The sequence below is a fragment of the Podarcis erhardii genome, assembly GCF_964252035.2.
Source record: "Podarcis erhardii genome assembly, chromosome: 7".
Taxonomy (NCBI): domain Eukaryota; kingdom Metazoa; phylum Chordata; class Lepidosauria; order Squamata; family Lacertidae; genus Podarcis; species Podarcis erhardii.
Genome location: NC_138511.1, coordinates 79,447,451 through 79,508,398, shown reverse-complemented (window position 1 = coordinate 79,508,398; position 60,948 = coordinate 79,447,451). Strand labels below are relative to the sequence as shown.

At 44.7% G+C, this 60,948-nt stretch overlaps 3 long non-coding RNA genes across 3 annotated transcripts; all 3 read right to left on the bottom strand.

Annotated features, from left to right (window-relative positions):
* Positions 1–7,548: 7,548 nt before the first annotated feature.
* On the bottom strand, positions 7,549–14,322 carry LOC309346286. Its single transcript, XR_014158567.1, has 4 exons — positions 14,255–14,322; positions 12,586–12,735; positions 10,443–10,589; positions 7,549–8,046 (listed from the first exon to the last, which is right to left on the bottom strand). It is a non-coding gene; the product is annotated as an uncharacterized lncRNA (long non-coding RNA).
* A 7,842-nt stretch (positions 14,323–22,164) lies between these two features.
* On the bottom strand, positions 22,165–22,940 carry LOC309346704. Its single transcript, XR_014158734.1, has 2 exons — positions 22,668–22,940; positions 22,165–22,623 (listed from the first exon to the last, which is right to left on the bottom strand). It is a non-coding gene; the product is annotated as an uncharacterized lncRNA (long non-coding RNA).
* A 10,746-nt stretch (positions 22,941–33,686) lies between these two features.
* LOC309346253 lies at positions 33,687–43,781 on the bottom strand. Its single transcript, XR_014158529.1, has 3 exons — positions 43,634–43,781; positions 42,096–42,254; positions 33,687–34,021 (listed from the first exon to the last, which is right to left on the bottom strand). It is a non-coding gene; the product is annotated as an uncharacterized lncRNA (long non-coding RNA).
* Between the last annotated feature and the right edge of the window lie 17,167 nt (positions 43,782–60,948).

Here is a 60,948-nt window from a genome sequence, read left to right as displayed (position 1 = left end):
GGCTAAGACAACCAAGCATATTCTTCAGTGCCTGACTACAGCCCTCCTTTGCTACAGAGATGTGCACAAACTGCTAGTACTATCAGATCCTAGGTCGATGGGAAGTTGTTTGGTCCTTGATGGATAAAGGCATATTCTGAGCCTGTTCCTCGGTCTTCACTCTTACTTGATGTGAGGGTCTTACTGAGTTGGAAGGAGCAAAATACGGATCAAAGTACAATAAAAGCCTCAAGGTACCGCTCAGGTGACTGCTCAGCTGGCAAAGCTGAACATAGCTCACGACTGTTGAAAGGTGCCAGGGACACACTGCTATGCACTGAATGACTCCAAGTTAATTATGAAAGCTAATTAAATCATTTCCCCCCTCCTTGTTCTAATTCTGTCAGATTGTTGGGACAGGGAGAGTTACTTTGACTCAGCTGATCTGTTTGCTGATGACTGTCCTTAGCCACATTGTCTTGAATTGAACCCAGCTAGCTGCTTATACCTGCTTCAAATCCCATTCTCCATTTTCAAAAGATAAGAAGAGCCCTGAAATACAGCAGCATCCTTCTTGGAGTGGCTGTTCAGATGTCCATGGGTACAGGACTATCATGACAGGAGGGCAGAAGGCCACTCCCACTGGGCCCTTATGCCTCTTTCCCTGGCTGGCAGGCTAGCAGAAGCTCTGGCTGTGCTCTTTTGCTCTTCAAGATATGGCAACACTAAAAGGCAGCAGTGATGGCCACCAACTTAAATGACTTAAAAAGAGGATTAGACAAATTCAGACAGGGCAATGTTACCCACAATGGCCATGTTCTACCTCTACAGTCAAAGGAAGTTTGCCTCTAAATACTTGGTGCTGGGAATAGCTGATGGACAGAATATTGTCGCAGTCTTGTCCACCTTTCAGTCTTCCCACAGGGATCTGTTGGGATGCTGGTATTGATGGGTGATTGTCTTGATCCAGCATCTGCAACTGATGTTTAAACTGGTGAGGGACAGCTTTTGGCCTATCTTCCTCTCTTTTCATTGCTTTGGACACAGAACAATACCCTCATTTCCCACTGATATCACCACCCAAGGTATTTTTTAGCCACATAGTACAGAAGGCACAGAGGACATTTTGCACTAAGCTGTCTATGTTGGGGTGTCCTTCCCTTTGCTTCATTATTTTTGTTAGCCCTACTTAGCAAAGCAACTCCTTCCTTGATAGCCAAAGGTGCTTCTCAAGTTTCCACCCGATCCCTCACCAATAAATATATGTGGTTGGAAGGATTAGAGGTGGCATAGGGATTTCAGCAAACTCCTATGCACCATTGGTGGAAGTAAAAAGGTAAAGGTACCCCTGATTCTTGTGTTCTAGTTGCGAATGACTCTGAGGTTGTGCGCTCATCTCTCTCTATAGGCCGAGGGAGCTGGCATTTGTCCACAGACAGCTTCCAGGTCATGTGGCCAGCATGACTAAGCCGCTTCTGGCGAACCAGAGGAGTGCACGGAAACGCTGTTTACCTTCCCGCCAGAGCAGTACCTATTTATCTACTTGCACTTTGATGTGCTTTTGAACTTCTAGGTAGGCAGGAGCAGGGACCAAACAATGGGAGTTCACCCCGTCACATGGATTTGAACTGCCAACCTTCCAATCGGCAAGCCCTAGGCTCAGTGGTTTAGACCACAGTGTCACCCGCATCCCTGAGGAAAACTAACAAATGATAATCGCTTCCAGTCCAGTGGCTAAGGCTTTGAAAAGGAGTCCTTTCAGTTGCCTCCTTTCCAGGTTAAATATACCCAACTCCCTCATCCATTCCACATAAGGCTTAGTCTTTTGACCCTTTATCGTTTTGGTTGCCCTCCTCTGCACACAGTCTAGCTTGTAAATATCCTTCCTAGAGTGCAGTGCCCAAAACTGTGGTGTGACCAAGTCAGAATAGAGCTGAACTATTAGTTCCCTTGATCTGGACAATATAAAAATCAGTTATAAAATAGTAGACACTCTCTCTCTCTCTCTCTCTCTCTCTCTCTCTCACACACACACACACACACACACCAACTTATAAAATTAAGTCATTAAGATTCTCATCGACCCCCAGAACCATAAACTCCTAGACCCTAGTAAAAGACTAATGTGAACATTTCTTTTTTTTCCTTCCAGATTTTGTTCATAGGAGACATGAGGGCTCCTTCACAAAGCCAAGTTACTGCTTACTAGGCTTTGGGAAGAATGCTGTTGGACTCTAGTACCCTGTCAGAGTCCTCACGCCTCCTGCTGTACATACATTTTGCTGCTCTTTCAGACCAGAAATCAGGGGCTTACCAAACCATTGCACTGTTCCCACACCTCTGTATTGTTTAGCCTGGAAAGTAGATGGGATCCTCCTTAATGAGGGTCCTGGTTGCACGCGGGCCCCTAAGGCACCCCCCCCCCCGCTGGGAAAGTTGTTGCCGGGCATGGCCAAAGCCTTAACCATTGGGTCCCAGGATCGTGCCAGGCTGTTTGGGCCAATCAGGCAGTTGGCGCAATTCCTGGGGCCTATAAAAGCAGCAGTGTGGCGTAACTGGGGGTACTTGCATCACGTTGCTGAACACCCGCCCTCCCTCCCTAATTTTAGGTGGTACTGCTTTGGCCTTGCTTTGGATTGGGTCGCCTGATTTGGAGCAGGGGCTGGGTAGGAAATTTTTCCATTTGGCAGATTGGATGTAGCCACTTGGTTTTCGCCTACCCCCTTAGCAATCGTCACAACTTTGTAAGGTTTGGGGGTTAGGCATTGGCTTATTGGAGTGTGTGGTAGGGGAGGTGCAGCCATCACCTACCCCTCCATGAATAAGGGTATTCCGGTAAAGGAATCTGGGGGTCCTGGATCTCATCCAAAGTCCTCTTAAGGGGCTAGGGCCATGCCAGGACCACAGGAACCCCGGGGTGAGCTACGCTGGTCTTCATTGATGTTGCTCCCTCATTTGGTGTTTACCCTTTCAGACTTCCAGCCAGAGAGGCAGAAGTCAGTTATAGTCTGCTGCCAAGCCTAAGCCAACACCACTCACTTTGCTGTATACAATAAAGCTGTGGCCTAAATTTTGCCCAGTAACTTAAACTAAAATTATGTGTCAGTGTGAAGTAATCTTCAGGGGAAGGGCTTGGGGGCCTTGAAGTGCAATCCAAACCAACTGTGCAAAGAAGAAACATATACTCAGGATGGTCCTCATAATAACATAGCAATCAAAAGCCAAGGAGGAACGAACCAGCAGGTGGCTTATGGAAGAAGAAGCTGACTTGAAGGGATTTATGGGCCTAGGAAAGGTAACCAAGGATTCCAACTGGGAAGGACTGGTCCAGTGAGGAGCAGGAAATTATGGAAGTAGTGAGTGCATGCTTTCCCAGAAATCCTATATTTTAATATTGTAACACAAAGCTCTTTTTTCATATTGGATGCAGCCAGGTGCCTCTTCCAGTCCAACCACACCTACATGTGTTCCTCCCTCGGGCTTTATGGTAAAACTGAGCTGGAAACAAACTAATCCTAATGAGGCACAAAGTAATCAACAATTAGCATGTCACACACATGCTCTTCCAACACATCAGGTAAACCTGGAACCTGCTCACATCCATGGGGCATTGACACCCTAATATTCTGGGAGTGGGTGGGGTGTTTCTAATGTAATTCCCACCACCACCCACACTTTGGTTTATTTTTATTAAATTTGAATGTTGCCCTTTATCTATTGATCTCATGGCAGTTTACAAGAGAAAAACACAAAGCACATAATGAAAACCAGATCGACCCCTTCTCACAAACCAATACCCCCCTCCCTCTCTGTGGGGTGTTGTTTGTAAGTTACTTTGAGCTGCCCTGGGCAAGATAGCAAGTAATTTTATTTAGTTGATCAATGATGATGATGATGATGATGATGCAAGCAACGCAAGCATGGCATCCAAAGAGAAACTTGCTTTTGCTGTGGCCCCCGAGCACCCATCTTGCTGGGGTGGGGACTTGTCCTCCCGCAGGGTGGGGCAGGCACATCCTTTGCAGGGGCTGCATCCAACAAGCAAGGTTTCCTCCAGTAAGGGGCAGGGGTGGGTTTCCAAAAATACCCTCTCGTGGAAGGAGCTCACCAGCTGCTTCCCCGATGGGACAGGGGTGGGAGCAGGGTGGGCTTGTGCAGCATCAGAACATCCCCTCCCATGAGAGGAGCTTGGGATGAGGCGGTGGCTGCTTGGGTTTGTCTCTGGCAGATGCCTCGGTAACAGTGATCGAGCAGAATTCTTTCCACAATCAGTAAGTTGTGATCTACAGGTTGGACTAGTGGAGCTACAGGAATGAAAGGGTTGTAGATAACATCTCCTCTTGTAACCTATTTCCAGTGATCTGACTTCTGAACAGCTTTCATCACCATTTTTAACACACATACACACTCCTCTCTTCCCCATTTTTCCCTTTTCTTTCTCCCTCCTTCCTTCCTTCTTTCTCTTTTTACTTTCTCTCAATTCTCCCCTTTCTTTTCTCCTCACTTTCCTGCTTTTATTGTGTTCTCACTTTTATAAATCCTAACAGCATCAACATTGCCATCATTATTGCTATTTATTTTATTTTAAATGCACCTCCTTCTACTCATTTATTTATACTAACAGAATTTCTAAAGGATGGAGTAAAGTCATATGTGTGTAATCACATCTAAGAAAATGTGGCATTTTCCCTCTCCATTTATTTCCAATGTTTCATTAATTAGGAAATCCTCTCACACTAAAAAAAGGGGGGGGGACACAAAGATGAGGCAATGCTAAGACATCTCAACCACATGATGATATGAAACATTGGACTGAGCTTTAAAAATAAAATAAAATGCTTAATGTGCTGCAAGTGGTGGTGGTGGGAAATCTGAACCTGGTTCCAGTAACCAGGTGGAGAGGTGGAGAAGTGGGCATCTCCCAGGGTGAGAGGCTGGGTGAGAAAAAGGAAAGCTCCAAGGTGAAAATGGGGGGTGCCTGTCATTGGGAGTCGGGGAATGTGCTTGTGACTTGTCAATGCTGTGACTTGTTTGCAAAGCATTTTGAGGATGAAATTGCTTTAATCCACTGGGAACCTGACTCAGCTGTTACAGCAGATGAAACTCAAGGAGTGTCCAGAGCACGGTCTAGCCCTGTTGTGTTGACTGAGTTTCAATTGGTAAGATTCAAGGACATTGCCCCTTGCCCCTCTTGTCTGAAGTAGCAGGGAGGGGACAGCTGACTGGGTCAGGGAGGTGATTAATGCCTCCTTGAAAGAGGGGGTGGTCCCTGTCTACTTGAAGGAGGCAGTGGTGTGCCATCATCACAGATGAGTTATGTGGATCCCCCCCCAAGTTATTTCATACTAGCCCTTGGAGCTGGGACATCTGAGATGGGACTTTTTGGGTAGAGTGTCATATGAGATATGTAGAGGGGTGGGGCATAATGAACTGACAGGAGGTAGTTTACTAATACTACTGATGCCTGTTGTATGCATGACCAAAGTATCCTGCCAGGCTGCTCAATCAGAGGAATTGGGGGGGGGGCAGTGTCTATGGCACCCTGTCTGAAGGTAACTAGGAGAGACCTATAGACCAGTTGCCAAGCCCATCTACTTTGGGAGGGACCGGCTCCCTCAGGCATTTTAGGGGGTGGGGAGCGAAGACTCCTTGCCACCTTGGAGTTGCCTCCAATGTAAACTGGTGTTTGTTCAGTGAAGGTCACCGTGCATATCCTTTCTCTAAGGTATTGGCTAAAATTTAAAAAGGGGATGGAGGCTGCAAGGAGATTCAGATTTTTAATAATAGAGAGACTCCATCTTGGAATAAGAAAATACTACGCATTATTGATGATTATGATCTTCCTTGAGATATTCTTACTGTGTTAGATATTGAGGTGACACCTTGTCATATGAAATTTCATATTTTAAAGCATGATTTCATGGTCAAATGTGCTCCTTGGCAAGTCTGTCCCTAGACATGTTGGCAGATGAGGCAAACCACAAAATAGTGCCTCCCCATTCCAGGGAAGAAGAGATGAGTGCAGATCGACATCCGGAAGAATGTGAAGGGTGGGGAATAAAGATCCTCACAGGAAACAAGCATAGGAGGAGACCAGCAGTGCCTACTATTGGCCAAGAGGCCACTGAAGAGGCAACCTGATTGTGGGGGAGGGGCAAATCTGGTCTTTAAGAAGCGCACTGTGGCTGTTGTTGCCACTGTGTCAGCAGCAGGGGCAAGGAATTCCTTGGAGGTCAGATCTGCTGCCCCTATGGATCTATCCTCCTAAGATGGTTGCCTCACCTTGCCTCATGGGGACCAGCCTGTGTTGGAGAAACGCCCGACCGGGACGCCGGGGCTTCTCTCCGGTGGTCACTCTCTGGCTGGAATCCTCCCTCAGTCTAGAGCAGGGGTCTGCAACCTTTAAGACAAAAAGAGCCACTTGAACCAAAGAAAAAAAAACTGGGAGCCGCAAAACCATTGCGACATTTAAAACAGTGGGGAGTGTCGGGGCACACAATGCGCCTCCTCCCCTCACTAGTATCCACCCTGGAGCCATGGCAAAGGTGTAAAAGAGCCACATGCGGCTCTGGAGCTGCGGGTTGCTGACCCCTGGTCTAGAGAGACCGATGATAAGCGACCCCTTCCATCTGAGAGGAGCACATTCACTTTCTCCTGGCACCGCATCACAGAAGAAAGAGGCAGTCCGTAGTCTACTGCTACTTTATTAAGACTGTACAAAACATGTCTGTGCTCCTGAGCAGTACAGCACGAGAGTATCTGACTCGACTCTGCTTCTACACAGAAGCGAAAGACAACTCTCAGTAGCTCCACCCGGGTACACTGAAAACTGGCTGAGACTTCCTGTCTCACGCTCAGAGACATCACATGATGTCAACAATGTAGCTGCTTGCTCGCAGCTGGTGGGAACTGAAATCCCAACTGCCTGCAACTTGCTATGCCAAACTAGCCATTCAGCCCCCTCACTATGTAAGCACATCACAAATACCAAACGGGGAAAAGCTTTTACAACTCTGTCATAGTTGAAGGCTGCTCTCTCTGGATCCCCCATGTAGTTTGCCTACGTAAAGGTGAGGGGCCTGAATATTCACCCAACTACTTACTGGTTTGTTCCATCTAAGAGGACTTAAGAGAAGCTTTGTTAAAATATTTAAATCTCCCACTTGAGAGATGGATTGGTTATATGATTAACTATTTATTAAGGGACAAATCCGCTTACCCCTCTGAAAAATTGATCTGTTTTGCCTTTACAGTTACGATTATAAGGAGAAAGGTTTGTAGGGATCAGCACTATTTTTCTAGATTTGCAGGTGCCAGAGTTCATCACGTTCACCACGAAGTTGTTCCTTGTTCTCTTAGAATGGCAATGGCACTAACCTGAGAGGTGCCGGAGCTGAATTCCACTGAACTCTGCTTAAAATATGCCCTAATTTAAATCTTTCAAAGGAGAAACCTCTTATCTAAGGAATCATCTGATTTGAATAATGATTTTAGCTGTGCAATGTAGTTTATTTTGTTTTTATTCTGTTTTATGTATTGCGTCTTTTGTAATCGCCGTGGCTAAACCAATAAATGATAATTACATTTGTATCTGAAAGAAACAGATCTGAGAACCAGCATTTGATTCTCCATAACCATTTATTTTGCATTGTAATCGTCATAATGAAAACTTAACTGTTTTTTAATGATACACAACAGGATTCTTTGAAGTTAGAATCCACAATTCCCATATTCTGACCTCTTTTCCTCTGCCCCTTGCTTCCCTTTACTTCAACCAAAAGCAAAAAAGAAAGAAACAGAGATCCTGAGTCCTGAATTTTAACACTAGGCTTCCAATTCCCCCTTTTTGCAATTCATTTTGGAATACATAAGGAGGAGGTCTACACTTTCCCATTCACTCTTCATGTTCAGGCTGGTGTGAGATTCGTGAAGCATTGTAACAACCTTCTTGGGTAACAGAAAGAACAAAGTTCCCAGCTCCGAACACCTTTCTTTTATTTTTCCTGATGGCACAAAAATCTGTTGTTCCACAACCTTGGAAAGTGAAACTGTAGACCTGAAAAAAATCTGGGGGGGGGGGGGGAGAGAGAGAGAAATGTTGGCATTAGTCCTTTACTCAGGGACTAGGAGATGGTTCCTGTGGTGGTGAATGATAATTTTAATAAGTTAGTTTTTAAAAGTGTATATTTAAGAAATCTGAGAAATATCATAATTTCGTCAGAACATGAATATACAAAATTTTCAGCATTAGAATTTCAGGTAAAAAAATAGATCAGATATAATTTAAAATTGCTATCATACCCAAAGGACTCTCAAGACACAAAGAATATTTATAAACAGGTTATACTTACGTACTTTTCGCACCATAACACTCACTTTTTTCCTCCTAGAAAGTAGGGGGAAATGTCTGTGTGTGTTATGGAGTGAATGCCTACGGATGGCGGGGGGATCTGCTGCAGTCATGAGCAGAGGATCCATGGTTTCCCTTCCTTCCCTCCTCCGTGGCTCGCTTTGAAACAGCAAAGCGGTAGAAGAGCCACTGAGTTGGGAGGAGGGAGAGAAGCAGAGCCTGCTTGCTTCAAAGTAGCAACGCGGGAGAGGAGAGGAGCCACTTAAACAAGTGTAAGTGGCTCCTGTCCGGTTGGCTCCTTTAAAGCAACCATGTCCCTCTCTCCTCCCCACTCAGCTCGCTAAATCGCAGTGAGGTTTTTCAGATCGCTAAGCCGGGGAGGTGGGAGAGAAGCAGAGCCTGCTTGCTTCAAAGGAGCAAAGTGGGAGTGGAGAGGAGCCTTCTCCTCTTATACCCCTCTTCTGCATTATTAGCAGCATCCCTCTCCACACACCCCCGCATGTTCCTTCTCCCCTTTTAGCAGCATACCTCTCCACACACCCCACACATGTTCCTTCTCCCCTTAAACCCCTCGTCTGCATTATTAGCAGCATCTTTCTCCACACACCCCACGCGTGTTCCTCCTCTTACACCCCTCTTCTGCATTATTAGCAGCATCCTTCTCCACACACCCCAGGCGTGCTCCTTGTCCTTGTCTCCTTGCACTGGGTCACCCCAAATTCACCATCAGATCACATAGCATGTCCATGGCTACAGCTTGCACCAAAAAAAGCACGCACCCACTATTGCCTGGGGCCACAGTGGTGCAAAAATGTGGTTACAAAGCATGGATCCACATGGATCCTCAGGATTTTTGCATTGGGCTACCCCAAACTCACCGTCAGATCACATGTCTGTGGCCACAGCATGAACCACAAAAATCATACATCCACTGTTTCGTTTAGAATATATTTTTTCTTGTTTTCCGCCTCTAAAAACTATTTGCGTGTTATGGTCGGGTGCGTGTTATAGAGCGAAAAATATGGTATAAGATATAATGAAATCAGAGAATTTGAAAACAGGCCTAAATCAAATTCTTGTGGGCAGGTGATTTGCAATAAAATACGAGGAATTCTATCCCTGCCATCTCCTGGGCATATTAAAAGTCACATGCTACGGCCACACAGCAAGATCTGAGAACAACACTCCCACCTTGGTGTCTGAACCTTGAGTGAACCTGCCATAAGTCAACAGGGTGATCCAGCAGAAAAAAAGCTGGAGTTGCACTTCATTGTCTCTCAGGATTGTTGGGTGCCAAGTGAGGCTCCCTCATTGCCCCACTGTGATCTAAGTATCCAGAGAATCCTCCTTTTATTTTACCATATCTAATTTCATGTTAAACGCATCAAACATAAAGCAGATGAAAAAGGCGAATCCCAAGAGCCAATCAGGTACTCATCTCAGAATTCTTACTCAACCCTTAAAAGAGAAAATAGCAAAGCCAAGGCTGTAAAGGGCAGCAGAAATAAGAGAAGAAAGAATGTAGGGTAGAAGCATCACAAATGGCCTGGAATCTGCCTCTGTCCTTCTGAGGCAAATCAGCCATATGCCCCTCCCCCATTCATTCCAAATTCCCTCCCAATGTAGCATTATTCCTGAAAAATATGCTGAAAGGATGGTTTCAGGTTAAGAACGGACTTCCGGAATTAATTAAGTTCTTAACCAGAGGTACTAGGAAATCCTGTTAATGAAAGACGGGACTCCCAAGTGCCATCTGGTGTCAATTTGTTATAATGCATATAAAGCGCTTTATCTTTATGAATGTAGCTAAATCATGACATCAACAAAATAATGTATGGTTGTAGAAAGGAACATATCCTCTCTCTCTCTTCCTCCTTTTGTGTATCCCCTAAATGAATTCTGAGGGTTTTCCCAATTCTGTGGAGCAGATTTTGGGAGGATTCAGAGCACATACATGAAGAAGAGAGAGGAAATTCTCTTGCACAACTGTAAATCCTTGCACTAATGGTCTGAGTTAACCAGATACTGCTCATTGTCACAGAATTTAAGGAAATGAAATACATTTCTTTTACATAATAAATATTTGTTTTGAGCAAGACGGTAGCAATGTTACCTGTACTGAGATCAACTTTAAATTGAATGCACTGGGTCTCATTCTCAAGGCAGTTGATGGTCTTCTCACTTTTACACATTATTGTTCCTTTGGAAAAGCAGGATGGGCACTGCAAACCATTTTCAGCCAGCGTGTTGCGATCAGGAACTGCCAAAATCAAAAGTATAGTGAGCATGTTGATGTTTTTCTCTTTTTTTGTATCTCTGTGTTGTATTAATGGAATCCACCCTAGGGCCTTCCAGTTTTGGTGGGGCAGCTGCAAGTACTCTTGGATAAAATATAATCTAGACACAATCTGGGTTCAGGGCTGAGGATGGGACAAAGTCACCATTGGTCTCTGAGATGAATGACCTTTACATAAAGGGGAGTGGGGGAGTGTGAACTTTCTTCCCTTCTCAGTCTCTCAGAAGGTTTTCCTGCCATTGATTATGGTGTAGGCTGTATGAAAATGGATGCTCTTTGTCCCTTATCTTTGTACAGAGATTCTGTCTGTCTTCTGCACTTTAGCAATGAACTAACTGTCACTTTCTGGGAATTCCCTGAGACCTCCAGGTACAGGGCAGTATATAAATTAAATAAATAACAATAATAAAATAACTGCCAGCTTAGACAGTGCTTATTTTGTCAATTAAAAGACTGACCAGAAGCAGTTCAAGTGTCTGGATAAGATAGGTGGGTTGTAAGGCCCGTATTTGGAGCATCTAATTGAACGTTATCTTTAAGGGACCATAACCTATTTATGAGCTGTTCATGCGCTTAAGTATCCAATTATATTGCTTGAAATAGATCTTTGATGGCTAATTATGCATAGGGAATGTTATAAAGGCATCTTGAAGATTGTATTCTTGGCCCCGATTTTTTTTAGACTTTTTTTTACTTATCCACTTGGTTAATTAACATAGGCAAAGTTCCTCAATTGACATAACTGACACTTCTTTAGACACTTCTAAATCCTCGGAAATCAACATGACTTATGCCAGAAGCAATCTACTTCTGAGGTAACCATTTTGGGGAGGTGGGTCATTAAAATAGCAGATTAGCACAGCAGCACATCAAAGGAATGGAGGCTGCTCCCTGTGTAGTAATAAAACCAGGATTGGGTTTTATTAGAAAATGAGGGATGTGACCGTTCTCAGGAAAAGACAAACTGCCAAGGCAAGGATGCTGCTGTGTCTATGAGAGGGACAGGACATCTTCTGGTGGATGTCTTCATTGTAGGCCTCAGGTTGTATATATTGATGCATAACCATATATGATAAAGACACCACAGTGCATTATGGTCCCACAGGAAACACAGAGCCTGGGTTACAGCAGGCCTGGTACCCATGGAATCTCACATCACTTGGATATAGGGGCGATATGTAACCATATCTTAACATACAGTAAAAATATGGCTGGGACAAGGGGGACTAGCACTGTGCAAGATCAAATCCTTCCACCTATCAGAAGGATGATCTGATTCTGCATGGTGCTGCTTTGAGGGGCAGGAAGAAGGAGAGGCCTGGTTGGAAAGGCAACCCATCCCTTCTCTGGCTGACATGTCTGTCAAGTAAAAAATAAAGGGACCCCTGACCATTAGGTCCAGTCGGGAGCTATTCTGGGGTAGTGGTGCGCATCTCGCTTTATTGGCCTAGGGAACCGTCGTTTGTCTTCAACCAGCCTCCGGGTCATCTGGCATCATGACTAAGCCACTTCACTGAAATGCCGTGTACCTTCCCATTGGAGCAGTACCTATTTTATCTACTTGCACTTCATGCTTTTGAACTGCTAGGTTGGCAGGAACAGGTACCCAGCAACGGGAGGTAACCCTGTCATGGGGATTCGAACTGCTGACCTTCTGACTGGCAAGCCCTAGTCTCTGTGGTTTAACCTACAGTGTCACCCATGTCTCTAGCTAGGTCCCTCTTTTTCACAGTTTCTCCTCATGACTGCCTCCCCGTCCTGCCTGACTCGCCATCCCTTGAGAGCCCCTAATAGTCCTGAGCTGCTCAACCCAACCTGTAGCCACCTGGGGCTGTCTCACCCCATTTGAATGAGGCACAGATTCTCTAAGTACTGCTGATTGACTAAGGATCCAGGCCGTGGCCAAATTCAGTGCAAAACCCTAACATGTTAATGATTCTAAATTGATGAAGAAACGTACGGCTGAGAAATGCATTGTTACACCAGTCAGTCTTGCAGCATTGCATCTTCATCTCAAAGAATTTACCATCCGCTGCAGTGAAGCTGTAATCGCCTGATAAACAGATTCTGGATGGCGAGCATTGATTCGAAAGTTGCTGTTGGGATTTCCCTATGAAAAAGAATTTGAAAGAAATATCTAGATATGAAGGTTTACTGCTGCTAAGACACATTCATTGTAATGGTTCCAATTTTCTGTAAAAGATGCTTGCCAAGGATGGGTTGAATAATAGTGAGTGTAGAGAAGCCAATATAACTCAGATGATACTACCCTTACCTCTCAGAAGTAATAAGAAATAAACCTAGATACTGCGGATAAAACAATGTGACCACCTTTTAATCTTCCCTGTATTTCTCTTTTATTTTGCTTTTGAAAATGATTTTGTGGGTCTTCGACCGAAATAAATAATGTTCTTGTTCTTGGCAGTATCAGTTGCATTTTCAGCTGAATTTCGGAAACCACTTCAAGCAGCCATTGTTAAGAGCTATTTCAATGGCTTTTGCTTGATTTGCTCAATGCAAACAGCTAGAAGTCTGTAAAATTTGATAATCAACCCAATGTGCAATGGGGCGTGAATAATTTTGATTGCAACCGTAGTTTGTAAACTATAACCAAAGCTTTCAAAGCTTTATTACGATCATAGACCAGAGTAAAAGGCATTAAATTTGGAATGAATGTAGAACTTCATTTCAGGTCCAATCTACAGCATGAAGAATCATGGCTTCTTCCATACTTCTGACAATACATGTGCCATATACTGCATTCTCTCTGCTAGTCGATCATAACCATTTACAGGGCAGGAAAATACTTCCCTGAGCTCCTGTTGCCCAACCCAAAATACTTGGCAGAGGTTTAAAGACTGTCTCCAAGCAAATCTAAAAAATGTTGTATCAACACTGACAACTGGGAAACACTGGCCTGTGAGCACTCCAGTTGGAGAACAGCCATTACCAAAGGTAATTACCAAAGGCTTTGAAGTCACTTGAACTCAGGACGCAAGGGAGAAACATGCTAGCAGGAAGGCACGCTTGGCAAATCCACACCTTGATCAACTCCTGTCTGGAAACCAATGCCCCCACTGTGGAAGGACATGTGGATCCAGAATTGGCCTCCACAGTCACTTACGGACTCATTGTTAAAACCGTGTTTATGGAAGACAGACTTACTCAGCTACAAGTGATCGCCAAGGAAGAAGACTTGGCAGTGCACTTCAACTGCACCAACCTCACTGTCCCATTTCCCCTCTCCCTCTAAGTATGTAGCAATGATGTAGGAACAGATAGTCAAGTGAGCACCACTATCCCACCCAGAATAGCCCCAATGTATTTTGGCACCTGAGGCAAAACACAAAATGGTGGGTAAATATGTACATCAAGATGGAAATCTGATGCTTGTGATCAGGTGACTTTAGATTCCCCATTTTCAAATGTTAGTGATTCCTTACTGCAGGATTGAGAAGCTGTGATCCTCCATATGCTGCTGGACTACATCTCCCATCATCTCTGACTGGTGGCCAGGATAGATGAGGCAGATGGGAGTTCTCATTCATCTACAGCTTATGTGCCACCGCTTCCTTACCACTAATTTAGTAATTCCAAAAACAAAAGACAAAAAACCAGATAAATCTTACATATATTTGTACGCAGAACACTGGCAACACAGACATCTTGACGAAAGGTGCAATCGGCTCTTACATTGCCAGCAAATGTCAGTGCAGTCTTGTTAAATCCGTATCTGCACTTCAGAGGCAATGCTGAGGACAGGAGCAAAAGATTAGTTCATGGATTGTTATTATCATTATTATTATTTGGTTTTGTGGTTTCCTTCGTTTGACACAGAGAAGGAGGTGAGAGTGAATTAAATCTTTAAAATGAAATGGGGTTCAAGTTAATAAGAGCTTTCAGTAAAAGAAAATGAATAAAAGCCATTGGCCAGAACACTGGTTTAATTATTTCCAAGAGGTAAACCCTCCCTGTCTGATGGCCCATTTTTTCCTCCCATCCACTCTATTACTTCAATGCCTTTTTCCCCTACTGTTCAATTACAATCTTAGATGTGAGCTTAGATAAAGGAGCAATGGCCAGATGAGCAGGAGGAAGACTTATCCCATCATTTAGGTATGAAAAAAAGCATTGTGGAAACTGGGTACCCTCTGCAGGAATACTCTGTCCCATCACTGACCCAGACCTGTTGGAGAGCAGATTTTGCATTTCAACCAGTTTTAAGCAGAGTTAAATGAACAGGGTTAGATCCAGGTTAAGAGAGTTGGTCTTTAAGGGTTCTAATAGCTATGCTAGGGCAACTCACCTATGAAAAATGTTGACGATGTTCTTGGGTTTTTTTTTTGGGGGGGGGGGTTAGGACAGTTAAGAGGGGAGAAAGAGGGGACTTCCTGGAAGCACATACTGTTCTGCATGACATGGACAAAGTGGAAATACAAACATTTTGATCCCTCTCTCATAAGACTGACAATGCTACCAACTTGAATGGCTTCACAAAAGCTTCACAAAAAGGTTTAGAGAAATGATGCAGAATTAGGCTACCAGTGGCTACTAAACATAGTACCTTCAGTTACTAGCATATTTCAAACATCATTGCTCTTGGCTTCTATTTTTTTTTTTTTTGTGTGTGTGTGTGTGTGTGTGTTTTGTTTGTTTGTTTTCTGCACTTGCCTCCAAGCAGCTCAAGGCTGTGTACATGGTTCTACGCTCCCCATTTTATCCTCACAAGAACCCTGTGAGGTAGGTTAACCTGAGGTATAGTGACTGGTCCAGGATCCCCCAGTGAGCTTTGTGGCTGAGTGCGGATTTGAACCCTGGTCTCCTGGATCCTTGTCTGACCCTCTAATTACTACAACATACTAGCTCTCTTAAATTCAGCTCTCCGGATTTCTCTGTGCTTCTAAATATTATTTCTGTAAAAGTTCCCCATCCTACTGGTTCCTACTTACCTGGAGAAAGCAGGGCCAAGAGGAGGCATGTGCTCAGGAGTGCCTTCATCATTCTAGAAAGAGAAGTGATGCACATAGAGGCTTACTTGGAGGGATTTATAGGTTACGTGTTTGCGCTGCAAACAACACTTGGGGACAAATGTTCAGTGAACTCTGGGAAGAGGAGTTTATTTTTCCCTTTGGCATAACGACATAGAGAAAATGATGACCTTCAAATATCACTGTTGACATTGTCTGAATTATTTCACCACAATCTCATTAGTTGTCAACAGGCACTTTTCAAAATTTTTCTTCTATACAGTTACCGTATTTTTCGTTCTATAGGACACACTTTTTCCCTCCTAAAAAGCAAGGGGAAATGTGTGTGCATCCTATGGAGCGAATGCAGAGGGGAGGCAGGCGGGAAAAGCCCCCAAGAGCTGCACACAAGCTCCGTGCGCTCTTGGGGACTTTTCCCCAGGAGGGAGAAGGGACTGCCTGGCCGCACCAGTCCTTTCTCCCACCTCGTAGAAAAGCCCACAGGAGCCACACACACTTTAAAGAGCGTGCAGCTTCTGCCAGTTTTGCGAAAAGCCAGCAGAAGCCGTGCAGCCCCTTTAAAGAGCACACGGCTTTTGCGGGGCCACTCTTGGGGGCTTTTCCCCGAGGAGGAACAAGGGACTGACTGGCCGCATCAGTCCCTTCTCCCTCCTCGTAGAAAAGCCCACAGGAGCCTTGCGCTCCTTAAAGGGTGCGTGGCTCCTGTGGGCTTTTGCGGGAGATGGGGGAATTCCCCCACCTCCCTCAAAAGCAGGGAGAAGGTCTGGGAGAAGCGCATAGGCTGCGCACTTCTGTTCGCTTCTCCCCAAACTGTGGGCTTTTGCGGGAGGTGGGGGAATTCCTCCCCCCCTCCTGTAAAAGCAGGGAGAAGGTCTGGGAGAAGCGCACAGACTGCCGGCAGCTTGTCCGCTGCTCGCAGAGATGGGGGGAGTGGGGAAATCATATTTTTTTCCTTGATTTCCCCCTCTGAAAACTAGGTGGGCCCTATGGTCAGGTGCGCCCTATGGAGCAAAAAATACGGTAATATAAAATTTTAATTCTGACGGTACCCAATAAAGGAGCTGAGAACCAAAAAAGGCAATGGCAAAGCCCGGAAGCCACCTACAAGAAACCCCCTCAATGCAGTCTCCATCTAAGGATTCCTCTTCTAAAGAAGAGAAAAGCCTGGATACTAGATCCATCCCAGCAAGGCTTCGAAGTATAGGATGAGCTGTGGTTAAAATGTTGACTTCATTTCACGTGGCTGCAATGGAGGTTTCAACCAGTAAAACTGATCCACACAGAAAAAAGGAGGGTGACTCAGTGGCAGCAAAGCAATCACTTCTGGGGCAGGCAAGTAAGGCTAAGGTAGAAAGCAGAGTGATACCTCTGGATACGAAAACTTCTGGCTACGAATGATTTGGGTTACGAACTCCGCTAACCTGGAAGTAGCTGCTCATGGTTTCAAACTTTGCCCCAGGATGTGATGGCCTATGCTGCACCTTTATGGGCTGCCTTTGCAAACCTCTCACCTTTAGAGTCGCTTCAAAGCCAATTCTTACGCCGACTTCTAAAATTACCAACATGCGTAAGTAATGCGGCTATTCGTTTAGAAATGAAGATCCCCTCAGTGGAGTTAGTTCTATGGAGGAGAGTTTTGATTTATTGGATATCCCTATGGCATAAACTCCCAAACCACTATCTCATTCAATGCATGTGGCGGGATGACTTCACAAATTTGTGGTCAGGAAAAATCCATGCCAAATTGCTGTCCTATGAGATCTCGCCCACTGAATTGCTCAAACTGGATCTAAATGTGCATAAATCAAAGGCTGGATGATGTGGAGCTATACCAAAATTACTTAGCTGGTGGTGGAGTCTGCTCGCCGTTAAATTTTGGCATAATCCCTATCTACCATGCTCCGTCCTACTTAACATCGCTTATGGCCGCGTCTCACCGATATGCCTTCATTAGAGCTAGGTTCAATGTTTTTCCAACAAATGTCCTGAGACATAGATTCACTAAGGGCCAAGTCCCTTCAATGTGTGCTTGTGAAATGAAAACATCTGAATCTCTACAGCATGTCATGTTTATCTGCCCTATGTACAGTTCAGCTCGTGCTAGTATACTAAACTCCATAATTCAGCCTATGGCTGACAAACCAGTAGACCTACAGCTTGCCTGGGTTCTTCAAGATGTGGATTCTTATATTACCCTACAGGTTGCTAAATTCCTAACAGCCGTCCTCTCGTATAAGAGACGGAATGGAATGTTAGCCGATTATTGATAGTTATAAGAATTTTCTATAATGACATCAGATATTGATTTTAGTGTAGTGCCTAAATCTTAATCTTATTTTTTTCTTTTGAATTGCTAATATCTGTCCTTGTGAGCTGTGAATTGTGTTATATTACTGGTGGCTTGTACGAGTCCACTGTTTTATTTCATTTGATATATTTTGTTGTGTTGTGCTTTATGATGGGCGTAAAGCCGAATAAACATTTTCATCATCATCATCTTCACCTCTGGATACGAACACTTCTGACTACGAATGATTCGGGTTACGAACTCCGCTAACCTGGAAGTAGCTGCTCATGGTTGCAAACTTTGCCCCAGGATGTGAATGGAAATCGCGCGCAGCAGGAGGTCCCATTAGTGAAAGTGCGCCTAAGGATAAGAATGAATTAAGTTCTTAACCAGAGGTAACACTGTAAGGTAATTTCCATAGTTCCAGTTACAGATAGGTAGCCGTGTTGGTCTGCCATAGTCAAAATAAATTAAACTGTGTATCTGAAGAAGTGTGCATGCACACGAAAGCTCATACCAAGAACTAACTTAGCTGGTCTTTAAGGTGCTACTGGAAGGATTTTTTTTTATTTTGACTGTAAGGTAATGTTACTGCAGGACCACAAACAGCTCCAAATGAGCAACTTGTTCCAAGAAGGCTGCAAAGTCAATTGAGGCCATGTGACTATGTTCATCATTTTTTTGCCTTCGCTTACTGAGTTGGAAGGAACAATATACTTTTTCTCTTCTTCCAGGCTACTAATCAAAGTGCAATCAAAGCCTCAGGGTACTGCTCAGGTGACTGCTCAGCTGGCAAAGCTAGACATAGCTCAGGGCTGTTGAAAGGTGCCAGGGACACACTGGTAGGCACGTAATAGAATACAGTGACTCTAAGATTATTACTGAGAGCTGATTAAATCATTTTACTGAACTTTGCCCCTCCTTGTTCTAATTGTGTCAGATTGTTGTGAAAGGCAGAGGATACTTTGAGCCAGCTGATTTGTTTAGTGATGACTAGACTTAGCCACGTTGTCTTGAACTGAATCCAGCTACGTAGTTGTTTATCCCCGATTCAAATCCCACCCTCCATTTTCAGAAGACAAGAAGAACCCTGCAGTCTAGCAGCATCCTTCTTGGAGTGGCTGATCAGATGTCCATGGGTACAGGACTATCATGACAGGAGGGCAGTCGCCCATTCCCCCTGTTCTCCCCGAGCAAATGGAAATGGTATATCCATCAAATTAATTGCCACTGATAGCCTCTTCCATAAATGTGACTAGTCCACTGTTAGGTCTATCCAACTGTGGCTGTCACTGCTGATGTGGGTTATCTATTGCTCATTAATCCATATGCTCAAACATTGCTCTAGCCGAGCATCGACCTCCTCCCGCCCCTTTTTCTGACTTCAGTACGTAATTACTTTATTCTTAGCATTTCTATAACCACTTTTTTACCTTCTCTCTTATTTTTATATTTCCCTTTATGAAATGTAAATCAGTTCCTTATATTGTCATTACAAAACATTTCAACTCACAGCTGCAAATGTTTTCAGATATTTACAATATTCTTTCATATATAATACAAATTTGCTCCAGTCCTTTTGATACAGTTTGTCGCGCTGATTCCGGATCTTCTCCGTCAGCTTTGCTAACTCAACGTATTCCACCATCTTACTCCACCATTCTTCCAATGTTGGAATCTCCTGTGATTTTCATTTCTGGGCCAGGAGTATCCTTGTGGCCGTTGTGGCAAACATAGATTCATCTCCAATTAGACCTAACAAAAATTTCCGATGTCCTGGAGAAGGTAACCTAATGTTGCTTAATTATTTTGCTTGTGTTTAGTAAGTTAAAGAAAAAAGAAAAGTATTCTATTTAATGATTAACCCCATAATATCACAAATATTTTAGCTGAGATAGTTGAAAGGAGGGATGAAGCATGCTTAGTGCAGTTCAGAAGCTATGTGCTGTATAATATTTTATGCAGTTCATAGTTCAATCATGGAACTCACTTCCATAGGAGGCAGTGATGGCCACCAGCTTAGATTACTTGAAAAGAGGATTAGACAACCTCAGGCAGGGCAAAATAACCCACAATGTCTATGTTCCACCTCCAGTTTCAAAGGAAGTTTGCTTCCTTCCTTGAAAGCGAAAGATATTTCTCAATTTTCCACCCCATCCCTCACCAATAAATATATTTGGCTGGAAGGATTGGAGCAAACTCCTAGGGATTTCAGCACACTCCTATGCACTTTTGGTTGAACTAATAACCATTTATTTCAAAGGGATTCCAGTGCAATTCTATACCTGTCTATCTAGATGTAAGTGCCACTGATTTCAATGGGTCTTACTCACAGATAAGTTTGTATAGTTTTGTATTGCAACTTCCTCAAAGTATACTTTGGAGTTTTGGTTTCTCTGGCACTTCCCTTTATCTCCACTGCCTCAAACGCTTTTCCAGTTGAAATAACTATTATAATGCTTCACATATCTAACACCAGCCTCACATTGGTGGGTAATTATGGTTCAGCATAAATCTCCTCTTTGTGAATTCAATAATTCATAGCAATGTGAGGGTGATTCCTAGTGGTGAGAGTCAGGCATTTGGATCCCTGTCTCTTCCTCTCTCTCTCTCTCTCTCTCCCCCTTTTTTTGCTGTTCATGGAAGGAAATGGGATGCAGTACACAGAGAAAAGAGTGCTGTCTATCATTGTGGTTATTATGATAAATATAAATGATTGTGGCAAATAAAAAGTTGTTTCTAAAATGTGTATCCTTCAAATCAATAGTTTGGAATGGGGAAGTATGGCATTTCCTGATATAAAGCATCAAAGTTTTGTTTTTAATGTAAAACTGCAGGCAAGCAGAGATTTGACAGTTTTTGAATGCATGGTTATATCATCTAAGCTCAATACAAGATGAAACATCTCTCAAATAAGTGAAATGATAAAAGATTTAGAACAGGTGGTGAAAGAGACTTGCTGGGCCTAACAATGTTTGTATGTCCAGGTACCTTAGCCTTTTTAAAACACAACATACAAAAAGTCATATTCAAAAGGCAGTGGACGTTTACGCCAATCCTATGGGCCTCCAGCTCTGACCATTTTGCTTTGTAAATGTTCTCATATTCTCCTTATACTTCAAGAGTCCATTCACCTTGGAGGCAAATTTATTTTAAAGCTGATTTAAATGCATACGCCTCAGGAATGGCTACGGAATTCCTTAAGCTGTCCTGGGTTGTGCCTTGATTCCAGGGTGTCCTGATTTCTCCCTGCCAGCAGAGAAGGGCCACGGAAGTAGCTCCTGGGGTGGCAGCAGCATTGGGAAAGAGACAGGAGGGCTGCTTTCCAAAGCCTAGTTAGTGCTTTAAAGGCTTTGTGGGAAAGGCCGTTTGACTCCAGGATCCTGTCAGAGTCCTCACACCTCCTGCCAGAAGCACCTCCTTTTGCTAATTCTTTCAGATTGGAAGAAGGGGCTTACCCAACCATTGCACTGCTCCCACACCTCTGAATTGTTTAGCCTAAGCAGTAGTCAAAACCAACTCTTCAAGGAAGAAGCATATACTCAAGAAGACCCTCATAATGCCTGAGTGATTAGAAGCCAATGAGGAATGAACCAACAGTTGACCGCTGGAAGAAGAAGTTGACTTGGAGGAATTCATGGGCCAAGGAAGGGTGACTAAGGATTCCAATTGGGAAGGACTGGTCCAGTGAGGAGCAGGAAATTATGAAAATAGGGAGTGCATCCTATATTTTTATATTGTAACACAAATCTCTTTTTTCATATTGGATGCAACTCTGTGGGAGTCAGCCAGGTGCCTCTTCCAGTTCAACCACATTTACACTCTCAGTAAGCAGGTACTTTTAATAAATGTGTTCCTCCCTCAGGCTTTATGTTAAAGCTGAGCTGGAAACAAACTAATGCTAACGAGGCACAAAGTAATAAACAATTAGCATGTCACACACATGCTCTTCCCAGAAATCAGGTGAACCTGGAACCTGCTTGTATCCATGGGGTCCTTCAAGTTTACACTGTCAGTTTTGTAACATCAGTACGGTATTTTGTTTTTAATATAGTTATGATAGCTATTTCCCCTCCAGTATGAGAACTAGTAAGCCTCTGAATATCTGTTGTTGCATATCCCAGCGGAAAATGTGATCTATAAAGGGATACACATGCATTGATAGTTACCACATCCTCTTTGTGGGTCACAAAGTAGTGTTGTCCGTTATGCATACTGTCAGAGTTGCCCTAGGTCCCAGCTCACAAAGGACCAACGCCAGATCGTTGTTATATGAAACAGTCTTTATTTAAGCTCAGCTTCGCTTTTACATCCGCGGCGCACAGCTCTACGTCTCAAACTCTAGACCGCCGAAGCTGCGTCTGAGTCTCCTCCCCCCATACACCAGTTTAAGACTCTAGCCTTGCTCCACCTCTTCCTTTGCTCTTTCCTCCTCTGGGTCCGCCTGTCCGCTGGGGTCTTGCCCATCCTAGACTCTTCTGACGCTGAGTCTCCTAATTCTTCCCCCTCCCTCCGGCGGGCTTTAGGACCTGGTTCCCACTCCGGGTCATCAGCTGTATATTTGAACTTGGCGCGCGCGCCCAGCCTGACACCTTCCTCCTGACCGTAACACTGCTCCTGTCACTACTTTCCCCTCCGGGGATGCTAACTGGGTCTGACTTCCCCTCCATTCCCTCACTCTCCGACAGGGGCGTGGCCAGCCCTGACTCCTCTTCCCTCCCTGCTGGAGCGGACACTGGCTCTGACCCAAGGGACTCTTCCCCCCACTACGCTCTGGTGGGGAAACTGGTCCTGAACTCCAGCTACTACTTTGGGAGTCTCCGCTGGCCCCTTGCTTCTGGTGCGTCCCCCCTGGGACCCCCCTTTCCCTGGCCGTCGGCGCCCCCTTCTGGGAATCTTCTGATTCACTGGAGAGGCTTATGGAATCTCTCGGGTCACTGTCATTCTCTCCTCCGCTACCCTCAGATTCCTCCCCTTCGCTCTCCATTTCCTCTCTCCCCTGTGGCTCAGCTCCTGAGCCCCTGACATCCATCCCCCCCCTCGAAGCCCCCCCTTCCCCCTCCCCCTCTTCGGGAGTGGGTTTCGGGTGCTCCAGTACTGTGGGGGTGAGCGCGGGATACCGTTCTGTCCCCCTGGCATGCAGCCATCCAGCTGGATCCGGCCAGCCCGTAATCGGCTCGTCGGCGTCGATCTCCTCTGCTTCCATCTCTCTAGAGTTGTGCTCGAACCCAGGATCCTCCCCCAACACGTCCATGTCCTTCCCTCCCCCTGTCTCCTTGGGCGAGGTTGCATGAAAGAGTCCCCTGCTCCGCCCCACCTCCGGTTGATCTTCCCACCAATAAGAGCGGTCTGTGCCAAACCTCGAGAGTGATCCCTTTGGGGAGCTCGATTCTGGTGCTGTTTCCTCAGCTAATGAGAACCCCTGGAACGTGCTGGCGGAAAGTGTGGGTGTGAACAGCCAGTCGTCGAAAAAATCTGCCGGCATAGGTCTGTGTGGGAAGAGTGCATGGAACTCGTCTTTGAGGTAGCGCTCCTCCAAGGCATAGTCCGGTACCCACCTGTTGGCGCTGGCTGGGGTACCTTCCTCAGCGAGGAGATCTTCAACGCCCTCTTCCCCCCATCTCGAGTCTAAAATCTCCGTGACCTCGTTGAGTGGCGTCGCCCTCGGTGACCTCTCCCCTGTTGGTGATTTGCTCAGTGGGTCTGGTGCGTCCCTTGGTGCCTGAAACCTGTGGGGTTCCTTGTAGGGTGTGAGCACTGACCTATGAAAGACCGGGTGCATTCTGGAGCCCTCCGGGAGTGTCAACCGGAAAGCCACTGGGTTGATTTGTGCCTCGACCTGGTAAGGCCCTAACTGCTTGTGTCTAAGCTTCTTCTTAGCTAACGTTCTGGCTGGCACTGCCTTAGCTGCTAAGCAGACCCAGTCCCCCACCTGGATGTCTTCCCCGACTCTCCTGTGCCTTTCTGCCTGCATTTTGTAGGCGTGTTTTGCTAGTTCCAAGTTCCTTCGGAGTTGCTCGTGGACTTCCTGCAACTCGGCTGCCAAGTGCTCTGCTCCCTGTGGCTCCCCCTCCCCCTTCGTCTCTAATCCCGGGAAGGTTCTGGGATGCCGCCCATTGTTGGCGAAGAATGGCGTCACCCCTGTCAATGTGTGCTTCGTGTTGTTCTAGGCAAACTCGGCCAGCGGTAGGTAGTCCACCCAGGTCGAGGGTTGTTGGTTCGCATAGCATCGCAGTTACTGCTCCATGATGGCGTTGACCCTCTCTGCTTGTCCGTTGGTCTGCGGGTGTCGGGCCGACGCTAAGTTGATCTTGACGTTCAGGATGCCCAGCAGCTTCTCCCAGAAGCTCGAGACGAATTGGCGACCGCGGTCGGACAGGATGGACCTCGGTAAGCCGTGAACTCTGAACACGTGGTCTATGAACAGCTTGGTGGTCTGTTCCGCTGTAGCCACCTTCGCGCAAGGAATGAAGTGCGCCATCTTGGTGAACAGGTCTACGACCACGAGTACCGCTGTTTTGCCTCTTGAGCTGGGCAGATCTGTGACAAAGTCCAGGGCTACTTTCTCCCACGGTTCAAGCGGCGTTGGTAGCAGTTCCAGCAGTCCCGCCGGCGCCCTGTGTACTGGTTTGGCCCTTTGGTATGTGTCACACCGCGCGACGTAATCCTTGACTTCTCCTCTCATCTTGGGCCACCAAAAGTCTCTGGCTACTAATTCCGCTGTCTTGTCTTTGCCGAAGTGCCCAGCGCTGGGCGCGTCGTGTAACTGCTGCAGGACTTTCGCACGGAGGTCGTCTCCCGGCACGTAGAGAGCCCCTTTGCGGATGAGCAGTCCGTCGCGTATCTGGAACTCGTCGTCCTTCGCTGTACCTCTTTGCACCTCCTCCATCTTGGCTTGTGCGAACGAATCCGTCTGCAGCGTGCGACGAACCGCGTCCAGGTCCATGGTGGCTGAAGCGCACGCCCACGCTTTCGGTGCGAAAATGTGTTTGGCCGCCACCGGTGCCGCTTCCTCAAGATACTGCGGCTTCCTGGATAGTGCATCCGCCATGACGTTGTTGTCCCCCGGGATGTATTCTATCCTGAAGTCGAAATCCGCAAAGAACTCCGCCCAGCGGATGTGTCTCTGGTTCAGGAACAGCGCCGTGCGCCAGTACTCCAGGTTCTTATGGTCCATGCGGACCTGCACTGTGTGTCTGGCTCCGATGAGGAAGTGCCGCCACGCCTTGAAGGCTGCATGAATGGCCAGCAACTCCCTGTCCCAGATGGTGTAGTTCTGTTCCGACTTGCTAAGTTTCCTGGAGTAGAATGAGCACGGCCTCCAGTCCCCTTGCTGGTCTTGCTGTAATAGGACTGCCCCCACCGCTCTGTCCGAGGCGTCCGTTTCTGCCTGGGACAGAACTGACATCCCGAGGTCCGATCGGTAGCCAGTAGAAGGGAAAGTCAAACTGGGGGTCATTTGAGCTAAGCGTCGGACCCACGCCGCTCACCCCAGCAGCTCCCCGAAAGCTTGCCGGCCCTGGTCCCATGACAGGGATTGGACGGCACTGATCCCATGACAGGGATTGGATGAAATTGTGGCAAACCCCAGGATTCCTTTAACAGAATTACCTTCAGCGCAATAGGAGGGGCAGGCACAGCCTATCCTGGCCCCTCCACCACCAGCATTTTATAACCAATGCCTAACCACAACCTTACAAGTTATGACAAATTGTTGAGTAGTAGGCAAAAACCAAATGGCACAGCCAATCACCAAATGGCAAAATTCCTACTAGGCCCCTGCGCCAAGGCAGACGACCCCATGACAGGCAAAGCAAGGTCAACCGGAAAAGAGGGCGGGCGGGCGGGCGGGCGGGTGATCCGATGCACTCTGCAAAGAGAAACCAGAGTGCACCAATATTTAAAGACTATTGTCCCACCCACCCAATTTGCAACATACAATTTCCCCAGCAACCCGGTTATCCAATCACAATGGCAGAAAACCCCCCACATAAAAACAGTTAAAAAGAATTTAAAAATATAACAAATACAATTAAAAAGCAGTTTAAAAGAAGTCAGTCCACAAATCTCTTATGGTACACAAATATGGGGATCTCCTCAAAAGCTGAATTTGTAACAAAATAAATACATTTGCACCATCTTTGAGCTTGCAAAGCTTCTCCTTTTGGAAGTTGTCAGCACTGGTAACTTGAATAAAATAGAGTGGGGGGGCAGGAAAGTCTCACTCTGCATAATCAATCACACCTTATTTTGGGATAACTCAGATCCTTTGACTTCCCTCCATTCACTCCCCTGGTTCTTTTGTATTATCTTATGTTGTACATGTCTATAATTTCCTTATCCTTAATTATTCCTAATTTTCAACATTGTCCTTAATATTACAAGTGGTGCGGGTTTTTTTGTAGAACCTGTTATTGCGTTAATTTCCTTACAGTTCTTTTGTAAATATGCAATAAATATTATATATATATATATATATATATATATATATATATATATATATATATGCTTTCGTAGATTTTCACGGGTACAGGAATGCAGGTTTTGGTGTCCTCGGGTGTCTTCCCGTGTAAAAGTTGGGGTGTCTAGGCGACGTTTCGACGAGGTCTCACTCGTCATCTTCAGGCTGGTGCTTTCGGCTTCTTGTTACTGGAACAGAGCAGGATCTCAGTGTTTGAGTTCCTATAAATACTGTAGAGGGGGTGTGGTGTATAGCCTCCAATGTTCTGGGCAGAGAGGAAGTTCCCAGGCTAGTGTGCCTTTTCTTCTTTTGTTCCTTAATTACTTGAGAGATATCTTGAGTGATTTCTTGAGTGATATCCTGAGTACCACTTAGGTGGGTCATTAGGTGTGGATTAGTTGCTAAAGTCTTTGTGTCTTGACCTCTTGAACTTTGTGAAGAGTTTTCATGAGAAGATGGCTGTACTGTACTTAGTTGTGCTCTGGCTTGGCTTCGTGTATAGGGGCGAGCTGTGGTTTTGTGGCTTGTGTCAGCCAGATCTGTGTAGGGATTGCAGGGGGGTGCAGCATCCGGAGGTGCCACCATGGATTGGCTACTGGATGGTGTCTGTAATTCATCTGTGGAGAGGGTCTGGGTTTGGGTCTGGTGTGGTTGATTGGTGTTGGCGTTCTGTGTGCCTCTGGATCTGGTGTCAGTTTTTGTGGGGAGGGCTAATTTCCAGATGTCTGGCAAGCGGGATGTGTCGTCACGCTTGTTCATGTTGTGAGGGTGTTTCTCTATCTCGATGGCTTCCATGATTATTCTCTTGTGGTGATGTTCCGTGTTAAAGAGCAATTTGGAATCTGCAAAATTAATTTCGTGTCCTGTTTCTTTCATGTGTTGGAAAAGAGAGGAAGTTTTTTCTTCTTTTTTGACGGCATTCTTGTGTTCTGCGATACGTGCATTTATTCGTCTGTTTGTTTGTCCAATGTACGTGGCTGGGCAGACTTTGCAGGGTATTTCATAGATCCCTTGGTTTTCCAACTGGATTTTATCCTTGGGGTTTCTGAGGATATTGGCTATTTTTTGGTTGGTGCAAAAGGCTGTTTTGATATTGTGTTTATGGAGGATTTTGCTAATTTTATCTGTAGTGCCCTTGATATAAGGAAGGAGGGCCATGCCATTGTTTTCTTCTGTGTCTTGGTTTTTGGGGGGTGTTTCCTTTTGGATTAGCTTCGTAATCCTGTTTTGCTGGTATCCATTGGCAATTAACACGTTAATTAGCCCTCCCCACAAAAACTGACACCAGATCCAGAGGCACACAGAACGCCAACACCAATCAACCACACCAGACCCAAACCCAGACCCTCTCCACAGATGAATTACAGACACCATCCAGTAGCCAATCCATGGTGGCACCTCCGGATGCTGCACCCCCCTGCAATCCCTACACAGATCTGGCTGACACAAGCCACAAAACCACAGCTCGCCCCTATACACGAAGCCAAGCCAGAGCACAACTAAGTACAGTACAGCCATCTTCTCAGGAAAACTCTTCACAAAGTTCAAGAGGTCAAGACACAAAGACTTTAACAACTAATCCACACCTAATGACCCACCTAAGTGGTACTCAGGATATCACTCAAGAAATCACTCAAGATATCTCTCAAGTAATTAAGGAACAAAAGAAGAAAAGGCACACTAGCCTGGGAACTTCCTCTCTGCCCAGAACATTGGAGGCTATACACCACACCCCCTCTACAGTATTTATAGGAACTCAAACACTGAGATCCTGCTCTGTTCCAGTAACAAGAAGCCGAAAGCACCAGCATGAAGATGACGAGTGAGACCTCGTCGAAACGTCGCCTAGACACCCCAACTTTTACACGGGAAGACACCCGAGGACACCAAAACCTGCATTCCTGTACCCATGAAAATCTACGAAAGCATATATATATATATATATTCTTCTTGATTTCTTAGTTTTCTGGCTAATTTAGCCATTCCAGCATAATTATTATAAAAGTGTGTATTGGCAATAAGTAATATGAAATTGAAATATCGAATAGACAGGAGGTTGGGTCTTTAGTGTTAAGACCAATTTATGTTTTATTGTTTGTTAAGAAAATTGTGTGTCTATGGTTATTCCTATGTGTAATTTGAGATTTGTGGTTTTTTTCTTTTTTCTTGGTGTATCAATAAAAAAGAAAAGAAAAGAAAAGAAAATAAGTTGCCAATCTTTTTTGGTTGCGACTTGTTCTTTCTATTGTTGGGCCATCAATTTCCATGCGGCTGTTGTTGTATACCTAACAGATTTTTGTATTCTTTCAGTGTATCAATTCCAGTTATACCTATTAAGAAAGCTTGCGGTTTTTAAACAAATGTTATTTTAAACTTTTTAAGAATTCATTATAGATCATTTCCCAAAACTTTTTATAACCTTACATTGCCACCACATGTGGTAAAACGTACCCCCTGCTTTTTTTACACTTCCAACACTTATTTTCTTTTGTTTTGTGCATTTTTGATAGTTTGACTGGAGTTAAATACCATCTGTACATCATTTTCATATAATTCTCCTTAAGTGCCATAAATTTTATATCATTTTTCATTATCATTCCCAATCTATCATCTATATATTATGTTCCACATCTTTTGCCCATCAGTGGTTTTTCTAGAAAAGGAGCTGTTGGAGATCATCATGTTCTCTTTCCTTGTTCTCTTAGAATTGCAATGGCACCCACATGAGAACCCACATGAACTCTGGCAGAAAAAAATGCCTTAAGTTAAATTCTTCAGAGGAGAAACCTCTTATCTAACAAATTGTCTGATTACAATAATGATTTTAGCTGTGCAGTGTATATTATTTTGTTTTTATCCAATTTTATGTATTTTATTTTTGTAATTTCTTCAGCTAAAGCAATCAATAATAATTGCATTTTTATCCAAAAGAAACAGATCTGAGAACCAGCATTTGATGTCAGGGGACTGCCATCAGAACAGGGGAGGGAGGCAGGGGGGGGGCGTAGGGATACAGAGAACCTCCAAAACTTCTGAAGAGCAGTTCCTCTTCCAGCGGTGGGGAAAGCCACACCTCCAGTGGAGAAGAGAGGAAAGGGGCCAGCCAAGAGAGGAAAGGGCTTGAGGATGCTGCTGAGAGCCCCAGCACCTCACCTCGCCAGGCAGGCTAGGAGAGACACATGCCACTTCCATCGCCCAACTTGTGCAGAGGGGTGAAACGCAAGGAGGGGAGGAGGAGGCTTCAGGTGCCGAAGTTCTTACATTGGGGGAGAAGCCGGAAGGGGGCATTCCCGGATTCTGCAAGTGACTAAGACAGACATGAACTTTGTAGATCTGCACTGTGAATAGTTTGCACAATAAAACCTGTAAAAGACAGGTCGGAGTCCTGCCTGATTACTCAGAAGCAACCACCATTAGCATCTGACAGCAATCCAGGAGTCTTTGCGGTTGCTCGCGTGTAGCAGTGAAGAGCGGCATGATGAGTCAAGAGAATAAAGGGAGGCTGGAGGAGCAAAGAGCTGCAGGCAGAGGCGCTGAGGAAGATGAGGCGCGGAACGTACCAGCTCCGGTGCAGAGGAACGTGGAGCTGGAAGTGCACATTGCTGACCTCGCAGCGAGGCTGGAGGAGCGCAGATTGCAGGAGCAGCAAATCATGGCAACTCCGGTGGGGCGAAAAATGCCGCACTGGTGAGCAAATTTGGCAGGAACCCTCAAGAGTACCTTGCCTTTAGGACTGAGATTAAATACGCCCTGGACTTACAAAAGAAGGAATTTTCCAATTGTCAGAGCTGCCCGAGGTCCCAGCTCACAAAGGACCAACGCCAGTTCGTTGTTATGTACGAAAGTCTTTATTGAAGTTTAGTTTCGCTTTCACAGCCGCAGCGCGCAGCTCTACGTCTCAAACTCTAGACCGCTGAAGCTCCGTCTGAATCTCCTCCCCCCAGACACCAGTTTAAGACTCTAGCCTTGCTCCACCTCTTCCTTTGCTCTTTCCTCCTCTGGTTCCGCCTGTCCGCTGGGGTCTTGCCCTTCCTAGACTCTTCTGACGCTGAGTCCCCTGAGTCTTCCCCCTGCCTCCGGCGGGCTTTAGGACCTGGTTCCCAATCCAATTTTCTGCTGTCCCGCGCGCCTGTACATTCGAACTTGGCGCGTGCACCCAGCCGGCAACCTTCCTCCTGACCGTTACACTGCTCCTGTCACTGCTTCCCCCTTCGGGGAGGCTAGCTGGACCTGACCTCCCCTCCGTTCCCCCACTCTCCGATAGGGGCGTGGTCAGCCCTGACTCATCTTCTCTCCCTGCTGGAGGAGACGCTGGCCCTGACACATGGGACTCTTCCCCCCCACTACGCTCTGGTGGGGAAGCTGGTCCTGATCTCCCGCTGCTGCTTTGGGAGTCCCCGCTGGCCCCTTGTTTCTGGTGCGTCCCCCCTGGGACCCCCCTTTCCCTGGCCGTCGGCGCCCCCTTCTGGGAATCTTCTGATTCGCTGGAGAAGCTCCTGGAATCTCTCGGGTCACTGTCATACTCCCCTACGCTGCCCTCAGATTCTTCCCCTTCGCTCTCCATTTCCTCTCTCCCCTGTGCCTCTGCTCCTGAGCCCCTGACACCAATGATGAGGAGAGGGTGCATTCGTAGTTTCCCACTTAGAAAGTGCAGCCTGGGAATGGGTGAGACCCCTGATAGCGGTGGGAAACAATGCCCTCCAGGACATGTGGAAATTTTATGAGGCGATGGATGCAATGTTTACCAGCAAAATTCAGGGGGATGTCACACAGCAGGAGGCACTTTCTGTTTGGGGTGCAGCAGCAGATCCAGATGTGGAGAGACCACAAGAACTTGGAATATTGGCACACTGCACGTGTGCTGTGTCAGAGGCAGATCCGATGGACGGTGTTTTCTGCCCATTTTGACTTTAAGATCCAATACGTTCCTGGAGAGCAGAATGTGAGGTCAGACGCATTTTCCACGAAGCCTGAGTACATGGAAGATGAAGGGCCCCCAGTGGCCAGACAAATGTTCCAGGAGGACAAATGGGCCTGTGGGGGAACACTGGCAGGGGAGGCAGGACTGGCAGGGGAGGCAGGACTCACCAGAGACGATGATTTTGCTCAAAGGAAATTTAGGGAGCTCAAGGAGGGTCTGGGGGCTTTGAGGAGAAAGGGGGGCTGTTCTACAAAGGGACACTGTATGTACCGGGAGAGCCCTTGAGGGTCAGAGTCCTTGAGCAGTTCCATGACAACCCTACAGTTGGGCACTTTGGGCAACACAAGACCATGTTGTTAGTTAAGTGGGATTTCTGGTGGCCCAAGGTAAGGGAGGCTGTGTGGGAATATGTCCGAGGGTGTGACATGTGTCAAAGAGCAAAGAGGGAAAGGGCGGCCCTGGCTGGGCTGCTGGAACCCTTAATAACACTGGGGAGACCATGGGAGATGGTGTCCATAGATTTCATGACGGACCTGCCCGAGGTAAGATGGCAGTCCTGGTGGTGGTGGACCTACTGACCAAGATGTGCCACTTTGTGACATGCTCTCATGCTGTGTCATCTGAGGAAACTGCCAAATTGTTCCTGAATCACATCTTTTGGCTGCATGGGGTCCCTTCTAGGATGATTTCTGAGTGTGGAAGACAGCTCACCTTGCATTTCTGGTGCAAGATCATGAGTTTGTTGCAGGTAGAGGTGAGCTTTTCCACAGCCAGGCACCCGCAGACAAATGGACAGGCGGTGAGGGCAAATGCCGTTTTGCAGCAGTACTTGTGCTGCTACGTAAATCAGTGACAGAACGATAGGGTGGAGAAGCTAGCGCAGACAGAGTTTGCATACAATAATGCTGAACACATGACCACAGCGATGAGTCCCTTTCCTGCCAATTACGGATGTCATCCCAGGGCCTTTCCAGAGTGTGAGGAGGAGGAATTGAGTGTACCAGCCACAGAACAATTCACAGAAGAGGTGGAGGCCATACACCAACAGCTCAAGATGACTCTGGAAAGAGCCAAGGAGGCGTACAAGAAGGCGGTGGACAAACATAGGAGACTGGGGGAGGTTATCCAAGTGGGGGACAAGGTGTGGTTGTCATCTCAGGGGCTGCCTCTGGGGGGGGGGGTTGCAAGAAACTGCAGCCTAGGAGGATGGGCCCCTTTGAGGTGACATAGCAGGTCAACGCATTAGCTTTCAGGCTGAAGTTGCCGGATAACATGAGGATACATGCGGTGTTTCACAGGTCTCTGCTGTTGCCTTACAGGGAGGGGCACAGTTTCTGGGGGAGGGAACAGGGGGGCCCCACCCCACCTAGCGTAGAAGAAAGGGAACTCTGTAATGGGGTGATGGAGATACTTGACTCCAGGTGGAACGGACATCAACTAGAGTACCTATTTGCCTGGGAGGGGGTTCCCAGTTCAGCAAACACATGGATTCTGGTGGGGCGCATGACTGAGGAGTATCTCATAGAGGAGTTCCACACTCTCTTCTGGCACAAGCCCAAACCCCCGAAGTTGTTTTTTGGGGAAGTGTTTGGACCCACAGTGGACGAGGGTGACTTTGAGGGATTCCCGCCCTCAGGGGAGGGGGAGGGAATAGGGGACGAAGTTGCAGAGGTCTCTGATGAGGAGGAAATTTCCTGGGACCTCCCACCAGGGCAAGGATTGTCGGGGGGAAGCATTTTTTGATTCCACAGAGGAGGAGGACAATTCCTTCATTGTTTCCCCCCCCTCCGGCCAACGCCAGTGAGGGGGAAGCAGCTCTGGACCCCACCGATGGGGGGTGAGGGGGAGTGGATGTCAGGGGACTGATATTGGAACAGGGGAGGGAGGCAGGGGAGCTGTTGGGATACAGAGAGCCTCCGAAACTCCTGAAGAGCAGTTCCTCTTCCAGCGGGGGGGGGGCGGAGCCACACCTCCAGTAGAGAAGAGAGGGAAGGGGCCAGCAAAGCGAGGAAAGGGCTTGAGGATGCAGCTGAGAGACCCAGTGCCTCACCTCACCAGGCTTGTCAGGAGGGATCCCCGCCACTTCCATCGCCCAAACTTGCGCAGAGGGGTGAAATGCAAGTGGGGGGGGAAGGAGGCTTCGGGTGCCGAAGTTCTTATGTTTGTGGAGAAGCCAGAAGGGGCCACTCTCAGATTGTGCAAGTGACTAAGACAGACATGAACTTTGTAGATCTGCACTGTAAATAGTTAGCACAATAAAACCTGTAAAAGACAGGCCGGAGTCCTGCCTGGTTACTCACAAGCAACAACCACTAGCTTCTGACATTTTATTTTCAATAACCATTTATTTTGCATTATAATGATCATAATGAAGGCTTGACTATTAGAATCCACAATCCCTACATTCTGACCCCTTTTTCTCTGCTCTTGTTTCCCTTTACCTCCACCAAAAGCAAGAAAGAACAAAACAGAGATCGCGAGTCCTGGATTTCACCACTAGGCCTCCAATACCCCCTCATTGCCATGGATTTTGGAATACACAAGGAGGAGGTCTACACTGTCTGATTTACCCTTCCTGTTCAGGCTGGTGTGAGATTCGTGAAGCATTATAACACCTTTCTTCGTAAACCGAAATAAGAAATCTCCCAGCTCCCATAGTAATTTCTTCTTTTTTCCGGACGGCACAAAATTTTGTTGTTGCACAACCTTTGAATGTGAAAAAGGTGATAAAGAAGAAATCTGGAAAACAAAAAGAAGTTTTGACTTTAGTCCTTTCCCCAGGGAATAGGAGATGGCATGTTAACAAAATCAAATTCTTGTGGTCTGGTGATTTGCATTAAAATGACAGGAATTCAATCCCAGTACCTCCTGGGCCTGTTAAAAAGGCACATGCTGTGGCCACACAAGTCAACAAGGTGATCCAGCCGCATAAGAAGCTGGAGTTTCAGACTTCCGGAGGCGGCGCGAACGGTAATGGCTGCCCGCTCCTGACAGGGAGAGGGAAGCTCCGTTGAAACGGGTCACCCGCTGTGGCGAAGCGGAGACCCACTCAGGAAAACCACAGGTGGCAGAAGCCTGTGGTCTTGAGACCCGGCGGGCGCCAGAAGCAGCCCCCAAAACGTTGAAGGGACCCCGTAAGGGGCTCCGGACCGCGGAGGGGGTAGCGGCGCTGTGGGTCGTTTCGCAATCAACGGAGCGAAGCCGCGTTGCTGTTGCCGGTGAGCGCTGACCTTTCTTCTTGAAACCGCTAAATTTGGAAAGCAACAACCGTGAGTAATTTGGACCCTACAAATTTTAAGGCTTTTAAGACTGTGAATTTGGCTGAAAGCGGAGTGACGATAAACAGGAAGTCCGTCTTCCGCTGACACTGAACTTGAAAAGTAAAGAGCAGGAGGAGTGGAGACAAAGAGTAACGTTTTAACTAACCGACCTGGCACCTATTTAAACTGTTTTACTGGGTGGATTAAGGACTTTAAGTGGCTGACGTTTGGATTTATATTGAGACAAGGATACCTTTCTTCTGTTGAGCTATTGGATTACAAATTAAAGTAAGAAACCCAGGTGCTGGAGCTGCCTGAGCAACTGAGCAGTCAGTCTGCAAACTTGGATACTTTGAATCTGAACTTTGAAACACTCTGAGTTTGAACTTGCTACTTTGAAACATTTGCTGTCTAAGCACTATTGGAAACATTGTTTTGTTTTAAGTATCAACTCTGCTAAAATTTATCTTTGTGGAGGTCTTTGGACACTGAACTAGATTTACCAATTTGAATTGGATTTGACTTCCTCCCTAAAGACATTTTAAGCTCCCCCTAGAGGATTTTGGACCTACAGCAGTGACATTGTTTTACTTTCTCTTTCCCGGCCTCCTGCTTGACTGTTACTATCTGGGCTGTTGCTTTCTCATGGGAACAACTCAGTTTGACCTTGGTCTTTAGATAACTTTGGAATGAGTGGAACAAGAAAAAGGGGAAGAACCAGACAAACAACTTTAACTTTATCTGCAGCCTCACAGCGTAGATCATCTGTGCCTGCTTTGCCTTCTACTTTGCCTCCTGAGGTAGAAGCGGCTTCCCTGTCACGGGCAGGGGAGGGAGAAACTGAGGAACTACAACTGGAAGATATGGCCTCAGGAGCAAGTGGCTCTATCTTGGAGAAAATTTTTGAAAAATTGGAGGCTCTGGACAGAAAGGTCGACCAGCAAACAGCTAAAATTGATCAAAACACAGAAAGTTTGAATAGATTAACTGGACAAGTTGCACAGAATGTTCAATCTATTGGAGAATTGAAGGAGGCTGTAGGTGAAAATCGGAAACTGGCTGAGGATACTAGCCAAAGACTGGGACAGCTTGAAAAAGAAGTAAGACCACTCAGTAAACAAGTAGGAGAACATCAGATCTATTTCTCTATGACAGAACTTCGGAACAGGGAGGCCAACTTAAGGATACGGTCAATACCAGAAGTGGAAGAAGGCAACTTAACTGAGTTTCTAACTAAAGAATTTTCCATGTTCTGGAACCTAGAAGAAAAAGACTTCAAAATAGTATCTGCTTTCAGGCTTGGAAGACTTATAAGGAAAGAGAAGCCCAGAGATTGCTTGATAATACTGAGATCAAAGGAGGAAAGGGACAAGATTTTGGGCCTGCACTACGGAAAGTCACTGGACATTTTGGATAAAAGAATTGAAATTTACAAGGACATTCCTAAACAACTGTTGGATCTTAGATCTGACTATTCGGAACTAGTAAAATTGCTAAGGAGCAACTCAATTATCTTCAGGTGGGAGTTCCCTCAAGGATTATCGTTTACTTTCAGAGGGAGGAAGATCAAAATTAGAACGCCGGAGGACAGAGATAAGTTTTTGGCGGCACACGGAGAAGATCTTCACAAAGGACTCGGATTACCTCCAGGGCCTGAACTTCCAGGGGAGCCTGCACCCCCGGATCCTCAAGAACTGGAGAATAAGGTACCACCACAGCAAGAATAACCAGATTTATTCAGGATGTCTCTGCAACTTTTGAGTTGGAACATAAATGGCTGCAACATTCCAGAAAAAAGGAGAAAAATCTTTCACATATTAAAAAAGGAACAATTGGACATTATCTGTTTACAAGAAACACACGTGATTAGGCTCCACAGAAAAGTGTTAATAAATAAAAGACTTGGTCAGGAATTTATATCTTCGGACACAGTAAAAAAGAGAGGTGTGGTGATTTATGCAAAAGAGAGCCTTTCACCTAAATTTCTGTTTAAAGACGAACATGGAAGAATTTTGGCAATAGAAATACAATACCAAGGAGAAAAAATTTTGATATTAGGAATTTATGCTCCAAATGAAGGGAAATCGGAATTTTATAAGAAATTGCATGAGACTATGCTGGATTATCTGGACTACAACAACATCATTATGATGGGAGATATGAATGGAGTCGTATCAACTAACATGGATAAGTCACAGAACCAAAATGTTACCAAAGATGGGAGACTACCAAAGACCTTCTTTGAAATGACAGACAATATGGATTGGATTGATATTTGGAGAGTGAGAAACCCCTTGGGAAGGGAAGGAACATTTTTCTCTGAAGCCCAACTGACTTGGACAAGAATCAACCAAATATGGATAACTAGAGGTCTGGCACCTAAGATTAGAAAGGTGGAAATCTGCCCAAAGACATGCTCCGACCATAACGCACTGAGAATGGACATGACATTGATCCCAACCGGTTCCTTCAGATGGAAGATGAATGATGGCCTGTTTAGAGATCAGGAGATTACCAAGAAGGCCCAAAAAGCTCTAAAGGATTACTTTGAGATCAACATGAACACTACAGTGGAAAAAAGAACTATCTGGGACGCAAGCAAGGCCGTGATGAGGGGGTTCTTGATACAACAGAATACTGTAAAGAAAAGGAAACAAAATGAAAGGAAAGATAAATTTCTGGAAAAAATTAAGGAGCTAGAGAAGAAGCTAAGATCCAACCCGAAGTCTCAGCCGATTCTGAGAGAAATTAAACTTCACCAAGCACAATATTCTAAACTGATAAACCAGGAAATAGAATGGAAAATTAAATTAATGAAACAAAAAACTTTTGAATCGGCTAATAAATGTGGAAAACTGCTAGCCTGGCAGTTGAAGAGGAGACAAAAGTTAAATACAGTGACAAATTTAGAGATTGAAGGAAGAAGTATCCAGAACCCCGGAGAGATTAGAAAGTGTTTCCAGAGATATTTCAAAAAATTATATACCCAAGGGCCACAAGATGAAACTGAGATTAAACAATTTTTGGAGATAAATGGACTAGCAAAGCTGTCAGAAGAAAACAGAACAATCCTAAATGGCAAAATAACACGACAAGAGATTGAGCAGGCCATCCAGAACATGAAACAGGGCAAATCGCCAGGACCAGACGGGTTGACCTCCAAGTATTATAAGACACTGAAAGACTATCTGATACAACCATTGATGGAGGTCAGCAATGAAATTATGGAGGGAAAGAAGGCGTCGGAATCGTGGAAGGAAGCTTTCATCACATTGATACCAAAATCGGAAAGTGAAAAGACACAACTTAAGAACTACCGTCCCATCTCCCTTTTAAATGTGGATTACAAAATATTTGCAGATGTTTTGGCAAGTAGATTCAAGAGGGTTTTAAACAAAGTAATTCATAAAGACCAGGCAGGCTTTCTCCCAGGTAGACATATGTCTGCCAATACAAGGAACATTATAGATATATTGGAACTTTTACAAACAGATATAAACACTAAAGCAGTTTTAATTTTTATAGATGCGGAGAAGGCCTTTGACAACATATCCTGGAAGTTCATGAAGGGGAATTTAAAAGAAATGGGAGTGGGTCGGGGGTTTGAGAACGGGATTGATGCAATATATTCAGAACAAAAGGCTAAATTGATAGTTAACAATGTGGTTACAGAAGAGTTTAAAATTGAAAAAGGAACACGACAAGGCTGCCCGATTTCCCCGTTACTATTTATTTCGGTCCTGGAAGTGCTCCTGAACATGATTAGAGGGGACCGGCTGGTGGAAGGGATACAGGTCGGAGCGAAACACTATAAACTTAAAGCGTTTGCAGATGACTTAGTTTTGACATTACAGGAGCCAGAATCTAGTACGAAAAGAGTATTACAACTGATTCAAGACTTTGGTCGGGTGGCGGGATTTAAACTAAATAAACAAAAAACTAAGGTGTTGGGAAAAAACTTGACAGATATTGAGTCGGAACGGTTTCAGAGAGAGACAGAGTTAACTGTGGTTAAGAAAGTGAAATACCTAGGGGTAAACATAACAGCAAAAAATCTGAGTCTATTCAAAGATAACTATGAAAAATGTTGGTCTGAAATTAAGAGAGACTTGGATAGTTGGTCAAAATTAAAACTTTCATTGTTAGGCCGAATAGCTGCTATTAAGATGAATATATTGCCAAAAATGTTGTTTTTGTTTCAGACATTGCAGATTGTAGACAAAACGGAGTGCTTCCGGAAGTGGCAGAAAGACATCTCTAAATTTGTCTGGCAGGGCAAAAAGCCCAGAATTAAGTTTAAGATATTAACGGATGCGAAAGAAAGAGGGGGCTTTGCCCTGCCAGACTTAAAGTTGTATTATGAAGCCGCAGCTTTCTGCTGGCTAAAAGATTGGCTACTTCTTGAGGACATGGATGTGCTGGATCTGGAAGGTTTTAACAACGCATTTGGATGGCATGCATACTTATGGTATGATAAGGTTAAGATTAACAAGGCCTTTAAGAACCATATTGTCAGAAAAGCAATATTTAATGTCTGGACAAAATGCAAAGACTTATTGGAGAACAAAACCCCGAGGTGGCTGTCACCCTTGGAGGCTAAGGCCCGAAAAAGACCTAATATGGAGGCCAATTGGCCAAAATATTGGGAAATATTAGAAAGAGATGGAGACAATTGGAAATTGCAGAGTTTAGAGAAAATGAAAGATAAAGTGCGAGACTGGTTACACTATGCTCAGATTAAAGAAGTGTTTAAGAATGATAAAAAGTTAGGATTCCAGGTGGAGAAATCAAAAATTGGAAACAGAATTGTTAGAACCTAAGACCAAGGTACTTTCAAAAATGTATAACTTGCTGTTGAAATGGAACACACAAGACGAAATGGTTAAATCGGCTATGATAAAGTGGGCTCAGGATATTGGGCATAACATTATGTTTGAGGATTGGGAAAGGTTGTGGACCTCTGGGCTGAACTTCACCGCATGTAATGCTCTGAAGGAAAATGTAATGAAAATGATATATAGATGGTACATGACCCCAGTGAAATTGGCTAAAATATACCATTCGTCTGATAATAAATGTTGGAAATGTAAGGAAAATGAAGGAACATTCTTTCACCTCTGGTGGACCTGCCCTAGAGTGAAGGCCTTCTGGGAAATGATATACAATGAGCTAAAAAAGGTGTTTAAGTATACCTTTACTAAGAAACCAGAGGCCTTCCTTCTGGGCATTGTCGGCCAGAATGTGTTAAAGAAGGACAGAACATTTTTTATGTATGCTACAACGGCAGCAAGGATACTCATTGCTAAGAACTGGAAAACTCAAGATCTACCCACACTGGAAGAATGGCAGATGCAGCTGATGGACTATATGCAACTAGCCGAGATGACTGGCAGAATCCGAGACCTGGGAGAGGAGAGGGTTGAAGAAGACTGGAAGAAATTCAAGATTTATTTACAAAAGTACTGTAATTTGGCTGAATGCTAACAAAGATGTCAGAGTAGAAACAACTGTCTACCATCAAATTATATTTGAGTTTAACCTAAATGATTGGATTTAAGACTATAAACAAAATGATAATTTGCTTGGAAATTTTTTTTTTTTTTTAATGATGCAAGTGGAAGCAGGAGGCGTGAGGGAGTCCATAGTAGAATGAAAAGATGTTATAAAATTTATTTTGTTTGTTAAATATGTACTTGTATGAAAAAAACCTTAATAAAAAATTATTTAAAAAAAGAAGAAGCTGGAGTTGCACTCCATTGTCTCTCAGGATGGTTGGATGCCAACTGAGGCTCCCACACTGTCAAAAACTGTGACCTAGCCATCCAGAAAATCCTCCTTTTATTTTGCCATATCTATTTTCATGTTAAACACATCTAACATGAAGTGGGAGAAAAGGGGGTCCCAAAAGCCAATCAGGAACTCCTATCTGAATTCTTAATCAGCTCTCAAAAGTGAAACTAGCAAAGGGCAGGCAAAGGAGGGGGGGGGCTGTAGGGCAGAGGCAGCTCAAATGGCCTGGACTCTGCCTCTTCCTTCCTGGGGCAAATCAGCCCATATACCCCTCCCCTATTCATTTCCAATCCCCTCTTCTTTTCAGGAAGGAAGGGTGTGGTAAAATTGGTCCCTCTCCAAAGAGTATTGTTCCTCAAAAACGCTGTTGAAAGGGGTGGGGGGTGCATGTAAGGCTGGATCCAGGCACATGAATACAGTGATACAGTTAAATGATTCGGTTCAATGTGTTGTGAAATCCCAATGCAGAAAGATAGGACTCCACATCGCTGTCTGGTACCACAGTATTATAATGCATATAAAGCAATTTACCGTATTTTTCGCCCCATAGGGCGCACCAGCTTATAGGGCACACCTAGTTTTTTGGGGGGGCATAAAGAAAACAATTTTTAGTTCCCCCCCCCCAGGCGTGGGGTTGGGGCGGGGGAAGCCCGAGCTTCCCCCAACCCCAGCCCCCAGAACAGGCTGCTCTCCGCAAGCCGTGAGAGCCCTCAGCGCGCCCGGGCTTCAGGGTACAGGCAGCTCTGCACAAGCCGTGAGAGGGCTCCCGCAGCTTGCGCAGAGCTACCCGAAGCCAGGGCGTGACTGCTCAGCACGCCCAGACTTCAGGGTACAGGCAGCTCTGCACAAGCCTGAGAGGGCTCCCGCGGCTTGCGCAGAGCTACCCGAAGCCCGGGCGCGACTGCTCAGCACGCCTGGGCTTTAAGGTACAGGCAGCTCTGCACAAGCTGTGGGAGGGCTCCTGCGGCTTGCGCAGAGCTACCCGAAGCCCGGGCGCGACTGCTCAGCGCACCCGGGCTTCGGGGTGCAGGCAGCTCTCTGCAAGCCGTGGGAGCCCGGCGGTGCACACCGACCCCTCTCGCTCTCCAGGCTTCAGAGAAAGCCTGCATTCGCCCCATAGGACGCACACATTTCCCCTTCATTTTTGGAGGGGGAAAAGTGTGTCCTATAGGGCAAAAAATACGGTATCTTTTTACAAATTTAGTTAAATTATGACAGCAAAATCTTTGGAGCAGCTTTTAGGAGGATACAGAGCACCTACAGGCAGAAGAGGGTGGAAATTCTGTTGCACGACTATAAATCCTTGCACTAATGGTCTGAGTTAGCCAGATACTGCTCATTGTCACAGAATTTAAGGAAATTTAATTACATTTCTTTTACATAAGAAATATGCTTTTTGAGAAAGAGGCACACATTTTGTCCTGCACGGCATCCCAGTGGTGGAAAGATCCAGATGCAACTGGGGTGGAGCAATGAATGCATTTTCCTCTTTGGTTCAGAAGATTATTTAATATAAACATCCCGATCTGAATCCTGCTTCTAGACAAGCAAGTGCATTATGAAAGTTAAAGGGCAAAGTCCAGGCAGGCAAAACACTAAGGAAGAGTGCAGAGTGCAGCCAGTAAGAGATATGATCCCTATCACTTTTCCAACAATGTGCAATGGAAAAAGAGAGGAAGGAAGGGAGAGAAGGAGATCAGGACAGAGTCTGCGTGACCCAGCCGATGTCTAGGCCTTTCCCCCTGACTGAATAGCAATGTTACCTTTAGCAAAAGCTCCTCTAAAATCAATACATTGGGTCTCATTCTCAAGGCAGTTGACGGTCTTCTCACTTTTACACTTTCTCACTTTCTCAGTTTCTCCTTTGGAGAAGCAGGCTGGGCATCGCAGACCATTTTCAGCCAGCATGTTGCGATCAGGAACTTCCAAGATCAAATGTAAAGTGAGTATGTTAATGTCTTTGTCTGTTTTTGTATCTCTGTGTTATATAAATGGAATACACCCTAGTAACTTACTGTTCTGCTGGGGCAGCTCCAAGTGTTCTTGGATGAAAACATGATCTAGAAACAATCTGGGTTCAGGGCTGAGCATGGGACAAAGTCACCATTGGTCTCTGAGATGAATGACCTTTACTCAAAGTGGGGTGGGAGAGTGTGAACTTTTAATCTCTCTGAATGCATTCATGCCATCGATTATGGTGGAGCCTCTCTGAAAATATAGTTTCTTAGTCTTCCATTTTTGTACAGAGATTCTGTCTCTCTTCTGCTCTTCAGCAATGAGCTATCCAATAATTTTTGTGAACCACCCCGAAACACCCAGGTACAGGGTGGTACAAAAATTCAATAAATTCAATAAACAAATTTCAGAGAATGCTGTTAGGTAGGGTCTTATATTTGCACCATTATAACTGCTGGCTTAGGTAGTGCTTGACAATTAAAAGACAGAGAAGAACCAGCTTAAGGGTAATTCAGGAGGACACTTGAATAAGATAGGTGGGTTGTAAGGTCCATATTTGAAACATCCAATTGAAAGTGAACTTGAAGGTACCACAAGCTATTTATGAGCAGTTCAGGAGCTTAGGTATCCAATTATATTGTATTTTTCGTCCCATAGGACGCTCCGCCCCATAGGACGCACCTAGTTTTTTTGGGGGGAAATAAAGGGATTTTTTCCCCTTTATCCCCCCCCCCATACCAGGTCGGGGAACAGCGGTATGGCGGCGCTCCACCTCCCCGCTGTCCCCCGAGCTTGTGGGGCTGGCGCTGGGGAGAAGTACGCTTCTCCCCAGTTCCAGCCTCCAAACCAGTTTGAGGAACAGCGGGATGGCGGCACCGACATCCCTCTCGCTCTCCAAGCTTCAGCGAAAGCCTGTATTCGCCCCATAGGACGCACACAGATTTCCCCTTCATTTTTGGAGGGGAAAAAGTGTGTCCTATAGGGCAAAAAATATGGTATATCTGATCCTTCTTGGTGCTACTTCAAGGGACAGAAAGAAAGAGGGGACTGGCTGGAAAGGCAATCCATCCCTAGTAGGTCCCTCCCTGCTGCCTATTAGGTCCCTCTTTTTCACAGTATGTCGTCATGCCTGACTTTCTGTCCAATCTGAATTCCCACCCGTTGAGAGCTCCTAATAAGTCCTGAGCTGCTCAACCCAACCTACCGACATCTGGGGCTGTCTCACCCCATCTGAACGAAGCACAGATTCTCTAGGTACTGCTGATTGACTAAGGATCCAAGCCGTGGCCAAATCCAGTGCACAGCCCTAACATTTTAATGATTCCAGAATGATGCAGAAACTTACGGCTGAGAGTTTCATTGTTACAATAGTCAGTGTTGCAGCATTGTGTCTTCATCTCAAAGAATTTACCATCCCCTGCAGTAAAGCTGTAATCGCCTAAGAAACAATCACTGGATGGCAAACATGTATTCTCAATTTGCACTTCCGGTTTATCTATGAGAAAGAATTTGAAAGAACTATCAGGATCTGGGTGGAAATGTGGTCTATTGCTACTAAAGCACATTCATTATAATGCTTCCAATTTTCTGTGTTACCCGAATCAGGACCTTTTGAAAAATACAATATGGAAGGTATTATTCAATTTGGCAATCTAAAGCGTGGTGCTGTTTATTTATTTAAATGTGTGCACACTGCTATATAGTAAAAGGAAAGAAATATCAAAATGTTTTTCAGTTATAATACATAAAATATACAATAAGAACCATATTAAAAGTAAATAGATTTCAATAAACCAGTGTATTCTTGATGGTCTGCACAGGCCTGGTGGAAAAGAAAGGTTTTCTGCAGGCATTTAAGAGTTCACCTCTCAATCACAAGCAGTAGTCTCTTTCCTCCTTAATCCATAGAACCAGACATTCTTTTTATGTTCACAATTAATTTGCAAAATACATTAAATTTGGAATTTCTGCAGAACTTCATTTTAGGTCAAATTTGTTGCATGAAGGATCATGCCTTTTGTATACATCTGACAATACATCTGCCATACACTGCACTTTCTCTTCTAGTAGATCCTAACAGCTTGCAGGTTCAGGGCATGCTTCCCTGAACTCCTGTTGTTGAACACAAGACACTTAGCAAGACACTTGCATTGCCCCAACCTTACTACCCCCTTACGCCTCTCCCTCCAAGAATGTAGCAGTGATGTTGGAACAGATGGTCAAGCAAGCACCATCCCACGCAGGATCGCCCCAAGGCATTTTGGCACTGAAGTGCCAAATGGTACCCACTCCCTCCTGGGTAAAAGGAGTGGTGGGTTAACCAGGAACAAGCAAAGGGATCAAATCAACCTTAACCAATGGTTGAAGTAGGAACCAAAAACCATCAAGGTGGAGGTGTTAGGATATTTCCGTTCCACCTTAAAAGGGAGCAGGCTTTGTGAGTCACAGAGTCTGCACATTTCCTGTTCACAGGAAGTTTATGTTTTCTATTGCTTTCGTTTCTCTCTCTGTGTCAGAGACACTGAAGCAGGCAGTCATGTTTTTCTTTGTTCTGATCAATGCTGAATAAAATTTGTAAACAAAACTCTCCTGCGTGCAACTTTCGCTGTGCATTATCTGCTGATAGAGAGCGTGCATCAGCTCTAGAATGTGGCAGGCTATTTCTGGAGCTCATGTCGCTAATTGCTGATACTGTGTGTCTACGGGAGATCGATGGACATCCAGAGGCGGCTTGGGGGCCATGATGGACTGTGTTTCCCTGGCAGTATCCCAACAGGAGGGACCCACTCTGAATCAAGCTGTGTAACTGAAACCCTTTTTAAGAGGTGAACTACAGGAATACTTCCTTCATGTTGGTTGCTTCCTCATCATTTCATCACTGAGAATTATTTCAAAATAACTTGAGGCCCCCCTCAAGGAGCCATAAAAGTGTGTAGCACCATCATCTCCCATTCTGGTTGCTCAGCTTTTGAATAGTTTTTATACATCTGTGAAAGGATTGTCAATTTTAATGTCATTTACGGCAAAGGGGATATTCAGCTTATATTCCAGGCTTATTGTCCTAGTTTGATAACCAAAACCAAACTGGAGTTCATTGGTTTGGCTCAATAGGGATTTCTGCTTGATGCAAATCAAGTTCTCCAAGCTTGGCGATCAGCACCAAATTCAGCCACTGCTTGTGATCAGGTGATGTTAGATTCCCCATTTTCATATGCAAGCCATTCATTCCTTATTTCAGATGTTGTTGGACTGCATCTCCCATCATCCCTGACTGGTGGGTGGCTAGCTGAGGCTGATGGGAGTTCTAATTCATCTACAGCTGAAGTGTCACAGCTTCGTCACCTCACTTTTTTCATAGGTGAGCTGTTCCAGCATAGACTTCTATATGCTAGCAGAACCCTAAAAGTTCACCTATATCTTAACCTGGGTCAAATCCAACAGCAAAAGACAAAAAGACAGGCAAATCTTATCTATATTTGTACGCAGAACACTGGCAGAACAGGTATACGTAACATTATTATTACAAGCTGTATCTGCATTGCTTTTAGATGTCATTCCAGTCTTGTTAAACTTATGTTTGCACTCCAGACGTACCGCTGAGGACAGGAGGAAAAGATTCATGAATTATCATCATCATCATCATCATCATCGTCATCATCATCATCATCATTTTGTTTTGCTGTTTGCTTAATGAGGTACAGTGGAGGAGGTGTTCGTGAATTAAACTTTTAAATTAAAAAGTGTTCAATTTAATAAGCATTTTAATAGAAGAGGATGAAATAAAATGAGTAAAACACTCATTAATTAAAACTCTTGTCGCCATTGTTCAGAACACTGGTTTAATTATTTCCAAGAAGTGGGGAGATGTACCCTCCCTTTCTCACAGCCAACTTTTCCTCCCATCCAGACTCTCACTTAAATACATTTTCTTCCCACTGTTTGGTCACAAGCGTAGATCTGAGCCCAATTAAACTATGGCATTTTCTACAAGAGGCACTGAATGCCCCCAATTTCAATGACTTTTAAAGAGGATTAGATAAATTGATGGAGAATAAGACTACTAAGGCTACTAAGTATGACAGCTATGTATTACCTCCAATATCAAAAGTAGCATATTTCAAATAACAGTTGCTGGAAGCCACAGTAAGCCAGAGTGTTGCTGTGGTATGGTCCTTATTGTGTACTTCCCTTAGTCACTGGGTTGGCCAGTGTTAGGACAGGATCGTGGACTAGGGATGAACCTATCAATCAGTCAATTTCCTTTATTCGACCAATGGTCAGAAATAAAACATTACACAATACAGAATTATAAACTAAAACATCATAGGGGTACATAAAAACTAGAGCCACAGTACTAGACCTCTCACAGATAACCCACATCAAGGCATTCAGTTATACATTTCCGACACTTGAGTGCCAGGAAAAGGAATTTAGCCACTGACAAAGTTGTTTTCCCAGAAGACTTATTTAGCAAAAGCTGTCTGCTTTTCTCTTTGTTGGGAACTGAGCTGGGGTAAGTATGGAGTTATAAGATACTGTCTTAAATCGTTGTAGAAGGGACAGCTCAGTAAAATGTGCTCTGTGGATTCTACCTCACCCAACGCACAGTGGCATAATCTCTGGTCATATGGGACTCCTCCATATCTTCCCTTCCGAACCGCCAAGTCAAGAACATTCAGCCTAGCCGCAGTAAATAGTCTGCGGTATTCCAGGTAGTGGAGATCCGCCAGGTAGCGAGCTGGAGCAGCCCAATACAACTGCTCCCCCAGAAACAACCCAGGTTTCACACTGGCTATGTCCTCCTGTCTGGCAATATCCCTTAATCTTTGAGCGATCACCGCCTTTGCGTGGCTATACGTCATGGACTCTATATAAAGGGAGGACAACCCGCACTTCTGCACTTCCTCCACTATCTCCCCTTCCCATGGAGATTTAAAGTTATCCCTCAGAATCAAGGGGGCCAAACCCACCGGTCTGAAACAGAGTTTGAGCCATAGCCATAACTTCGCTTTCAGGGCCACATACCTAAAGGCTTGACAACCGGTTTCCAATCTCATGATCGCACCTGCCACGAAGGGGGGGATCCTGAGTATGGCCCTGAGGAATTGGGTTTGGATAGATTCCAATTTTACAAAGTCCCTACGTGAGCCCAAGGCAATGCCCACCAGCAGAAGAGGGAGGACTTTCATTTTAAAGAGTCGCAAGGCAACTTTGACAGTTTGTGCCTGTTTCTTGGAGTACAGGGTTCTAATCACCAAGGCTGCTTTGGATGTGTTCGAGGCTATGTATTCTCTGTGCGCCAAGAAGGACCTATTTGATCTTACAACCTGACCCAGGTATTTGAAGCAACTAACCTGCTCTAAAGGAATACCATTAATTGACCATAAATTAGGTTTCAGTCGAGCATCAAGACCATTATTTTGGTCTTGGCATAATTTAGGGATGAACCTATCTATCAATTTCACTTGCTGTCAATTTCTTATTTTTCTAATTCATTTATTTATCTGCAGCCACTTCCTCTAAGAAGCTCAAGGTAGTGTACATGGTTTTCTCCTCCCCATTTTATCCTCAGAAGATTTCTGTGAGGTAGGTTAAGCTGAGGGATCCCCAGTGAGCTTCGTGGCTGAGTGAAGATTCAAAGCCTAGCCTCCTGCATCCTTGTCTGACACTCAAATCACATTCAGCTCCCCAAATTTCCACAATGAACGAGTAGTAGTGAATCTGAATCATCACCAGTGGGTTGATGTGATCTGTTCCAAGGAGTAGACTTGAAGGTGTCTTTCTTAGTAAAATGTATTTAATTTCTTCCTGCAATGGCTATTCTATGTTTTCTTCCCCTTCCTTTCCTAAGCAACTTTTACTCTCCATTCCAATGGAATTATTATTCTATCCTATTTTTAAGCCATATTTTCTCCACCTCTCCCACTAAAGAAAACCTTATTCACCTTCTTAGCACTTTCCCTGCACTTTGAAATCATGCCCAACATTTGCATCTGGCAATCTCTTGCCTTTGCAAATCCCCCCCTCGGTTTCCCTACCCTCACCCACCCACACCCACAGAGAGAGAGGGAAAGAGAGAGAGAGATCTCTCCACATTTTGTGTGTATTGCTGAAATGCAGCTTCCATGTTAGAGTGGGATATTTCATTATTTTGCTACATGACATAGTTTATCTGTATGACACCACAAGAAATAATCTCTTGACTTGACTCTCCCCTGCTTTCTCTTGGTAACCCAGCAGTCCTTTCTCTTTATGGTGTTGATCTACACTCCTAATTTCCCTTTCCTCTCAAGAAGCAAGTTCTCTTCAGTGTCCTCTAAAGATCATCAGATGTTCCCCATCTTATCTGCAGAAAGTGGGGCCAAGAGGAGGCATGCGCTCAGGAGTGCCTTCATCATTCTAGAAAGATTAGGAGACTCAGAGCAGGGATGGATCAACAAGTGAATTGATGCAGGTAGAGGCTTACTTGGAGGAATTTAAAGGCCATGGACTTGTGTCACAGGGAACACTTGGGAACAAATAGTTCTGGGAGGTCTGGGAATGGGAGGTTTTTTCCCACTACAAAGATAAAGAGGGAAATACTGAAATGCAAAGCTCATTAGTTATGATCTCATTAGTTGCTGATAGACACTTCTGATTACTTTTTTGATATCATTTACAATTTAAATGGTGAATGCACTGAAGAAAGCAACTGAGAGCCAAATAGGCAAAGTGTGACTGGGGTGACCCAGTTAGATGAGTGCCACACCCCAAAGGAAATTAGACTACACTTAACCATTTATGGGTCCTTTACCTTTACCTGATACACAAAGCTCACCTAACAAGAAGTGAGTCCTTTTCTCCCCATCCTTTCTCAGGAAGCCACATTTGGTGGCTGGCAGTCGGGGGGGGGGGGAGGCTGCTTCCATACAAGAGTTAGACAAAATCCTCACCTGCCCACATTTTCTGAATTTGTCCAAATTTGGTTTGCAGTTCTTCCAGAAGATTAACTTACCTGTCCTCCTTGCAGGACAGGCTTCCCAAAAAGCATTGGAGCCTAACAGATGATTTGCATACTGTGCACCTGTGGTCTTTCCTACCTGTGTTGTTCAGAGTTTTTCATCTGATACAGTATGCTTTGGTCTCCTCTCTTTATGTCCAGTCTCCTAACGCAATGGGTGTAGAAGTACATCCACCTCTGGACTTCATAAAATCCACTTGTACCATACACAATTATTTCTCTGTCCTATAATCTGCTCTTCTGAGACATTGTTGTTTTATGCAGTCAGGCAACTACAGCTCTTCATTTTTTATTTTATTTTTTAGTAATCTGGATTCTAAAATTATTATTATTTTAACAGCATGCCACTCAGTTTTAGAAACCTGTATCTATATCGCAATTTTAAAGCAGAAACTCCTTAAAGAATCCTAAAAGGTTTTGGATAGTGAGAATACAGGCCATTGTCTCTTAGCAAAAGAGGCAGCTGCCATATGTATTGGTCCAGGGCAGCAGGGAAGGTGTTGATTCCCCCTGGTAGGGATACTGCAGGACAATGGACAGCTCCAAGCAAGCAACGTGTTGTAAGGAGGCTGAAAAGTCCATTGAGGCCATATAACTATGTCCATCATTAAAGCAGAACAAATACTGTAATTTGTTTCTTTGGTTGTTCTGCTGCAAACACTAAGTGCTTGTGATAATATTTTTCAATATCTTCCCGCAATGGCTCTGACCGCCAACCATATTATTCAGTGCCTGATTGTAGCCCTTATTTGCTAAAGCCATGTGCACAAACTGCTAATACTATCACATCCAAGGTCTATGAGAAGTTGCTGGGTCCTTGATGAATAAAAGTATATTCTGAGCCTGTTCCTCAGTCTTTGCTCTTACTCGATGTGGGAGTCTTACTGAGTTGGAAGGAGCAAAATACTGATCAAAGTGCGATAAAAGCCTCAAGGTACAGCTCAGGTGACTCTCAGCTGGCATAGCTCAGGACTGTTGAAAGGTGCCAGGGACACACTGCTATGCACTGAATGACTCCAAGATAATTACTGAGAACTAATTAAATCATATTATGGAACTTTGCCCCTCCTTGTTCTAATTGTGTCAGATCATTGGGGGGGGGGGGTGGAATACTTTGATTCAGCTCATCTGTTTGCTGATGACTGTCCTTAGTCACATTGTCTTGAATAGAACCCAGCTAGTTGCTTATACCTGCTTCAAATCCCATTCTTCATTTCCAAAAGATAAGAAGAGCCCTGAAGTACAGAAGAATCCTTCTTGGAGTGGCTGTTCAGGTGTCCATGGGTACAGGACTATCATGACAGGAGGGTGGTAGGCCACTCCCACTGTGCGGGTGGCAGTAGCGGCCCCATGAACCTGGGCCCTTATGCCTCTTTCGCTGTCTGGAAGGCTAACAGCAGCTCTGGCTGTGCTCGTTTTGCTCTTCAAGATATGGCAACTCTATTAGGCTGCAGTGATGTCCACCAACTCAGATGACTTAAAAAGAGAATTAGATAAATTCAGAGAGAGCATGTTTTCCCACAGTGCCTATGTTCTACTTCCACTGTCAAAAGAAGTTTTGCCTTTGAATAATTGGTGCTGGGGATTTTTGATGGACAGAATATTGTCACAGTCTTGTCCAGCTTGTAGGCTTTCGACAGGGATCGGTTGGGATGCTGGACTAGATGGGTGATTGTCCTGATCCAGCGTGTTCACCTTGTGTTTAAATGGGTGAGGGACAGCTTTTTGCCTGTTTCCTTCTTCTCTTTCCACTGCTCTTGGACACAGAGCAATATCCTCATTTCCCGCTATACCAGCCTCACACTGATGGGTAATTATGGTTCAGCATAAATCTCCTCCTTGTGAATTCAAGAATTCACAGCAATAGGGCAGTTGGGGATTTGGAAGCCTAGTGGTGAGAGTCAGCCCTCAGGATCCGTGTCTCTTCCTTTTTTGCTGTTGATGGAGGGAGATGGGATGCAGGACACAGAGAAAAGTTTGCTATATTATAGTGTGTCATTACACTTATTATGATAAATATAGAGGATTGTGTGAAATAAAAAGTTGGTTCTAAAATGTGCATCTTTCAAATCATTAGTTTGGAATGGGGAAGTATGGTATATGCTGATATAAAGCATCAGAGTTTTGTGGCAAACAGAGGTTTGATAGTTTTTGAATGCATGGTTATGTCATCTAACCCCAATACAAGAGGACACATCTCTCAACTAAGTGAAATGAGAAAAAAGTTAGAACAGGTGGTGGAAGAGACTGGCTGGGCCTAACAATCTTTGTATGTTCAGGTACCTTAACCTTTTTAAAACACAGCATACAAAAAGTCATATTTAAAAGGCAATGGACATTTACGCCAATCCTATGGGCCTTCTACTCTGACCATTCTGAGTTGTAAATGTTCTAATATTCTCCTTACAGTTGAAGAGTACATTCACCCTGGAGGCAAAGTTATTTTCAAGCTGATTTGAATGTATACCCCTCAACAGTCCCAATTTGGCCAGAATGGACACGTAATTCATTAAGCTGTCATGGGCTGTGCCTTGATTCCAGGGCCATCAATCACCTCAGGACACTCAGCCATTAGCGTGTTACTGCCGCCCATAACCTGTTAAAGTTTGTGGGTCATAAATCCTTTGACCCACGGAGTCTGCTGCAACAGCACTGCAATAAAATTGTTTTATTGCCACTCCGACAAACTTCAACGATGCCCACACGCTTCCACTCCCGCGCTGCCACTCTTCTCAGTTGTCGGACAGTTAAGAGTTAACACTCCAGGAGCGTTTTTATCAGCTGGGTGCACTGCCCACATGGCCCAGGCATTTTCCATTGATCTATGCTCTCTGGGGGCTGCTGAGAGCAGTCTGTCTGAGAATGTGAGCAAGGTAGTTTCGTTTTGTTAGAGACAGAAAGCTGCCAGCATGCAGCTAGATTCTGTAGGTTTTTCTTTTCTGTTTTTGTATGGTTCTAAATAAAGAATGATAGAATAGAAGCACTGGTGTCAAGCTGAGTTATTGAGGACACCACGCAGACACAGACAAAGCCTTTTTACACTGCGTGTGAACTCTGCTAACATCCGGCAACTGAGAAGAGTGGCAGCACTCGAGTGGCAGCGTGTGGGCGCCGTTGAAGTTTGTCGGAGTGACAATAAATCAAACTCCGTGGGCCAAAGGATTTACAACCCACAAACTTTAACATGGCTGCCACATCTCTTTGAGGTTTAGAAAGTGGTGTGAAAATATACTAGTTTAGACTACGTCAGATTTGTTGATTTCTGTGTACATATTTCCCCAAATGTTCCCAAAATCTTAAGTGACCTTCTTCTGACATTTTTTATTCCTATTTGGTAACTGGATTCTTACTCCACTGTTGTCTTTTTTTTCTTAAATAAATATGCATTCTGTACTTTTTGTGGATATTTGGATGCAGTCTTGATCCAAACCAGTACCTCAGATCCTTTCGGGAATCCTGGCTGTTATGTTCTGCTGGAGACATCTGAAAAAAGCTCTTGCTTTCTGGAATCACCCAGATGTCCCTTGTACCCACTGTGGCTTTAAAAATAAAATAAAATAAAATGCTTAATGTGCTGCAAGTGGTGGGGGTGGGAAATCTGGTGCCAGTTACCAGGTGGAGTGGTGGAGAAGTGGGCATCTCCCAGGGTGAGAGGCTGGGTGAGAAAAAGGAAAGGTCCAAGGTGAAAATGGGGAGGGCCTGTCATTGGGAGCCGGGGAATGTGCTTGTGACTTGTCAATGCTGTGACTTGTTTGTAAAGCATTTTGAGGATGAAATTGCTTGCATCCACTGGGAACCTGACTCAGCTGTTACAGCAGATGAAACTCAAGGGGTGTCCAGAGAACTGTCCAGCCCTGTTGTGTTGGAAGTGTTTCAGTTGGTAACATTCAAGGATATTGCCTCTTGTCCCTCTTATCTTAGGAAAAGGAGCAGGGAGGGGACAGCTGACTGGCTCAAAATGTGATTAATGCCTCCTTACAAGAGGGTGTGGTCCCTGCCTATCTGAAGGCAGTAGTGGTGAGCCATCAACACAGATGGGTTATGTGTACCCCCCCCCAAAGTTATTTCATGGTGGCCCTTGGAGGTGGGACTTCTGGGATGGGATTTTTTGGGTGGAGTGTCATATGACATCTTCAATCAAACTCTAGAGGGGTGGGGCATAACTAATTGACAGGAGGTTGTATTGTAATACTACTGATGCCTGTTGTATGCATAACCAATGTATCTTGCAAGGCTGCTCAGTCAGTGGAATGGGGGGGGCAGTGTCTATGGCACCCTGTCTGAAGGCAACTAGGAGAGACAGACCGACCAGCTGCCATACCCATGGCCTGTAATTCAGTGTCAGAAGAGAGATGAGCTGGCTGAGTCCAGGAATGATAAACCATGGACTGCAAAACTGAGCTTGAATCTTGATACTGACGCTCCACCATGACTGCCACAAGGGTCCTGTAACTTTCAGGCTTCCTGTCTATTATATATGCTTCCCCATTCTGAAATATTCATCTGAAAGAAGACTTGGTAATGCAAGAAAAAGTAAAACTTAATTATAAAAAGAAAGGACGATGATAAGGGGGGGGGGGAGGTTGTAGGGATCAGTGCTGTTTTCCTAGATTTACAAATGCCGGAGCTCACCACGAACTTCCTTGTTCTCTGAGAATGGCAATAGAATAACCCCCCCCCCCAAAAAAGGTGTCAAAGCTGAGCTCCAGTGGACTCTGGCTGAAACAATGCTCTAAGTTAAATTATTCAGAGGAGAAACCTATTATCTAACAAAACCTCTGATTTTAATAATGATTTTTTCCCCTGTGCAATGTATATTATTTTGTTATCATCCTGTTTTATGTATTTTATATTTAGTAATGTGCTTGGCTAAATCAATAAATAATAATTGCATTTGTATCTGAAAGAAACAATTCCAAGAACCAGCATTTTATTTTTCATAACCATTTATTTTTCATTGTAATGATCATAATGAAAACTTGACTATTTTTTAATGATATACAGAGGTTTTTTTGTATTTAGAACTTTTTCTCTGCCCCTTGCTTTCCTTTACCTTCACCAAAAGCATAAAAAAGAGCCACAGATCCTGAGCCCTGAATTTCACTACTAAACCTCCAATTCCCCCTCATTGCCGTGGATTTTGGAATACACAAGGAGGAGGTTTACCCTTCACGTTCAGGCTGGTGTGAAATTCGTGAAGCATTATAACATCTTTTTGGGGTAATAAAAAGCATAAATCTCCCAGCTCCAAGTATTCTTCTGTTTTTTTGGGATGGCACAAAAATCTGTTGTTGCACAATCTTGGAAAGCGAAATACTGGTGTATTAAGAAAACTGAGGGAAAAGAAAACAAATGTTGACATTAGTTCTTCTCTTTCTTTTTTTTACATTGAAGTTGTGTTTATTGATTTATTTATTTTTATAATATTTTTTATTAAGGATTTTCTTGTTTTACAGAAGTGTAGTGCCTCGTATTATTTTTTTTTCTTCTTCTTCCACGTAGCGTTTTTACAAATCTGTTTCATTTGTTGAGGCATTAGGGGAGAAGAAAAAAGAAAGAAAAAAGAAAGGGGGTGGAGAGAGGGAAGATGGATGGGGGTGGGGTCGGGTGGCGGTGTTTCTATTATGTTTAATGTATGTAGAGTTTGGTGTCAGCGTTGCTTGTGTTGTTCACTTGTGTTCCTTTGGTGGTGAGAGAGGTTGGGGTTGGCCTAGGGTGTGATTGTTTGCTTGTGATTGGCTGTGGTGATCTTTGTTTTCGTGTGTGAGTGAGGTGGGTGGGTGTTTTGGATCAGGTTAGCCATATTGATTTGTATGCTGTTGGTGGATTATTGTCATTGTCCTGTTGGGCTGTGTATGTGATAAAGGGGAGCCATATAAGCAAGTAATAGACATCACCCCAGAATTGGCCCTACTAAACATCTTCCAAGACAACAATGCCCATTTACACCACAAAGAACTCATAACCCACCTGCTCTCAGCAGCCAGAAACATCATAACCAGACACTGGAGAGACCTGTCAGGAGTAAGCATGGACCAATGGTTCCAAATAGTATGGGAAACAGCCCTACTAGAAAAATTAACTAATAAACTGAAACTGACACGGGGACAAACAGAAGAAGACATTGGTCCTTCTCTGCCCCTTGCTTTCCTTTACCTCCACCAAAAGCATAAAAGAAAGAACCACAGATCCTGAGTCCTGAATTTGACCACTAAGCCTCCAATTCCCCCTCATTGCCATTGATTTTGGAATACACAAGGAGGAGGTTTACACCCTCCCATTTATCCTTCATGCTCAGGCTGGTGTGAGATTCGTGGAGCATAATAACATCTTTTTGGGGTAATAAAAAGCAGAAATCTCCCAGCTCCAAGTATTCTTCTGTTTCTCGGGATGGCACAAAAATCTGTTGTTGCACAACCTTGGAAAGTGAAATGCTGGTGCACTAAGAGAACTGAGGGAAAAGAAAACAAATGTTGACATTATTCCTTTACCCAGGGACTAGGAGACAGTGCCTGTAATGGTGAATGAGAATTTAAATAAGTTAGTTTTTAAAAGTGTATATTTAAGAAATCTGAGAAATATCATAATTTTATCAGAACATGAATATACAAAATTTTCAACATTAGAAGTTCAGGTAAAAATTAACTCAGATATAATTTAAAATTGCTATCATACCCAAAGGACTCTCAAGACACAAAGAATATTAATAAACAAGTTATATTTATAATATATAATGAAATCAGAGCTTTTGAAAACAGCCTAATTAATAAGATTAACCAAATCATATTCTTGAGGGTAAGGGTGAGCTGCAATAAAATGGGAGGAATTCTATCCCCCCATCTCCTGAGCATGTGAAAAGACGCATGCTGTGGCCACACAGCAAGATTTGAAAACAACACTCCCTCCTTGGTGTCTGAACCTTGAATGTGTGAACCTGCCATAAGTCAACAGGGTGATGCAGCAGCAAAAAAAGCTGGACAAATACTTCTGTGAGGTCTGGGAATGAGAGTTGTTTGTTCACTACAAAGAAAAAGAGAGACATTTTGAAATTCAAAGCTCACTGTTGGAACTTTCTTCCTCTTAATAAAAAAGAAAGTTACTTGTCTCTTTGACATCTGATGGGAGGTCATTCCACAGTGTGGGCACCACAACTATGAAGGCTCTCTGCCTGGTTCCCTCTAGGCTCACTTCTCACATTGAGAGAACTGCCAGAAGGCCCTCAGAACTAGATCTCAGTGTCTGGGGTGAATGACGGGGGTTGAGATGCTCCTTCAGAAAAATCCTGGATATTGGATCCATATGCAATGTGCTCCGGGTGCACATGGATGCACTGTAGGCTTTAACAAGTAAAACTGATCTGCCTGTCTTGGCAAAGGTTTCCAAAGGGTAAAATGGATAAAGTGAGACCTCAGGAGTCGAATGTGCCAATGACTGAGAGAGTGCCAGGTATGAATCAGCCACTCACACAAGTATGAGGAAGGTCTCGATGGGAGTCAGCAATGGCCATGGAACTTCCTCTATTAGGCAGCTACACAAACATGGTCAAAATGAGTAAATACGGAGTAATGGGACCTAGGTGTGTGTGTTGGATTGATAGTCAAAGGATGCAGGTGGTGCTGTGGCCTAAACCACCAAGCCTCTCGGACTTGCCGATCACACGGTCTGCAGTTTGAATCCTCACTACGGGATAAGTTTCTGTTGCTCTGTCCCACATCCTCCAACCTAGCAGTTGGAAAGCATACCAATGAAAGTAGATTAATAGGTACCGCTGTGGTGGGAAGGTAAACGGTGTTTCCATGCACTCTGACACTTGTCATGCTCCTCTATGGGTCAGAAGCAATTTAGTCATGCTGGCCACATGACCCATAAAGCTATCTGTGGGCAGACACCAGCACCCTTGGCATGAGAGTGGAGATGAGTGCCACATCCCAAAGTCGAATTCAACTGGAGTTAACCGTCCAGGGGTCTTTTACCTTTACCTGATACCCAAAGCTCATCTAACAAGAAGTGAGTCCATTTTTCACTGCCCTTTCTCAGGAACCCACAGTTGGAGGCTACAGCATACACGTGGCAGTCTTTGGGGGTACTGCTTCCACACAAAAGTTACACAAAATCCTCACCTGCCCATTTTTTTGAATTTGTCTAACCTTCCACAATTATTTTCCTGTCCTACAATTTGCTCCTCTGAAACTTTGTTGTTTTATGCAGCCAGACTCCTACAGCTACTACAGCTCTTCAATTTCTTTTAGTAATCTTGGTTTTTGAATTATTATTATTATTTTAAAAGCATAGCTGCCATTCAGTTTTATAAGTTTTATAAGACTGTATCTACATAGAAATTTTAAACCAGAAACTCCTTAAAGAATCCTAAAAGGTTTTGGATAGTGAGAATACAGATAATTAGCAAATGAGGCAGATGCCACATATATTGGCGGAAGGAAGGTGTCATTTCCCCCTAGTGGAGATACTGCAGCACCACCAACTGCTCCAGATGAGCAACGTATTCCATGAAGGCTGCAAAGTCAATTGAGACCATCTGACTATGCCCATCATTAAAGCAGAAAAACTCATTTAGTGCTTTGGTTTTTCTGCTGCAAGCCCTGAGTGCTTGAAGGGCTTGTGATTATATTTCTAAATCTCTTCTCACAATGGCTAAGACGACCAACCATATTCTTCAGTGCCTGACTACAGCCCTCCTTTGCTACAGAGATGTGCACAAACTGCTAGTACTATCACATCCTAGGTCGATGGGAAATTGTTTGGTCCTTGATGGATAAAGGCATATTCTGAGCCTGTTCCTCGGTCTTCGCTCTTACTTGATGTGAGGGTCTTACTGAGTTGGAAGGAGCAAAATACTGATCAAAGTACAATAAAAGCCTCAAGGTACTGCTCAGGTGACTGCTAAGCTGGCAAAGCTGAACATAGCTCACAACTGTTGAAAGGTGCCAGGGACACACTGCTATGCACTGAATGACTCCAAGTTAATTATGAGAGCTAATTAAATCATTTCCCCCCTCCTTGTTCTAATTCTGTCAGATTGTTGGGGAAGGAAGAGTTACTTTGACTCAGCTGATCTGTTTGCTGATGACTGTCCTTAGCCACATTGTCTTGAATTGAACCCAGCTAGTTGTTTATACCTGCTTCAAATCCCATTCTCCATTTTCAAAAGATAAGAAGAGCCCTGAAATACAGCAGCATTCTTCTTGGAGTGGCTGTTCAGATGTCCATGGGTACAGGACTATCATGACAGGAGGGCGGGAGGCCACTCCCACTGGGCCCTTATGCCTCTTTCCCTGGCTGGCTGGCAGGCTAGCAGTGGCTCTGGCTGTGCTCTTTTGCTCTTCAAGATATGGCAACACTAAAAGGCAGCAGTGATGGCCACCAACTTAAATGACTTAAAAAGAGGATTAGACAAATTCAGACAGGGCAATGTTACCCACAATGGCCATGTTCTACCTCTACAGTCAAAGGAAGTTTGCCTCTAAATACTTGGTGCTGGGAATAGCTGATGGACAGAATATTGTCGCAGTCTTGTCCACCTTTCAGTCTTCCCACAGGGATCTGTTGGGATGCTGGAATAGATGGGTGATTGTCTTGATCCAGCATCTGCAACTGATGTTTAAACTGGTGAGGGACAACTTTTGGCCTATCTTCCTCTCTTTTCATTGCTTTGGACACAGAACAATACCCTCATTTCCCACTTATATCACCACCCAAGGTATTTTTTAGCCACATAGTACAGAAGGCACAGAGGACATTTTGCACTAAGCTGTCTATGTTGGGGTGTCCTTCCCTTTGCTTCATTATTTTTGTTAGCCCTACTTAGCAAAGCAACTCCTTCCTTGATAGCCAAAGGTGCTTCTCAAGTTTCCACCCGATCCCTCACCAATAAATATATGTGGTTGGAAGGATTAGAGGTGGCATAGGGATTTCCGCAAACTCCTATGCACTGTTGGTGGAAGTAAAAAGGTAAAGGTACCCCTGATCCTTGTGTTCCAGTTGCGAATGACTCTGAGGTTGTGCGCTCATCTCTCTCTATAGGCCGAGGGAGCTGGCATTTGTCCACAGACAGCTTCCGGGTCATGTGGCCAGCATGACTAAGCCGCTTCTGGAGAACCGGAGGAGTGCACAGAAACGCTGTTTACCTTCCTGCCGGAGCAGTACCTATTTATCTACTTGCACTTTGACGTGCTTTTGAACTTCTAGGTAGGCAGGAGCAGGGACCAAACAATGGGAGTTCACCCCGTCACATGGATTTGAACTGCCAACCTTCCAATCGGCAAGCCCTAGGCTCAGTGGTTTAGACCACAGTGCCACCCGCATCTCTGAGGAAAACTAACAAATGATAATCACTTCCAGTCCAGTGGCTAAGGCTTTGAAAAGGAGTCCTCTCAGTTGCCTCCTTTCCAGGTTAAATATACCCAACTCCCTCATCCATTCCACATAAGGCTTAGTTTCTTGACCCTTTATCGTTTTGGTTGCCCTCCTCTGCACACAGTCTAGCTTGTACATATCCTTCCTAGATTGCAGTGCCCCAAACTGGACACAGTATTCCAGCTGTGGTGTGACCAAGTCAGAACAGAGCTGAACTATTAGTTCCCTTGATCTGGACAAGATAAAAATCAGTTATAATATAGTAGACTCACACACACACACACACACACACACACACACGTATAAAATTAAGTCATTAAGATTCTCATCGACCCCCAGAACCATAAACTCCTAGACCCTAGTAAAAGACTAATGTGAACATTTTTTTTTTCTTCCAGATTTTGTTCATAGGAGTAACTTCACTTTCCAAGCATGTGCAACAACAGATTTCTGTGCCATTGAAGAAAGAGTTGGAATTTGAGCAATAGCTCTCTTTTCCAATTGAAATAACAGTTATAATGCTACACAAATCTCACACCAGCCTCATGATGATGGGTAATTATGGTTCTGCATAAACCTCCTCCTTGTGAATTCAATAATTTACAGCATGGGGGGGGGAGTTGGATGCCTAGTGATGAGAGCTTGGCCTCGGAATCCCTGTCTCTTCCTTTTTTGTTGTTGGTGGAGGGAAATGGGATGCAGGACACAGAGAAAGGGTACATTGGTCTTTTATGCCAATCCTATGGGCCTCCAGGTCTGATCATTTTGAGTTGTAAATGTTCTAATCTTCTCCTTACAGTTCAAGAGTACATTCACCTTGGAGGCACAGTTATTTTAAAGTTGATTTAAATGCATACCCCTCAACAGTCCGGATTAGGCGGGAACAGCTATGGAATTCATTAAGCTGTCCTGGTTTGTGCCTTGATTCCAGGGTGTCCTGATTTCTCCCTGCCAGCCGAAAAGGGCCGTGAAAGCAGGTCCTGGGGTGGCAACAGGATTGGGAAGGAGACATGAGGGCTCCTTCCCAAAGCTGGGGTTACTGCTTTCTAGGCTTTGGGAAGAATGCTGTTGGACTCTAGTACCCTGGCAGAGTCCTCACGCCTCCTGCTGTACATACATTTTGCTGCTCTTTCAGACCAGAAATCAGGGTCTTACCAAACCATTGCACTGTTCCCACACCTCTGTATTGTTTAGCCTGGAAAGTAGATGGGATCCTCCTTAATGAGGGTCCTGGTTGCACGCGGGCCCCTAAGGCACCCCTCCTGCTGGGAAAGTTGTTGCCGGGC